General features: G+C 44.4%; 1 protein-coding gene and 1 long non-coding RNA gene across 3 annotated transcripts; one reads left to right on the top strand and one right to left on the bottom strand.

Moving 5' to 3' along the window:
- The first annotated feature begins 19,113 nt into the window (after positions 1 to 19,113).
- Positions 19,114 to 22,165, top strand: LOC119287907 (mitochondrial metalloendopeptidase OMA1-like). Of its 2 annotated transcripts, none has more exons than XM_037567527.1 (4): positions 19,114 to 19,261; positions 19,397 to 20,792; positions 20,879 to 20,967; positions 21,661 to 22,165. In XM_037567527.1, exons 2-4 carry the CDS (start codon positions 19,545 to 19,547, stop codon positions 21,887 to 21,889), a joined length of 1,566 nt encoding a protein of 521 aa, XP_037423424.1. In that variant the 5' UTR covers positions 19,114 to 19,261; positions 19,397 to 19,544; the 3' UTR covers positions 21,890 to 22,165. The 2 variants fall into 2 exon arrangements, with proteins under 2 accessions (XP_037423424.1, XP_037423425.1); XM_037567528.1 differs by having other exon boundaries at positions 19,115 to 19,261; positions 20,374 to 20,792.
- A 4,312-nt stretch (positions 22,166 to 26,477) lies between these two features.
- Positions 26,478 to 29,209, bottom strand: LOC119289712. Its single transcript, XR_005141590.1, has 5 exons — positions 28,764 to 29,209; positions 28,567 to 28,676; positions 28,258 to 28,441; positions 27,279 to 27,347; positions 26,478 to 26,694 (listed from the first exon to the last, which is right to left on the bottom strand). It is a non-coding gene; the product is annotated as an uncharacterized LOC119289712 (long non-coding RNA).
- Between the last annotated feature and the right edge of the window lie 25,293 nt (positions 29,210 to 54,502).

The following is a 54,502-nucleotide window of genomic DNA, read 5'->3' as shown; positions in this document are numbered from 1 at the left end:
TGCCCCGGATCCTTCCGCCGACCTCCTTGCTTGTTCCTCCCCGCCGCAACTTGGCACTGCGCCGCCCAGGGAGAAACTACGTGCGTCGCAACTCCCTGACTTTCCATTACCGCCACCACTCTCTGTCCATGCGATGGATTCGAGCACCGACAGCTTCCCTGTGCCTCCCAGCAACGGATCCATTCATTGCGAGCCTCCTTGCGCCTCCCCGTGACGGATCCAAGCACCCCTCGCCCGCTACCCCGACAACGGATGCGAGGGCGACACGAAGCGGGCACGCCACCCGCCGGATCCTCCGCTAGTTCGTGACCTCGTCAGTGCGTCGGGCTCCTCCTAGGCATGAGGAGACCCAGCCATGCGGCACTCCGATGGGCGTGACTGGAGGCGGGGACGGTGATGGACACAACTGCGCACCGCTCCATGCGCGCCCATCGCATCCTGCCACAACTTTGCTGTTAGACGCAGCAGGATGGATGGCAGGATGCGACAGACATGCCCCTCCCGTCAGCTTCGCGGTTAGACGCGGCTCGGTTTGGAATTAGTGTGATTTGTTATTCACTTGCTGCGGAGGTGGTGGTATTTTATGATTTTTGGCAAAAATGATGGTTTTGGAGTACCCTATCCACAAATGTGGTGATTTTGAGCAATTTACTCTCCACCAGACGAATAGTTCGGTCTGGGCATATCCTATTTAGCGCTTCACATGCTAGTTTCTTCGAAATTCGCTAATGGGCGCACATACTACGATGCTCTGGGCCGACCCATTCTATAGACGTGGCTCAGTTTGGAATTAGTGCGATTTGTTATTCACTTGCCGTGGAGGTGGTGGTATTTTGTGATTTTTGGCAAAAACGATAGTTTTGAGTACCATATCCTATTGAGCACTTCAGGTGCGTCGGGCTCCTCCTAGGCATGAGGAGACCCAGCCAGGCGGCACTCGATGGGCGTGACTAGAGACGGGGACGATGTTGGGGATATAACTACTGAGTATAAACCGCCCAGGAGGGGCCGGGTTATGCTCACAAGTAATATTCTGTATTGAAGCCCATGAAGACAAGGAGTATGGCGCTTTACTACAGGGACTTATTTGTAAGGCAAACAAACCCACGCTTCGGGAAAGTGAGGCGAACAACGACACAATTATCAGGGGTGCGCTCTACCACTGAGCTAATAGCCCGAGCCTCTCTCCGAGACAGTGCCCAGTTCGTTACGCCTTTCACGCAAAAAAAGAGTAACAAAAGGAATAAAAAATCTTCGTATTCCCGCTTCTTCTATTCAGGACATCATTCCCGTACTCTTTCTTTTTTAAGGAAAAAGGGCTTTCTTTCTAAAAAAAGATGCTTGCTTATTTAATTAATATTAATATCGGGAGATCGAATGAATTTGAGAATCAGCGGATGAGTTGTGGTTAGGGGTGAAATGCCACTCGAACCCTAAAGAGTTCACCTATCCCAATAACAAAGAAACCAGACTTAAATGAGCCGACGCCGGAAGCGACTCGCTTCTATTCTCGATTGGATATGACCAAATTTATATGGGTCACATAGACATCCAAATAAGCCTCATTGTATCACATTCTGTTCTACGATTCCACTTCGACAAAAGGCCCAGAGCCAAGGGGCGGATTAGGGCCCATAGACATAAACCGCCATGAGATATGTAACTTGTACTATAAGATAGGAAAAGGTAGAAACCGAGCCGGACACATGTATGAGCCGGCCTCGGGATTCTGTAAACCGTCGGGTGTCAACCTGTGTATATAAAGGGACGACCCGGTGGCGGTTCAGGGACAAGAAACAACAGCTCGAGAGATAGGTAAAGCGGATTCGCTCCCTGCTCATCAAGACCCCATCAATTCTACCACAACTAGATCGTAGGCTTTTACCTTCACCGTAAGGGGCCGAACCAGTATAAACTCCCCGGGTCCTTTGTCCGATTTAACCCCTTTAAGCTAATCTCGTTGTGATCGCTCCACGACTAAGCCCTCACACTAGGACATCTGACGTGATAATTCCACGACAGTTGGCGCCCACCATGGGGCTATCGCACGATGGTTTTGAGTTCTTGAAGGGAATGTTTGAAGGACTCAAGGGATACGTGGTTGGCCAGATGACCAAGAGTCATCACGGCAAGCTCTACATCGACGACACAGGCTGGGGCCCCGATGCCGGCTCAATTGAGTACGGGTACCAGGTCCCCTTTGAAGGAATTCATGTCTTCATTGGCAAGATCGGTGAACCGGGCCTTGAGCCGGACATCTGCACCGACCTCGTCGAGACGGCTCAGCGTGCAAGCCCTGCCCGAGTTCAGCCTGCCATGAAGCATGCGTTCGTGGGATTCATCAATGGTGTGAAATCTGAACCGGTGTCCGATGGTAAGATGGTCGTTTACTCTGATGGCGAATCATCCACCGGCGAGACCGAGTCGCTGTACCAACTACAAGATGGATGGCCCGGGGGTTGTTCCGATGGTGACAATATTCTGGACCCCCTTGAACGGCCAAACCGGGTTGTGATCTTCATGGTCGGTACGCAGCCCACATTGCAATCTTCAACTTCAGCAGCGATGACTTCCGGATCGGCACCCGGGGTAGGAGGCCCCGTGCGTCGGCCGGCTCAAGTTCTGTCTGGTTTATTGGACGCCTGGACGACATTGTTGACCACAGCAGTTACCCAGGAGACTCAAGATCGGCATAATGTGGAGGTCACAAAGCTGCGTGATCAGATAACTCAGGCCAAGGAGGACTTGGCGACTGAGGAAACCGGGATGGCTGATGAGCGGGCCGCTTTAGATGCCCAGTCATAGCGGATTCAGGCAGATAATTACTAGCTCATGCTGGATCAGAATGCTTCGAACGACGTGTTGAGGAGGAGGCATCGGTCTCGTCTGCCGCCGGTTTATGAAGCAATGAATCTCTTCAACACGCCAGGAGCAGGACCCAGCAATCCGGCAGTAGTAAACTGGATTGAAGCACCAAGGACAGGAGCGCCGGATCAGCCACAAGTGACGGACCCGCCTCGACGAACACATGACCCGTCGCAATACATGCCAACCCCGTAGGGTCACTTCTCCACCCCTTTCGATAACATGATTGCTGCGACAACTCGATTGGCAGCCATTCCAATGGAGGGCAAGTCTCCAGCGGCGGTTGAGACGCGGCGGGCCAGGGATCTCCTTCAAACCTCTATGGTACAGCAGCAGGCCTATTCATATAGCCGAGACAGAATCCATTCAACTCCTTGCCGATCAAGAGTTACATCAGGCATATCGATGAACCGGTTGTGTCAAGCAGTGCGCGGAACCGTGATGCCCCTCGAGGGCCTAATCCGGCGCGCGATGGTGCGAATGCTCAAGATGTGGTGGATAATGGTAGAGCGCGTCGGGAGGCCGAGTTAGCGGCGCAGTACGTGAATCATCAGCCTACTCCGGTTCGACCGACGACGTCAGTGGAACAAGGACTTGCTTTCAGCTCTTGTGGGGTGCCGTGTCTCACCCCGGCTCTACGCAATGTGTGATTACCCAAGGATTTCAAGGGTCCGCGTAAGGTGCCCAATTACACCGCTGATTTACCCCCCGAGTCATGGGTTGAGAGTTATGAGATGGCAATGGAGATGCTGGATGTGGATGAAGCGGCGTGTGCAAAGTAATTCTCCATGATGTTGGATGGAACGTCTCGCACTTGGTTAAAGAGTCTGCCCGTTAACTCCGTTGGTTCATGGGCCGAGTTGAAGGCCCACTTTATAACAAACTTCAAGGACACGTGCAAGCAACCCTTGTCAATCGTGGATCTGGCCGCCTGTGTCCAAGAAGAAGGCGAATCAACGAATCATTTGGTGCGCCAGGTTTCGGAAATCCTACATTCGTCGGACCACATCAATGTTGATTCGGCAGTCATAACATTAGAGGGCAATTGCCGGTTTAAGCCGCTGAAGTTGAAGTTGGGACGACTCAAGCGTCACTGCAATGACATGTGAACACTTATGGCAGCTTTGGTTAAGTATGCCAATTCTGATAGTACCAAGGATCCCGAGTCTGACGATGAGAAGCCGGGGAAGGGAAAGAAGAACGGCAGTGTGAAAGGACAGCAACACAACCAGGCGGTCCATGGGAACAATGGTAAGCGTAAAGCAGCCAGTAGTTTGGATTTTGTGGCTAACACCAACGTACAGGGTAATGGTCAGCACCGTAAGGGTAAACCTCCCCCATGGAGTGGTGGATCAGGTATGAATATGGAGCGCATGTTAAATCAGCCTTGCCCGAAGCACGTGACACAAGAGAAGCCAGGTATGTACCTCTGGAAGGATTGCTTTATTATGCGAGAGTTCAAAAACTCAGATCTCTTCCGGTATGATCACGGACCGTCCGGCGGTTCAGGACCTGGGTTTCACGGGCCGGGTTACGGTGGAGGTAACTCCGATTCAGGGTCTCAAGGTAATCAAGGTGGACAGGGCAATCAAGGCAGTCAGGGCAACCAAGGTGGTTATAATCAACAGGGGAATCAGCAACAGCAACAGTCGGGTTATCAGAGTCACCCGAAGCAGTTGAATGGTGCACAGTATCATGTCTTCACTACTAGCCTGTGTAAGCACGATCAGAAGCTTCATAAAAGGATAGTAAACTCCGTTGAACTAACGGTGCCCCATTATTTGCGCTGGTCTGAACAGCCTATTGTGTGGAGTCGAGAAGATCATCCGCCCCGGGTTGATGACCCGGGTCATTTGGCGTTGGTGGTAGCACCGCATGTTGGAGGTTATAAGTTCACCAAGGTGCTCATGGATGGAGGGACCAGTATCAACATCTTGTATTATGAAACCTTCCGGCGTATGGGGTTGACGGATAAGAATCTTAAACCGTCGAACACCGTTTTTCACGGTGTGGCGCCTGGTAACCGGCCTACCCAGTCGGTAAGATAGCTCTGGAGGTTGCTTTTGGAGATGATCATGATTCAAGGTCAGAGACATTGACTTTCGAAGTGGTGAAAATCAGGAGTCCGTACCATGCCCTGTTTGGATGGCCAACTTATGCTAAGTTCATGGCAAGGCCGTCTTATGTTTATCTGCAGCTCAAGATATTGGGTCATAAGGGGACCATCACAGTGCACGGAAGCTGAAAGGTCACTTTGGAGTGTGAGGAAGGTGATGCGGCTTATGCTGAGTCAGTTTGTGCAACAGAGGAGTTAAAATTCTATAAAGACAATGTTGATCCGACGGATATGACTTCTTTGGAGAACCCCACTACAGAGCACGATCCGGCTTTGAAGTTTAAATCGGCTGATGAGACCAAGCTAGTAGATTTTGTTCCTGGTGATTCATCCAGACAGTTTAGCATCAGCGCTAAATTGGATCCGAAATAGGAAGGCGCGCTCATCGAGTTCATCCATGAGAACCGGGACATTTTTGCATGGAAACCTTCTGACATGCCAGGTGTACCGAGGGAACTCACTAAGCACATCCTTAATATTGATCCCAAGTTTAAACCGGTCAAGCAGTTTCTTCGCCGCTTCAATGAAGAGAGACACAAGGCCATTGGTCAGGAGGTAGCCCGGCTCTTGGCAGCGGGGTTTGTTGACCCGGTGCTGGTACTCAAGAAGAATGGCACTTGGCGTATGTGTGTGGACTATACAGATTTGAACAAGGCTTGTCCAGTGGATCCCTTTGTCCTCCCTCGTATTGGTGAAATCATTGATGCTATGGCGGGTTGTGAGCGTTTGAGTTTTCTGGATGCTTATTCTGGTTATCATCAGATCAAAATGGCAGTTAAGGACCAGGAGAAGACGGCTTTTATAACTCCCTTTGGAGCCTTCTGCTATGTATCTATGCCTTTTGGGCTCAAGAGTGCCCAGGTGACTTATCAGCGATGTGTGCAGAATTGTCTTCATAATCAGATTGGGCGCAATGTTCATGCTTATGTGGATGATATCATGGTGAAATCCAAGAAGGCAGAGACGCTAATATCTGATTTGAAGGAAACCTTTGATAACCTTCAGGTTTATAAGATGATGCTTAATCCAGCCAAGTGCGTTTTTGGTGTACCGGTAGGCAAGCTCTTGGGCGTTTTGGTGTCTAACAGGGGCATTGAAGCTAATCCAGAAAATATCAAGGCTATTACGTCCCTGGCTAAACCAGCGTGTATCAATGATGTTCAACGACTGGCGGGTCGTATTGCAGCGCTAAGCCGGTTTATCAGTCGGTTGGGAGAGAAGGCCATCCCTCTGTATCAGATGATGAAGAAGACAGACAACTTTGTCTGGAGTGATACTGCTAATGCGGCATTTGAGGATCTGAAGAAGAAGTTAGCTGAACCGCCTGTTCTTACTACCCCCATTGATAAAAAACCATTGTTGTTATATGTGTCTGCTAATGCCCGGGCTGTCAGCGTGGCTATTGTGGTGGAGCGCAAGGAAGCTGGTAAGGAGTATCCGGTTCAATGACCGGTTTATTATATCAGTGAGGTACTTATCGAGTCCAAACAGAGATATCTGCACTGGCAGAAGCTAGTGTATGGAGTGTTTATGGTGAGCCAGAAGCTTAAGAAATACTTTCAGGGCCATCCCATTACTGTGGTCAGTTCCGCTCCTTTGGGAGATATCATTCAGAACAGGGAGGCGACTGGTCGGGTTGCTAAGTGGGCTATCGAGCTTGGACCTCACGGGGTAAAATATATGCCCTACACAGCTATCAAGTCCCAAGCGCTTGTGGATTTCATCAACGACTGCACAGAGTTACAGGCGCCGGAGGATAAACCAGATAACACTTACTGGACTATTCACTTTGATGGATCCAGACAATTGGAGGGCTCGGGGGCTGGAGTGGTTATTACTTCCCCTCGAGGTGACAAATTTTGTAATATTCTCCACTTAATGTTTCCCTGTACTAATAATGCGACTGAGTATGAGGCCTTGCTCCACGGTCTTCGGATGGCTAAGGAGATGAACTTAAGCCGGGTACATTACTTTGGCGACTCCGATTTAGTGGCTCAGCTAGTGTCTGGTACGTGGGTTCTAAGGATCCGCTCATGGTGGCTTATCGGCGTGAGGTGGATGTCATTGCCGGTCACTTCAAGGGTTACCAGGTAGAGCACATTGATCGGCGCAAGAATGAAGCGGCGGATGCTTTAAGCCGGCTCGGATCTCAGCGTAAACCGGTGCCGCCCAATGTCTTTCTTGATGTTCTACATAATCTGTCGGTCAAGATACCAACAGAGGAGGACGTGGCTGTCCTTGACCTAGAGGCTTAGTTGGTGGAGGTTCTTCCTGCTATCCCTGATTGGTCAGTGCCATATCTGGCGTATATGACCCGGGCAAGTTACCCGAGGACGAAGTTCTGGCCAGACAGATAATCCGGCGGTCCAAGTCCATGGCTATTGTCAATGGCGAGTTACACCATTGCAGTGTTTCAGGGGCGTTCCAGCACTGCGTTTCTCCTAAAGAAGGCTGTGAGATCTTGTGTGAATCCACGAAGGGGATTGTGGTCATCATGCCGGTTCAAAATCCCTCGTGGCTAAGGCTTTCTGACACGGCTTTTACTGGTTAACAGCTCATGCTTATGCTGAGGATTTGGTCAGGAGGTGTGACAGTTGTCAGAAATTTGCACGCCGAGCTCATGTTCCAGCCTAGGAATTGAGGATGATTCCAATCACCTGGCCATTTGCAACTTGGGGGCTGGATATGGTTGGGCCTTTTAAGAGGTCCAAGGATAAGAAGTCCCACCTTCTAGTGGCGGTTGATAAATTCACCAAGTGGGTGGAGGCAGAGGCAGTCAGCAAGTGTGATGCAGCCACGGCGGTTCAATTCATGAAAAAGGTGATTTTCCGCTTTGGTTTTCCACATAGCATTATAACAGATAATGGCACGAATCTCTCCAAGGGTGCTATGGAAGAGTTCTGTCAACATGAGCACATCCGGCTTGATGTGTCATGAGTGGCTCTCCCCCAGTCCAATGGTCAAGCAGAGAGAGCTAATCAAGAAATCCTAAAAGGTATCAAGCCCCGGCTTATGGTCCCTTTGCAAAGGACGCTGGGTTGTTGGGTGGAAGAGTTACCCTCCGTTTTATGGAGCATTAACACCATCCCCAATAGATCTACGGGTTATACACCCTTCTTCATGGTTTATGGAGCAGAAGCAGTTCTCCCAAGTGATATTCGCCATGACTCGCCCCGAGTGGCAGCTTATGTTGAAGCGGACAATGAAAGAGCACGTCAAGATGCATTGGACCTGTTAGATGAAAAATGGAACATAGCAGTAGCTCATTCGGCGATTTATTAGCAAGACCCGCTACGCTATCACAGCCGCCGGGTTAAAACCAGAACTTTTCAAGAAGGCGACTTAGTGCTCCGGCTTATCCAAGATTAGACCGACATGCACAAGTTATCCCCACCTTGGGAAGGGCCCTTTGTGGTCAGCAAGAATCTGAACAACGGGTCATATTACCTTATCGATGTTCGAGAGCACAAAGACTCACGCAAATCGGAGGAGACCCGCCGGCCGTGGAATATAGCTCATCTTCGACCTTATTACACCTGAGCCACAGGCTCCTACTATGTACATATTTTTGACAATGTATATATTATGATCAATATAATAAACTGACATCCTTGCTAAAACGGGGCCTCGGCTGTTCTTCAAAAAAAAGATTTTTTTTGGTTACATGGGAGCTTTTGCTTCTAAAGCGGAGTTCTGGTTATCCATTAAACCGGCTTATAAAGCCATAATAAAGCTTGGGGGCTTCACACCCAAGGGGCCAAAGAGAGTCTGTTGCCAAAGCACAGCTCAAACATAGGCACCCACTGAGCATAGCTCGAAATGTTACCTGGGGCTCTTTGTGCACAACAACAAAGAGTTTTAAAGGACCCTTGTAATAGGTTATCAAGCCAGGCTTGGAAGCCAGGTGTATTCACCTAAAACCCCGGGTTAACCTGCCTTCATCAAGTAAGCCACTCCGTCCAGGTAATTCTGGTATGACCCACTGAACGTTTGACAAGTCAATCTTATACAGACCCTAAACTTGTCAAAGTTAAAATGACGATTGGTTAATGTGAGGCCCATCTTAAAAGGCTTTGCAAAACGGTTTAACTCAGTGGCCTGGCAGCCCATGAAAAGCCTCGAATTTGGGCCTGGTAGCCCTTGAAAAGCCTCAACTACAAGTTTTCATTTGCTTTTATTTGTCCAAGTTTTTCTCCTTTGATAAGGTTTTAGGGTAAACCGGCGTCTATTGACCCGGGCTGACTATAAGTCATCAATATAACCCGGTGTTTGTTAACCCGGCGTGGCTTTCAACTATAAGTTGTTAGTACACAACCAATTATAAACCGGTGTTTGTTAACCCGGCATGGCATTGACTATAAGTCGCCAGGATGATCATCCGGTGTTTATCATAACCCGGCATGGCTTATTATAAACCAGCACAACATGGTGGGGGTTATCAGCATTCAAGGTTTGGGTTATCACCCTTACTACAAGAAAGTTGGTAAACCAATGATGTGAGTCAATGTCACAGGTATGATGTATTGCATATGTCATTATTTTTATAGCCTTAGTTATAAACACTGGCTTTATATTGGGCATTATGACCCATCCGGCGGTAAACCACCAGGACAATTTTTTTTAGTTTATTCTATGCAGAAACAGGATTGCATAAAACTGCTTAGGATCATAACCAGACAATGTATATCATGGCAGATTAACAGTATCAGGCAAAGTGGCTATGCACGATGGCATAGCAGACCAAGTTTTTAAGCTAGCCTATTACAAGGCAGCAGACGCCCAAAAGAATAATTATTTATCACTGCAAATTAAACCGGCCACCGGATCATGATTCTTCCTCAGGTTGATGTGAAGGTTGCGGATCATCCTGCGCCGGTTCACCCTCTGCCTCCCCACCCAGTGGCTGGAAGTCATTGGTTGCCCAATCAATCCCAGATAAAGCTCGGAAGACAGCTTCATCGCTTATAAGGTCGGACGGTTCAACATCAGGGGCATAAGTCTGCTTACGGATTGGCGGGATAAGATTTTGTGCTTCATAAACCGACGCATCAATCCGTTTGTTGTCTGCGTCATAAATCGATCGATGGAAAGACAAATCAGTTTCTTCGGCCAGTTTACTTGCAAGTGGGCGCATTTCCTTTGTTAAAGCTCTGAGGGCATCATTGTCAAATTCTGACCCGTCTTCTTTTTGGCTGGGATAACCATTCCCAATGTCTTCCGGGTCAAGATCAGCTATCCAGGCCTTAGCCCGAGTCAGTGCAGACAGTGCACCGGCCCTGGCAGCAGATCTCTTCACTTCTTCTAGTTGGGCAGGCATCATGGACAACTTTGCCAATGTATCCTTGATTAAGGTTGGGGGCGGTTTGTTGTATGAAGCTGTGCAGATGTCCTGTTAAGCGCCGGTATATAACTGCTCTATCAAGGTATAAGCAGCCTTTAGTTTTTGCGTATGCCTGAACCAAGATGGGCAACACGGCTACCTGCAATGGTTACAATATTATTGTTAAACCGGCGATTTCAAGGATGATTAAATACAGCTCATGAAAAGGGTATTTATCAAATAGAGCAGAGGTCATAGCATTGATTTACCGTTTTAAACCGGTCAGTTCTTTTGTCACCGGTTTAAGGGCCGCTTCAGCATCCTCCACCCGCTTTAGCAAAATTGCTTTTTCAGCCTCCCAATCTGCTCGTTCACCTTTGAAGCCATCCTTCATTTGTTCCATGGCTGTTAAAGCGCCCTTCAGCTATTCTTTGGCCTTTGAAGTTTCGGCTTTCTGGGACTTAATGTTCTCTTGGAGGTCGGTGATTTGAGAATCTTTTTTGGCCAAGTCAGCCTGCAAGATACAGTTAATAAATTGGTAATACTTTTTTGAAAGTCCCAAGCACATAACAAATTATACACTTGGCACTTGGGGGCTAATGCAGATTGCTTTTTCTCAACTGACATTCTAAAGTACCAAGCACATAATAAGTTATATACTTGGCACTTGGGGCTAATGCATATTGGATCAATTCAAGGTTATCAAGTTTATCTCCACAAGCCGGATTGTGTTGATGATTGAAAGGAATTTTGGAAACTACATTACAGAAGGTATACCGGTTCATCCTAAAGGTATAAACCAGTCTACAGGGTCTACATAAGCAAAATCCAATATCTTTCTACTATAAGTCCCGGTTCACATTCACATTAAGGAACCGGCCCTTGGGGGCTACTGGAGTTGATAATTGAAGTAGGCTATAAGGAAAAAGAACTTGTGCAAAGGAATGGATATTTACCTCATATCGCTCTTTCATTAGACCTATTAAACCGGCTTCATAGTCGCGGCTTGTATACAAACGGTTTAAATATCCAGAGTGAAGGTCCTGAGCATTGAGATGAGCATAGCTTGATAAATCAGTTTTCCACTTGCCCTTGTCCACAGCAGAAAATTCTTCTTTGGCACTATGCTTTGATAAAGCGATAGGGTTGCTAGGAGCAGTATGGCCAAAGCCGGTAATCACAACATCATCTGTGGTGCCGTCAACAGTCTTGTCTGGGCTTGGCGGTTTAGCAGATGTTCTTGCTGGGCTTGGTGGATCGGCAGTTGGGCTCGGCGGATCAGCAGACTGGCTCGTTGGATTCATCTCTGACAGTTCAACAAAAGTATCCTGACCCTGAGGTACCGAATCATCCAGAGCAATGTCAGCATTCTGGTCAAGAGCCTCTGAGGTCTTCTCCGGTTCAGTGGCCGGATTATCATCAGTTGGTGCAGTCAGCTTGGCTTTCTTGCTAAGTCTGGCTTTGGCACTAAAGAGAACAGACGCAGAGGTTAGTACAATAAACCAGTACAAGACATAAAGGGTCAAATATAATATACTTACCCAGGAACAGTCTTGAGGGGAGGCATCTGTGTAGCTGATGACTCGCCGGAGGATGAATGGGAGGTTCCCTGATAATTTGAATCAGACAGATTAAGAGGGTATCGGAAGTAACCCGCCTTGGGATAAAGTGCATTAGAAGTACAAGAGACCTCTTAACAATGTTTGCGAACCGGAGTGTTCGGTAAACCGGAGGAGGTAACTTGTTGGCCGCTATGCCGAGTGGTGCGGCGAGCTTCATGTTGTTGTGTCTTCAAATAAAAGTGTGGATCCGAATAAGCGAGAGGGTGTGAATATTTTACTTTCCGGACTGCTCAACGGAGTTTTGGTACTGGCACATGATTTGAGTCGGAAGATAGAACGATTACCTCTACATCACCAGCCCGGCTAGCTTCCGCGTCATCCTGATAACAATCATTGTCAATGAGGTGTATGAAAAAAGAACCAAGAGAGTCAAGTTCTACCTCTGACTCAGGGTCATCAAGCTCTTCATCATTGGGCAGATCAAAAGCCTCGGTGGTTTTCTTCTTTGCTGGCCTCTTTATAACCCTGGTCTTGATGCGGGGTGCCCTCGCCGGTTTATCCAGCAATTACCTTTTCTAGAACGGATCATCGCCCTGCGCAGAGGGACAACAAGTTATAAAGGAATGATTAAGGAGGGATGGATTAAAGCAAAAATAAGACAATTCTTACAGCTGGCGGTTTGTTGGACGCACAGAAGGGGCTAAGCGCTACTCTGCTACATGCAGCCACCGGTTCATCAAGCATTTTCTTGATAGCTTCGGTGACTTCATCATCTGTGAGCTGGATGCCAATATGACGCTGAGGTCTTTTAGATCCCCTATGTATTCACACATTAAACCGAGGCGCCGGCTTAAAGGCAAAATGCTCCAAGACACCCAGCATCAAACGAAATCAATGCCTGTCAGACCATTGGCCACAAAAGCTCTGAGTTTTGCTAGCTGAGGGGCATATTTTGATCGTTCCTTGGCAGTTAGTCGCTGAGGAACCGAATGAGTTTTAGTAAGCTGGTATGCACGATAACCCGACAAAGGATTTTCATTGTCTAGAGCTGTATTGCAGCAGTAAAACCAAGTCTGATTCCAGTCCTTGGGGTGGCTATGATGTTTTGCGTGAGGGAAGTCAACATCATTTCTCTTCTGGATTGAAATGCCCCCGAGTTCAGTGTTGGGCCCGTCCGTAAATTCAGTATGGCGGTTTAAGTAAAAGAAGTCCCGGAATAGTTCCATAGTGGGTTCCACTTGCAGATAGACTTCGCAAAATACTTGAAAATTGCATATATTGGACATGGAGTTCGGTCCAATATCTTGATGGTGGATCTGGAAGCTAGCAAGCACATCATGAAAGAATTTTGATCCGGGCGGGCTGAACCCTCGATTCAGATGATCAGTAAATACAATCACTTCTCCATTCTGGGGCTCAAGGGGATTTTCTGAACCGGGGACCCTCCAGTGGATGGTTTCTTCGCTCGCTAAAGCGCCAGCCAAAACGTACCCAGTTAGTTGCTCTTCAATAACCCGGGAAGGGACCCAATTGCAAGCATAGAACTGTTTCGTCATTTCAGTGACAAGCTGGGAAAGAGGATTAAAACCGGTTTATAATTTATGACTGATGTGTATAAACCGACATCAGGCCGGGGGAAGGAGATATCAAAATATATGTGCATTGATAGACCGGATTATGTGATATTAAGGTCAAATTGGCAGTTTAAGAGAGGGCTAATGGTACCTGGCGGATTATCATTTTCTAAGAAGTTAAACCGCCTACAATGGTGCAAAAGCTGCAGATTTGAGAAATTCTTAAGTATTACACAAACAGGTTTCACAGGTTGGTGTTATAATTTTGGATGTACCGAAGTTTTGAAAAAGAGGAAAATTCCAAAGCCCTAAGTGGTGACAGCAGAATAGTGAAAAGCTAGATGGGATCTGATTACTGGAAAAAGAGATGTATAATGAGGAAAAACGGGTTCTAGCTATGGCCGCACAAGGAAAAGGTCACGTTTATCAAGCAAATCCATGTGATAGCAAAGTTCAAGTAAAAAACATCAAGAACGACGAAAAACACCGAAACCCTAATGGTAGATCTGAGGCGGAAGGGAGGAAAACTTATAGAGATTGAAGGAGTAAAAGAGAGGCGATGTGTTTCTCTGGTCGGATCAGGTTGATGCAATGGCCGTTGTTGGTGCAGAGGCGAAGGTCGACGATGGCGGCTGTGCTCGAAGCGCAGAGGCGACGCAAGGAAGACGACGAGGCGAAAGGGCACGAAGGGGAAAAGAAAGAATGACCCTTGGTCCTATTTATAAGGCGAAGGGGTAAGCAACAGTCGCGGGAATCGAGGAATCCAAAAAATGGATGTGTGACACAGTTGTCGCCTTGGTTTTCGGAGGTTCATTAATAAAAGGGAAGTATTTACATGTTTTTATAAGCATAAGCAAGTGACGTCATGACGATTTATTACAATCTTGGAAGATGACGTCACGGCGGTTTATCAAGTTCATATGAAGATGACGTCATGGCGGTTTACAGGGTTCATACAAAGATGTCCAAGGAGTTTTTCTAAGTGTTGAAGATTGACATGAACAGGTTCAAATCGATCTGGGGCCTAATGTTGGGGATATAATTACTGAGTATAAACCGCCCAGGAGGGGCCGGGTTATGCTCACAAGTAATCATCTGTATTGAAGCCCATGAAGACAAGGAGTATGGCGCTTTACTACGGGGACTTAGAGACCCAGAGCCAAGGGGCAGATTAGGGCCCATAGACATAAACCGCCATGAGATATGTAACTTGTACTATAAGATCGGAAAAGGTAGAAACCGAGCTGGACACATGTATGAGCCGGCCTCGGGATTCTGTAAAGCGTCGGGCTTCAACCTGTGTATATAAAGGGACGACTCGGCGGCGGTTCAGGGACAAGAAACAACAGCTCGAGAGATAGGTAAAGCGGATTCGCTCCCTGCTCATCGAGACCCCATCAATTCCACCACAACTGGATCGTAGGTTTTTACCTTCACCGCAAGGGGCCGAACCGGTATAAACTCCCCGTGTCCTTTTTCCGGTTTGACCCCTTTAAGCTAATCTCGTTGCGATGGCTCCACAACTAAGTCCTCACACTAGGACATTTGACGTGATAATTCCACGACAGACGGTGATGGACACAACTGCGCACCGCTCCATGCACGCCCGTCGCATCCTGCCACAACTTCGCTGTTAGACGCAGCAGGATGGACGACAGGATGCGACAGACATGCCCCACCCGTCAGCTTCGCGGTTAGATGCGGCTCAGTTTGGAATTAGTGCGATTTGTTATTCACTTGCTGCGGAGGTGGTGGTATTTTGTGATTTTTGGCAAAAACGATGGTTTCGGAGTACCCTATCCACAAATATGGTGATTTTGAGCAATTTACTCTCCACCAGACGAATAGTTCGATCTGGGCATATCCTATTTAGCGCTTCACGTGCTAGTTTCTTCAAAATTCGCTAACGGACGCACATACTGCTCCGTTCTGGGCCTACCCATTCTATAGACGCGGCTCAGTTTGGAATTAGTGCGATTTGTTATTCACTTGCCATGGAGGCGGTGGTATTTTGTGATTTTTGGAAAAAATGATAGTTTTGAGTACCCTATCCTATTGAGCACTTCAGGTGCTAGTTTCTTCAAAATTCGCTAAGGGGCGCACATACTGATCCGCTCTGGCCGGCCCATTCTCTTTTCTTTTTTCCATCAACTATTTTTCAAAAAAGGTGCACAAAATCGAACCAGCGACCTCATCCTTCCAAACGAAGGACAAGCAACCACCAGGCGATCTCACGCTATAGTGTAAACTTACTTCGTCCTTTTCTTTTGTTTCGTTCTACAATTCGGTTTGTTCTTTTCCTTTTTTTCATTTCCTTAAAAGCGCGGTTTTATATAAAAAGTCATGAAAGTTTTTTTCCAAAATTGATGAACCTTTTTAAAATTAGATGAACTATTTCAATTTTTATGAAATTTTGTAAATTTCAATAAACTTTTTTTCAAACTCGATGAAACTTTTTCAAGTTCAATGAACTTTTTTAAATTCTATGATTTTTTAAAAGTCGATGAGCTTTTTCTCAGTTCATGTATTTTTTTTCAAAATCAGTGGATTTTTTTGATTTCACGAACTTTTCTGGTTTTTTTGTGAATTATTTCATTTTTTCCCAAATGGGATCGAGCGAACCAGTGGAAAAGATAAATGTGAAATCTAAAAAAGAAATGACATTGCGTAAGTCGCTAAAAAAATGATGTTGCGAAGACACCAGAAAGTTATGACGTTGCCGAAAAGTGCTTACTCTCACCACAACCCTAATGGAAAAGGAACGATATCCTCTGGCATCGGCGATTCCAAGTCAAAGGGACGTCCTTCAATTGGCACCGTCCATCAACCATCAGACCGCAAATGGGAAATGCAGCTGAGGACGTGTTTGCAGAAGCACGGCATGGTTTACGGACCTTTCACATTATGCAGAATGCTGTCAAACATCTACATGAAGAGAATGATGAATAGAAAAATGGGGAGAAGAAAAAAGTGAAGAAAAAGGAAAAAAAGAAGAAGCAAGAGAAGGAAAAAAAAGTGAATGAAGAGAAGGAAAAAAAGGAGAATGAAGAAACACATATTCTATCAGATTTTGGCGCGTGCATGTTTGAGTATGAAGACATGGCAGAATTTGAACAAAAAATTGACCTCATAAGGAAAAAGATGAGCAAGCAAACTTGGTTGGATAGTATATATAGGTTAAAGGAAAAATGGGCTGAATATTATATGAAGGATATCTTCACAATAGGAATGAGAAGTATACAATTGAGTGAGAGCTTGAATAATGACTTGAAAATCCATTTCAAATCTGATTTTGATATCATCCGGTTCTTTAAGCATTTTGAAAGGGTGGTGCAAGGGAAAAGGAACAATGAACTGAATATAGAATTTGAATCAAGGAAAAAGTTGCCTAGAATATTTATGAGGAGACCACCACCTATGTTGGTGCAAGCTAGCAAGTTATATACATCTGGTATTTTTGAAGCTTTTCAAGGTGAATATGAAATATCCTTGTGATCTTGCACCAAGGCATTAGATGGTTGTAATGAATATCTAGTAGGAGAGTGTATCTTTGAGGAGGAGTATAAAGTTATCGGTGATTCTTTGAAGCAAACAGTTGTGTGCGGCTGCCGGTAATTTGATAGAATTGGGATATTGTGTGGCCATGCTCTTATGGTTCTCGATTTGATCAATATCAAGTCACTACCGCCACATTATGTGTTAAAGCGCTGGACAAAGGAAGCATGAAGTGGAACTCTACAAGACAAGGAAGGAAGAAATATCATCTTAAATCCGAATATGGATGCCATGCTTAGCTACAAATATATGTCCCACAAATTTCATAATTTGGCAGATTGGGCAGCCTTCTTTCGGGAATGTGTCGTGTTAGTAGACAACACACTTGACATCCTTGGTAAGCAAATTGAAGAAAAAATAATGCATGTGCAAGCACATTCGGGTATCCATGTACAATGGAATTTCCTATTTGCCGCATTCTGCGGCAAACAGTCGACCAATCGCACACCCGACGGATACAAAGATCGATAGAATGGGCCGGCCCAGCTGAGGGTGCAAGCAGATGATCTTGTGAACTTTCTGGAAGGTTCCTGACCGGTTTCGGGAACCTTCTAGAAGGTTCCAAAACCGGTTTTTTCTTTCTATTTGCGTTTTCTCGGTTTTGTTCTTTTTTTCGTTATTTTGTCGTTTTTATCTATATATTTTTTATTTTTCTTTTATTTTCTCTTTTTCATTTTTCTTTACTATTTCTTTTTTCTTTTTTTTTCAAAAATGTTCAAAATATTAAATACTTGTTCAATTTTTATAAACATTATTCGAAAGTTTCCACTTTTTTCATGTTTTTAAAAATTGTTCGCATTTTTGCGAAAAATGTTCGGAATTTCGAAATTTGTTCAAGTTTTCAAACATGGTTCTGAGTTGCAAATTTTGTTCAAGGTTTCAAACTTTGTTCTTATTTTCAGAAAACGTTCGGAGTTTCCAAATTTGTTCAAGTTTTCCAAAAATGTTCCAAGTTTCAAATTTTTATTCATGTTTTCAAAAATTGTTCGCTATGTCAAAATATGCTCGGAATATCAAAATATGTTAGGTTTTTGAAACAATGTTCTGATTTTCAAATTATTGTTCACATTTTCATAAAATTTGCACAATTTTAAAAAAATGGAGTTTAAAATTTTGTTCGCATTTTCAAATTTTGTTCTTGTTTTCCAAAATTGTTTGAAATGTTAATTTTTGTTCTCATTTTAAAAAATGAATTTCAAAATTTGTTCCAATTTTTTAAAGATTGTTTTCGAAAACATGTCATTTTTCAAAAATTGTTCAGAGATTCAAAAGATGTTCACGTAATAGAAAATGTTCGTGCATTTCAAAATTTGTTCGTGTTTTCCAAAATTGTTTGAAATGTTAATTTATGTTCTTGATTTAAAAAATGAATTTCAAAATTTGTTCCATTTTTTCAAAGATTGTTTTCAAAAAAATTTGTTTTTTCAAAAATTGTTCAAAGATTCAAAAGATGTTCGCGTACAAAATGTTTTTGCATTTCAAAAAATGTTCATGTTTTCAAATTTGGTTTGAAATTTTGTGTTATTTTTAAAAAATTGTTCACATGTTAGAAAAGTGTTAGGGATTCAAAAATTTGTTCATGTTCTTTTTAACAATGGAATAAAAAATGTTTGGAATTCCAAATTTCATTTTCTTTTTCAAAACAATATTCGGTATTTATTTATTTTTTAAAATCACGAAACAATCAAACATTTTTGAACAAGTATTTAATTAAATGAGCCAGTTTGATAAGATCTTAAAACGCCCGCACTCTTCCTATAGCAGTACTAGCAGTTAGCTCCAGTGGCTAGTGGCATGCGTTGAGGGCTCACACATCGCGAGTTCGATACCTGTCGCCTCCTCGCTAATGTCGTTTTTTTGCTTGCGCTCTCCTTTGTTTCCTATTAGTGGGCCGGCTCAGTTGCGGGGTCCTCTGTGCGTCTGCTCGCTGTTGGACGCAAAGAGCGTCCAATAGGAGCTCCCATGTACAATCCCGACAGATGCTAACCCACCAAATGACTTGTCTTGTACTGGGCCGTATATGCTGGGCCGCATGGGCTGCTTGTTTTCGTGTCCATGCGAGTGAAGGTGGCGCTGGTAGCGAGTGTCGTCGGATGTAGATCAACGGCTCTGGGTGTAAGACGTCCCCTCGGCAGTAGTTTCAGCTCTCCCCTTCCCTCTGACTCTGGGCGGCGGCCGCCGCTTGCACGTCCCCAACCCCAATCCTTCCAACACATGAGCAGCGGCGGCGGCAGGGTGGTCCGGCGGCGGCGTTGTGGCAGCTTCGCTGGTAATCCCCTGCCCCCTATTTATTTTGCTATCCAAAGACAAAGAAAGAGATTGGGCCGGATTCCTCTTCTCCTATGAACTGGATCTGATGATAATTTCTTCTTCTTTTTCTCTAACTCGGATTGTCCGTCCACAGTATTCCCCACTCCGTCAAGGATTACAGCCCTACTCCGATCCCAACATCCCAACACCGTCGCTCATATATACATCCTGGCGAATCCAACCCCTGTATAGACGAAAGCCGGTGCTCAAATTCTTGCTGGTAGAAATTCAAACCCAAGAACATGAGCTGCAGGGGAAACTCGCCGTCCGCCCTCTTGCCCCCGTTCCTCTACAAGCCCACGGCCTTCCGCCTCCTGCAGTCACAGCCAGAGCAGTCCTCTGCGGTCTTGGGCACCACCAGAGGACTGTTATGTCAACACAGCATGGTCCCTGGCCGTAGTCCGCCTGTGTTACCGCAGACGATGCAGCTTCTTCGGCGCTACTACACGGCCCCATGGCATGGGGTGATCCAGGGACGTTTGTTCCACAACATCATCAAGCACATTAGTCGACCGACTGCATTATCGCAGGTGACATTGCTTCCTCGGCGCTACTACACCACCTCATGGCATGGGCAGGTCTTGGCCTCACCTCATCGACGCCTCTTCAGCCGCATTTTGCCTCACAATAGTCAATCGCCTGCATTAGCACAGGGGGCGCTGCTCCCTCGGTGTTTCTACAGTACCACGCGGCAATTCAAGGACATGGAATCTATTCGAAGATTCCTTTTTCGTGGCATTACGCCTGGCATCTTTCTTCCTCGGCGGTATTTCAGCGCTCCATGGCAGCAACGGCAGACTTTGGGACCCATCCGAGGACTCTTCTTAAGCCATATTAATCGGCCTTGGCAGTACTGCATGGCCCCATCAAGATCGGTGATCCATTTCGCTCGTAGCTACTTTGGGTGTTTATGGAAGGTTACAGTTGCAGCAGCTTTCATCAACATCATGTGGTCGTTTGTCTACCACACTTATCTTGATATTGTCCCATATACCAGTCAGACCCGCTTCTTTCGTCTTGAGACTGTGCCCTACACTAACCGGACTCACTTTGTTATTCGCTCTCCACTAGATGACCGCGAGTATGGTGAATCGTGTTTTGCTTTTGTAAGGAAAAACCACTCATCCAAGTTTCTTAGCTCGCTCCACCCTGACAGTGTCCGTGTCAATCTTATCACATCACAACTTCTCGATGCTGTTCAACGCAACCTTGACATCAAGGGCCGTGATGCGTCCTTGGTCCATGGCTCCCCTTGCAAAGACACGAGCTTAGATGTTAGGCATGCAATTCAGAGCAAGAAACAAGGCAAGCCATGCAGATCACAACCACAAATATCACACCTTGATGGGCTCGACTGGGAGGTGATTGTTGTTAAAAATGATGGGCATGTCGGTGCAATGTCATGGCCCCATGGCAAGATTATAGTCTTCACTGGATTGCTCAACCACTTGGAGACGGATGATGAAATTGCTACTCTTCTTGCGCATGAGGTAGGTCTACTCGCTTAATTTTTTCATCTGTGCTTTTGGGTATTTTTCCAATGTATTCAAGCTGGCTTTGTTGCCTCTTTATGTAGATTGCACATGTGGTTGCCAGACACCCATCAGAGTCAATCATGTACAAGAAGTGGTTTCCTTTTCCCCTCAAGGTGCACTTCATAAGAAGGTAAATTCACTTCCGCATCTCAGATTGTTGAGAAAATTTACTGAGGGTACCCTGGGTGTCAGAAAATTTAACTAATGTGGTAGTTTATACGTTTATACACGGTGATCTATTCATTACAAATTCATGTTAACTTAGAAACCTCCAGACCTTTCATCCTAATCTAATTTTTATAGCCAAATGCCTGAACCTAACTAGCCAAAACCATTGATGCAAATCTAATTCTGCATGTGATGCACTCAAGGGCTTCTATGATTGGAAAATGAGTTGCCCAGCATCTCTATAGCCCCTTTATTCCTTTTTAAACTGCTTTAGTTCCAACAGCTACCTTTCTAAGGTAAGCAGCGATTAATTGAGTAAGTTCTAGCATTTTGCCCATCTACATTAGCACCCCCCCTGTTCACTTTTATAAGACATTTTGACAATTCAGACAATGCCAAACCAGTTCAATGTCAACTGTCCAAAACGTATTATAAAAAAGAACTGAGGGAGTACATAAACCACTGATATTGTCTAGATCGGTACTTGCTGGTTAGCCAGTTTGTTTGTTATGCTATGCTGAAGTTCCATGTATCCCCTTTGCAAGAGTCGTTTCTGAGTTAATTTACTTGGTCTACAGTTCTCTACCTTTTTTGCATTATCGAACCGGTGCAAATATTTCATGTTAGAGCGCTCCTGATGACGCTACCTATGTAGGACGGAGATAGAGGCAGATCACATGGCAATGCTGCTAATGGCTGCTGCTGGTTTTGATCCACACGCAGCCCCTAAGGCCGTTGAGAAGTTAATAGGGAATGACATATATCATCTTTCGGGGAAGAAAAGAGCGCAGCTTTTATCTAGAGCAAAGATAATGGATGAGGCGCTGGAGTTATATAAAGAAGCTAAGTCGTCCAAGGCATCAGAGGTTAACTTTAATTTGTAGGCCTGCAACATCTAAAAAGGAAGAACGGTCTGCTATGTGTGTTTTATGCTGTTTTAGGCTCGGTCATATGACTGTGAGTATGAATAGTCCCTGATTCCTGAAGGTTTTAGGTTGCTTCATTGGCTATTTATAGAAAAATCGATCCATTTATGTAACTAGCATTTATTTGAGGGCATCTTGATCCTTCTCACTTTCCTATGAGGAAACTACTGTACATGATTACTCCAGTTTTTACTCTGGTTCCGAAGCTTTGATGGACATGTGTCTGTTGGCTGCAGATTGAGGTATGTAAGGTGTAGAAAAGACGAAAGGCGTACTGCTGGTCTATTAATTTGTCCAAGATAAGCAGTTCAGTCGCACAAATGACATACTTGATGTTTTAAAATTGTTAAATAACTTTGATTTGTGAGAAACTCGTGACAATCACGCCCGCTGAGACCCAGGTGCTTGGGCGTCTTGCTGACAAGGCTGTTTCTTATACTAGATGATACCCGCGCGTTGCTGCAGAATACCATAGTTTATTTGACGTGTAAATTTTAGCCTGAGTGTCGGTTCACACTACATGACTCGAACGGTAAAAAAATACTCCAAGTAACATATCATTTGCTTCAACGCAGCATCATCAAACAAAACTAACCATTTCTAGTTGGTCATTCCATCATCAGTACATTGCACTGGGAACAAATAAGGTAATATAAGTGGACCAAAAGGGAATAAAACCAAAGTGTCTCCTATCAAACTTTCTTGTAGCGAGTAACAAAAGAAGGATGGAAGCAGTTTAAATAAGAATCAACATTTTTGGTTACAACATTTTAGTCAACAATATAATACACATCTTCAAGGTTTGCAAATAAGATGACTCTGCTTTTAAGGCATGCCAACACTGGATGGAAAACAATAATAGAACGTAAGCTCAAAATTACTTCTCAAATGCTCAAACATAAAAGAAGTGTGTAAAAGCTCAATCTTTTTTACTGAAAAGTTAAAATAAAACCTCAGTTGCTAGGAAAATAGGAAGAAACCCAAAGGCCTGGCCTTTTATGTCAACGAAGGACCCGAATGCGGGCTCCACTGTCTGCAGTAGGGCAACTTAAAACTGAGTGAGGGGCCCTTTGAGAGAACAAAGGTTGTAGCCTTTAACTTAGAGGACTTACCACCATGCTAGAAGCACTGAGAAATAGAATGCATTTGCAAGAACCCTATGAGTGCACCCATCATTCAAGAAAACTGTGCAAAAACTACCCAATTGCACAATGCACATGAAATGGCATATTCCTTTAAAAGCTTGAAAGAATAGCAGTCTAGCACATGAAATGGCATATTCCTGAATAAAAAGTAATGAACATAATCTGAAAGGTACAAACCACATGCAAGAAAATTGGCATGTAGTTTCTGTATCATATTGTGTGTATAAGGTCTAAAAGGAATTGAAATTCCTACTACTTCAAATTTAACAGATGAATGTAAATAGTTAATCTAGCGCATTCAAAGTTATATTCTTAAGAGAACTAAAGAATGCAATGGCTGTCAATCCAGGATCATCTGAACTAACTTAGCTACATACCACCAAATTTCCGCAAAGCAAAGTATAGAAAATGAATTGGTACAATCAAGTGTTAGGTTCGAACGAAAATGCGAAAACTATACCTGCTTCATATTTTAAATATTCAGTAACAATTATCGTCTTCATCATTGTCCAGTTCTCACTGGTTTCTAGTAGTGTTGAAGGGAACATGACCTGAAAATTATACATTTAAACAAATAAGTGATTCATGGAAAAAAAATACAGGGATTAGAAGAAAAGTAAGTATCTTCTGAATGGATTTTTTCACATATTCTGATGAGACAATGCATAGCACATAGATCCTCACATCTCATCGGAGCAAAAGCTTCCCAAAGGCGACCAGGGTTACACTCTGGTCCGCTCTGTTGAGAAAGTTGATGTTCAGGCATTAAGCATACGCTCAAGGAAATATTGCAGTTAAGCAACTCATGCTCTCTCGACCAGAGGGTGAGAGCGGGAGCTATAACCACATCACTAAACGTAAATGGAGTTAAAAGAGAGAATAGGTACGTACACCTACATGTGTGATTTACCACATCCTAGAATTCAGTAGGTTCAGAGGAGGACAGTGCTCTGGCAGGAGCATGCCAGATCAGACGGAGCAGAAGAAAACATAGAGGAACTGATTCCAAGAAGAAGAAGAAAAAGAAGCTACAACTCCCTGGGTCGACGAAGATGGAGCGCCCAGGCAGTGCCTTGGTCCAGACACCCAGAAGTCCGTTGTTGTAGCCGTCGGCGAGCCTCTTATGCACCAGAGGTCCTCGACGCCGAGGCGTGATCAGTGCGTCACGCCGGCGCGGATGGGCTCGATAGTAGCAACCTCGGTAACCCACCACTCCGCAGCCACAATGTTCGGCCATGTTCTACGCGCACCAGCCTATGGCGCTCCCGCCCTATTGCGCCGCCCAGACCGTACATGAAATTCAACCCGAGCAGCGCGGAGAGGATTGGGTTGGAGGATATCCGGAGGCACGGAGCCACGTCGCTGCCCGCCATCGCCAACGTAGCCGCCGGTTCTACCTCCGACGGCGGAGGCAAACCCTAGAGGAGGCTGAGCTCTGTTCTGTCCGTCGCTTGGGAGGAGTGCGATGGGGAATTGGCGACATAGTGTCCACCTTAATGTGGGATTCCGTGGCACCAAGGGCCGACCTTTCGACTTGAGGACGGTTTGCGTTCGCTTACGCTTCGGTTTCTGCGGGTCGTGAGAGGAGTTAACGCGAGGGTTGTGGAGCACAGGGATCAATTCTTAGCTGTAGATCTGAGCCATCCGTGGTGAATCAAACGGTTGATAGAATTTGTGTTGACGTGGACGCACGAGAACACAGGAAAATCACGTAGTGAGGGGCTCCCATTTAGATATAGAAGATTATTTTATGATGAGTAAATGCGGTGGGTCATTGAACCCATGTCAATAGCTCACTTTGGTCATCATACTCAAGAATTAACCTAATAGCTCACTTTGGTCATTATACTCCTATAGGTATTGTATTTTGTCTGGTTGACTGGTCAAACAGTCCAAGTGGCATCTCGAGTTCTCTCTGCCCATGCGGATAGCTTTGTATTTTGTATAGTTGATTGGTCAAACAGTCCAAGTGGCATCTTGTTTTATCTTTGCCCATGCGGGTCCCATCTGTTAGTGGGTGAAAGAAGAAAATTAGATGAAAAAGAGGTAAATACACCGCAGGTGCCTAAACTTGTTCGATGCAGTCACTTTAGTGACTAAACTTGCAAACTGGTGCCACAACTTGTCCATCTGATGTGCGTGGCTTGACAGCTGCCGTGTGGCCCACGAGTCAGTGGGTGTGAGCGTAGGCAGAGATGGGTCGGACACGCACAACGGTTATTTTCCAAAAAAAAAAACTTAGAGCTTTAATTAATTATCGCAAAACAGTCCCTCCAATGGCGGGAAGTGATTGCCTGATACATTTGCGTATAGGTACCCGCAAGGCCGTGCCACTTCAGTCTAACTCCCCACCGGTTCGTATCCTATATCTACTTTCTCACTCGCGATCGATCCGAGGCGGAGGTGGTGCGGCACGGCGATCGGTGGCGGATGCGACGGATGACCCGCGCCGTCGTGTTCCAGGCGAAGCAGCTCCTATGTATGGTAAGTTGAACTTGTCATGTTTTCCCTTCATCCCGATTCTCTGTTCCCCGCCCATGACCTATGCGTCGGGTAGGGTTTGCCGGATTGAGAGTAATCTTTTGCCGTGTTTGATCTTCATCTTTCTTCCATGGTATGTGCGATATATGTGTATGTGGAATGTTGCGGAGCAGATATGGGTGCATTGATCCTTATTCTCGCTAGGGTTTATTAGGGGGTTTTGAAAGTAGGCACCTTTCCTATCAGCAGTTGTTCATGCTTATGTGCGCAACAAATTAGGCTATAAAATTGCTGATATGTAATCATTTGTCTTGTTAGTCATTGCGCCTCAGATTTGGAGATTGTTCGAACTAATTTTTTCAAAAGATTTGCAACTGAATTTTGTATTCAGTTTATCATACAGTAAACTGAATTTTGGTGACCCCTGATGTACACTTAAACTGAATTTTGTTGACAGGTTTATGTATTGAATGTGTGCACTGGACAGAACTGAATATATGTGCCTAATTTGTGCTATGCAGTACAGATGTAGTGAATGTGTGCAGTTGTATGTAATGTAACTAGATCATTGATGGCGCGCGTTGCTGCGCCCGTCCTTTTTTAAAATAAAATGATAGGAATTTTGGAAAGTACGTTAGTCAAGAAAAAATAACTAAAATTTGCAGAAGACTAACCCATATATTGTTATACCATCCAAGTATGAGAAGTTGAAAATATATAGGAGTAAAATATATTGAAAATGAATATGAGCAATCATAGTATAAAAATATATTGAGATAAATGATCAGACCATCAAGAAAAGAAAATCTTAGTCGACTAAATATAGAAAAATGTGCACCCTATATATCTGTGATTGAAATAGTGTATATCAGAATGTGATGACAAATAGTGATATTGATAAGGAACCAGACCCATGGAGATAACTGTAAGCAGGGTATAAGCATTGACACAAGGAAGATTGTACGTACTGGTCATACATGTGTATCTGATATAGCAATTCTTTTTTACATATTGATATAGCAGTCTAGGAAATACGAGTGTTTGTAATTAATGCTAGACTCGGAGCATTGCTTTTACTATTCTTGCGTATAGTGCCCTGCTTAGGTGCCTTTGCAAAATCTTTGCGCTGCTCTGTGCCTGCAACATATATGATCTCACATCACGACAAAAGCATGAACTCCCCAAACAAAATGCCCACAAATAAGAATGTAAAGCAACATCAATTGATCATGCAAAGGAAGCTGATATTACAAATACTTCCATGAAATTACACCTTCCATACTTTATATTTTTAACACCTCTACAGCAGCGATAACCACAAATAAGATCATGATGCTCTCTCAATGGCCAAGTTGAAATGACTACATGAAACGGACAAATGAGGCATGAACCATTCTTTCCAATATAGAAAAAGTACAGGAAAAAGGGAAATCATAAACTCCTATTTTACTATATTTTTTGTTGTTGTCAAAAAGGCAATTTAAGAGTGGAAAGCAAATAACCATGAGTCTTATTTTAACCTCAAAGTCGACAACTCGAAGATGTAGTCCAATTAATCAAGTACTCCTAAGCAGATATGTAGTCGCATTTACATGTTTTACTTCCAAGAAGATATATAAACCTGAAGCAGTTGCATGACAATAAAGAGAATAACATGGCCCCCCTAAATCATGATAATAAAGTGAACAAATCATAGTTCTATAAAATATTAAATTGCAAACCTTCGATAGGATCCGTTCCCTTCCCTGTTTTAACGGCAAATGACAGCCTTGTATACAAGCATCGCGCAACTGCAATATGACAAAAAAATTAACACACATACATACACATATAGCCCATCATCCTTGGTCTGTGAAGGCCTCCTAAGCCAAACAGCGATACTTGCTACGCCTCTGTTTGATTATGTTAACAGTTACAAATTTCAACAAAGTACTCATATAGGGCACTCAAAAGAATCTTTAAGAATAGCTAAAATAATGAACGATTGTAAACTACAAATTGAATAAGGAATCTTGCATAGAGAAAATTAATAATTGATACCAGAAAAATGTACCATAAGCCTGTTGAAGAGCTATTGCTAAGATAAGATTACAATGAGGCAGACATATACGACAGGGGAGCGGAAGCACAGGAAGAAGTTCAGAACATGGCCAAGAAGCATAAACCATAAGTCCATAACTGAAACATGAATTGTACTTAAGCAACTGTAGCTACAGATTTTATTTTATAATACTCCCTCTGTTCCACAATGTAGCGCATATAGATTTTTCTAAAAGTCAAACTTTATAAACTTTGACCAATTTTGTAGAGAAAATCATATACATCTAGAATACCAAATACGTATGCTTAGATACATCACAAGACATACTTTCATATTATATACATTTGGTATTGTAGATATAAATAGTTTTCTCTATAAACTTGGTCAAAATTTATAAAGTTTGACTTTGTAGAAAATCTATATGCGCTATATTATGGAACGGAGGGAGTAGCAGTAAAGAAGGCATCCACACAGGAACAGAGAGTATCATTGGAGGATTCTTGAGGGATTTGTTTTGGAAAAAATGGACAGTACATTGGACACAGTGCAATGCCATATCAACTATTGTTCGTATTCTTCAAACATATTCTGTTTGGAGGCATGTTATAATTGCTTGTATAGGCGCAATGTGAGTGTAATATGTAGCATGTGGTACTTACAACAGCGAAGATGAGAATCTAATATGATAATATATGTCTTGTGGCGTCTCAGCCGTCCCCAATAGGAGTGTCTGGTTCACTTGGTCATGTTGTTGGCCCTTTCCTGGTGTGGTCGTTGCCTGCTACATCATCAACATCAAAGGCCAGGTTCATATCAGCCAAAAAACGTCATCATCATCAGGCCCTGCAAAATCAAATCAACATATCACCACCGGCAAGAGTCATTTCACTCGGTACTAATGGGTAATGGCATCAACAGGAGAAAAATTGGCATGGTAGAAGGAGGCATAAGAGGAAACTGGTACTGACCTTTCCGTTGGACATTGGATCAGCTGGAAGAACCAAAGAAACCACCTTTCCGTTGGACATTGGATCAGCTGGAAGAACCAAAGAAACCAACCAGTACGTAGCTAGAATTCCTACTTGGAGAGAAGCTGTAATCATCTTAGACAGAACATATTTGGATATATGTAGACAATAACTGAGGATTGGAACCAGCACATCACCTTGAAACCAAACAAAGCTGGAACCTAAGCATCCCTCATCGCTTTTGTACTGGAGATTGGTTTGCGAAAATGAGCAGAGCAGGAAAGGAGCAGCGGCAAGGTTGGCATTTTATAGGCTCGCATGAATGTACAGAGACACGATTAGCCTCTCAATTAATCAATTGACATACAGAATTAACCTCTGAATTAAGGATCAATTGGCATGGGCGATGAAACTGACCTGCTCGGTGCATCGATTGGCACTAATGGTCGATTAACCTCTCAATCAATCATCGTTCGCGATTGAACTTCATGCCGGCAGAGCCGCTCGCGTCGCACGACCGAACGGGCCACGGAGGCGATGTACGCCTCGTCCGAGCAAACCTAGCGCAGCCACCGATGCAATCCGAGGCCCTGGTCAGGCGGCGCAATCGGAACAGAGCAGGGTCGTGAATTTAGGGTTCGTCTCTTGTGCGGGTTCGTCTCCTTTTTTTTTTGAGAAGAGTGCGGGTTCGTCTCCTGTGCGCTGCGTTCCATACGATAGGCCCAGTAGGTTGCGTTCCACAGGATAGTAGTATAGGCCCAGTACGCCGGTCAGCCCAATTGAATGTAAGACGCCCAAAAATGCAACCGAAGCAGCGGCCCAAAAAGCTAGCGCAGCTTGACCACGAGTTAGCCTGCACACGAGATTTAGGTGGGATTAGCAACGAATCCACGGCCAAAAACGACTAAAAGTGACGATCCAACGATTAGAAAGGCTGATGGCTTGAGAGGGCTGGGAGGGTGCTCAGTTATAATGTATCTAAATGAATAATCAAGTGTTTAGTAAACTAAGTAGTTCTTCATTTAACTGCATACTTAGATGGATAGATGGATGTTGTGTGCTGAATAGGTAACTTATTCTTTTGTACGTAAGTGAAATCTGTGCTGAATATATGTGCAGCATAGTTATCTGAATATTTGTTCTATTTTAACAACGCAGGGCTATTTGATGGTCCGTTCATAGTTCAGGTCCATCAGAAGGGGTTTTTGTGTTGATCTGGTAGCAACATGAAGTATATGGATCATGAAGTGGACTGGTTTGACGAGTTATTTACTCAAAATCACCACATTTGCGGCTAGGATAACAACTTGGTACTACATAGGCAGGGCACAAAAAACCACCAGAATTGCGCCTAATGTGTAACACGGAGCACTGACGCTGGGATTTGGCCGTGAAAACAGCCAAACCGACAGGTGGGTCCCGCTGTCGGGCTGACGTGGCGAAGACCCAAAAGTTTGACCGACTGATGTGGCAAATGACACGCGGGCCCCACCTGTCAATGACTAGCAAGTTATCTTCTTCACAACAATTATTCTATGGAGCATTTCATCGAGGACCTTCTGTGCATTCATCCTCTGGTCCTCGAAGAAGGCACCGCACGCCATGGCCACGCTGGAGCAGTGACCAGCGGAACGGCGAGAGCAAGGACCAGAGGAACGGCAGGCCGGACGCCTCCACCCGAGAGCAGAGGCGCCTGCGTGAAGAAGGCGACCATCCGCACAGGTGAGGTCGCGCGGCGGCGCACCATGGAGCCGGCAGATGTCGTCGCGGCAGTGAGAAACTTGGGTGGCGTCCATGGTTATTCTTGTGCGGTTGTGGAGGAGACAGGGGACTTGGGTTGCTCGGGTTGCTCGTGCTCGGCAGGGGTCACCCTGGTCGAGCGTCGCCGCCGCTAGCGCGCCCGCGGCCAACGGCCCGACGTCCATGGTGTGCTTCCGCGGATGGTGGCGCGAGCGCAAGGCGAGTTGCGGGCCGAGCTCGAGGAGGTGGCGTCAGGGGCTCATGGGGAGCGGAGCAGCTCGTCTGCCTCTCCATGGATTGCCGGCGGCGCACGGCGAGCGCAACGGCGAGCTGCGGGCCGACCTCCAGGAGGTGGCGTCGGTGCCTCATGGGGAGCGGCGGCGACTCGTCTTCCTCTCCATGGCGTGACGGCGGGGGAAGATAGGTGGGCGCCGCCACTCGGCAAGGAGAGAGACGGGGAAGGAGGACGGCGGCGTGCCGTTGCCATGGTGGCCATGGAGCTCTCGGCTCGGCCGTCCATGCCAGCAGGGCGGCGGCGGGATTCAAGGGTTCATGGCGCACGGGGAAGAGTCTGAGGTGGACGGGGCTAGCTTGAGCAGGGGGCTGCCATGGCCACGAAGCTCTCGTCTCGCATGGACAGAGGTGGCTTGACCGCACACAAGCTGCTCGATGCATTGCTCAAAGGAAATAAAATTAAGATGAAGACGATCACGTAGTCAATGACTGGTGGGGCCCACATCTCACGTGCCACCTCACCTGGTCAACACTTTTTTTGTGCTCGGTCTTCACCACGTCAGCCCGACAGGCGGGACCCACCTGTCGGCTTGGCTGTTTTCACGGCCAAATCGCAGCATCAGTGCTCCACGTTACACATTAGGCGTAATTTTGGTGGTTTTTTGTGCCCTGCCTTAAATCTGGTACCAAGTTGTTACCCTAGCCGCAAATGTGGTGGTTTTGGGTAAATAACTCCTGGTTTGACTACTGTCAGAGTGATACTTGGCCTAATTTATGGATAGATGATTTCCTTCTCCAAGTGGGCCATGACAGAGCAAACTCCAAGATGGATGTGTATTGGTGCCAACCTGGTAAATCTTTTTGTGATGGGCTTCACCTGATGTCATGTGATGCAGATATAGTGCTCATGATTGCTGCAACAGTAGAACACAAGAACTTGCTCCTGCTGGTAGACCATGGTGACACTCTGCAGTTACTAAACATTGATGATGATGTGTTGCTGCATGGACTCCATGGACTGAAGAATTATGGGCAATAGCAAGATCTACAAACAAAATTGCTTACCACAAAAACATGGAGCAAATAAAGGAACCCGTTTAGATGCTTACAAGTGGGTTGAGAAATTGTCTCCAAGAACATGGATACAAACCTTCTTTAACCCTTTCTGCAAATGTGACATCCTCCTCAACAATATGTCTGAGGTGTTCAACATGTTTGCTGCAATCTCTTCTTCTTTTTGTTTTGAACAGCATGCCACTTATACCCTGCCTTTTTACATTGATTAAATTTGTCTCTATGATGCACCAAATGGTCTCTATGATGAAGGATGGCCTGATGACCTTCATGATTTCCTCTCTGTGATAGCCATTTGTCCATCTCACCTAGTTTCAGTTCATGAATGAATTTGTCATGCATCTTAGTTGAGTTCATGAATGAACTGCTCGTTTTGTTGGGGTTAAAAGACCAAGAGACCAAATAAACCCTTTATGTTTTGCTCTTGTTTCAGATGTACTGGATTTGGTCAAGTTCTTTTTGAAATACTGCTATTTATGTTATCACTAGAGGTCCTCTTATCACTGTGATGTTCAATTTAAAATGTTGCTGTTTATGTTATCACTGTGAAGTTATATTAGAAAGGTGCTGTATATGTTATCACTATGAAGTTCTCTGTTCATCTCTGAACATTAAGAATGCTCTTGCCAAGGTCTTATTTATATTTGAATATGTATGCAATCTGTAAGTGTGCATTACAGAGTAATATGCAATCTCTGGATATTTTATATTTGTTTGAAATCTGTTTGAATTATATCTTGTTGTCAGCAAGGTTTTCGAGTCAGACGAGCCGACGAGTCGTTCTGGGGTAGCGACTCTTGACGAGTCGTGCCTTGCTGGCCGACTAGTCTCGACTAGTCAAGTTGTTTGAGTCGACTTCCAGTTACGACTCATCGACTAGTCGCAACTAGTCATTTAACTCAAAAACAGTGGTTGTCAGGCAAAAATTGAAGGAAATATGCCCTAGAGGCAATAATAAAGTTATTATTTATTTCCTTATTTCATGATAAATGTTTATTATTCATGCTAGAATTGTATTAACCGGAAACATAATACATGTGTGAATACATAGACAAACAGAGTGTCACTAGTATGCCTCTACTTGACTAGCTCGTTAATCAAAGATGGTTATGTTTCCTAACCATGAACAATGAGTTGTTATTTGATTAACGAGGTCACATCATTAGTTGAATGATCTGATTGACATGACCCATTCCATTAGCTTAGCACACGATCGTTTAGTATGTTGCTATTGCTTCCTTCATGACTTATACATGTTCCTGTAACTATGAGAATTGTGTAACTCCCGTTTACCGGAGGAACACTTTGGGTACTACCAAACGTCACAACGTAACTGGGTGATTATAAAGGAGTACTACAGGTGTCTCCGAAGGTACATGTTGAGTTAGCATAATTCGAGATTAGGTTTTGTCACTCCGATTGTCGGAGAGGTATCTCTGGGCCCTCTCGGCAATGCTCATCACCTAAGCCTTGCAAGCATGTAACTAATGAGTTAGTTATAAGATGAAGTATTACAGAACGAGTAAAGAGACTTGTCGATAACGAGATTGAACTAGGTATTGGATACCGACGATCGAATCTCGGACAAGTAACATACCGATGACAAAGGGAACAACGTATGTTGTTATGAGGTTTGACCGATAAAGATCTTCGTAGAATATGTAGGAACCAATATGGGCATCCAGGTCCCGCTATTGGTTATTGACCAGAGATGTGTCTCAGTCATGTCTACATCGTTCTCGAACCGTAGGGTCCGCACGCTTAAGGTTTCGATGACAGTTATATTATGAGTTTATGTATTTTGATGTACCGAAGGTTGTTCGGAGTCCCGGATATGATTACGGACATGACGAGGAGTCTCGAAATGGTCGAGACATAAAGATTGATATATTGGACGGATATATTTGGACACCGGAAAGGTTCCGGAGAAGTTTGGAGCCCCGTGAGGTTACCGGAACCCCCCGGGAGGTATATGGGCCTTATTGGGCCCATGTAGGAGGAAGAGAGAAGGAGCAAGGGAAGGGGGCGCGCCCCCCCAAGCCCAATCCGAATTGGGGAGGGGGGCCGGCCCCCCCTTTCCTTTCTCCTTCCCCCTCTTCCTATTACTACTACTAGTACTACTTCCTAATACTAGTACTCTTTCCTTCCCCCTCCAAATAAGATAAGGAAAAGAGAGGGAAACCTACTTGGAGTAGGTTTCCCCCTCCTCATGGCGCGCCCCCCTAGGGCCGGCCACCTCCTCCCTCCCTCCTTTATATACGGGGGTAGGGGGCACCCTAGAACACAGAAGTTGATCATTGATCGTTCCTTAGCCGTGTGCGGTGCCCCCCTCCACGATATTACACCTCGGTCATATTGTAGCGGTGCTTAGGCGAAGCCCTGCAATAGGAGAACATCAAGATCGTCACCACGCCGTCGTGCTGACGGAACTCCCCCTCGGCGCCTCTGCTGGATCGGAGATCGAGGGTGCGTCATCGAGCTGTACGCGTGTCAAGAACTCGGAGGTGCCGGAGTAACGGTACTTGGATCGGTTGAACCAGAGGAAGTACGACTACTTCCTCTACGTTGCGTCAACGCTTCCGCTTTGGTCTAAGAGGGTACGTAGACGACACTCTCCCCTCGTTGCTATATCATCACCATGATCTTGCGTCTGCGTAGGAATTTTTTTTGAAATTACTACGTTCCCCAACAGTGGCATCCGAGCCTAGGTTATTTATGTTGATGTGATATGCACGAGTAGAACACAAGTGAGTTGTGGACGATACAAGTCATACTGCCTACCAGCATGCCATACTTTGGTTCGGCGGTATTGTTGGACGAGACGACCCGGACCAACCTTACGCGTACGCTTACGCGAGACCGGTTCCCTCGACGTGCTTTGCACATAGATGGCTTGCGGGCGACTGTCTCTCCAACTTTAGTTGAACCAAGTGTGGCTACGCCCGGTCCTTGCGAAGGTTAAAACAGAGTCTATTTGACAAACTATCGTTGTGGTTTTTATGCGTAGGTGAGATTGGTTCTTACTTAAGCCCGTAGCAGCCACGTAAAACATGCAACAACAAAGTAGAGGACGTCTAACTTGTTTTTGCAGGGCATGTTGTGATGTGATATGGTCAAGGCATGATGCTGAATTTTATTGTATGAGATGATCATGTTTTGTAACCAAGTTATCGGCAACTGGCAGGAGCCATATGGTTGTCGCTTTATTGTATGCAATGCAATCGCGATGTAATGCTTTACTTTATTACTAAACGGTAGTGATAGTCGTGGAAGCATAAGATTGGCGAGACGACAACGATGCTACGATGGAGATCAAGGTGTCGCGCCGGTGACGATGGTGATCATGACGGTGCTTCGGAGATGGAGATCACAAGCACAAGATGATGATGGCCATATCATATCACTTATATTGATTGCATGTGATGTTTATCTTTTTATGCATCTTATCTTGCTTTAATTGACGGTAGCATTATAAGATGATCTCTCACTAAATTATCAAGAAGTGTTCTCCCTGAGTATGCACCGTTGCAAAAGTTCTTCGTGCTGAGACACCACGTGATGATCGGGTGTGATAGGCTCTACGTTCAAATACAACGGGTGCAAAACAGTTGCACACGCAGAATACTCAGGTTAAACTTGACGAGCCTAGCATATGCAGATATGGCCTCGGAACACGGAGACCGAAAGGTCGAGCGTGAATCATATAGTAGATATGATCAACATAATGATGTTCACCGATGAAACTACTCCATCTCACGTGATGATCGGACATGGTTTAGTTGATTTGGATCACGTGATCACTTAGAGGATTAGAGGGATGTCTATCTAAGTGGGAGTTCTTTAATAATATGATTAATTGAACTTAAAATTTATCATGAACTTAGTCCCTGATAGTATCTTGCTTGTTTATGTTGATTGTAGATAGATGGCTCGTGCTGTTGTTCCGTTAAATTTTAATGCGTTCCTTGAGAAAGCAAAGTTGAAAGATGATGGTAGCAATTACACGGACTGGGTCCGTAACTTGAGGATTATCCTCATTGCTGCACAGAAGAATTACGTCCGGGTGAAATCGGGATTTTACCGGAACCCCCCGGGAGCCATATGGGCCATCATGGGCCTTAGTGGAAAGGAGAAAGGGGCAGCCCAAGGGGGCTGCGCGCCTCCCCCCTTCCCCTAGTCCTAGTAGGACTAGGAGAGGTGGCCGGCCACCCCTCTCCCTCTTTCCCCCTTGGGAATCCTAGTTGGAATAGGATTGGGGGGGAGTCCTACTCCCGGTAGGAGTAGGACTCCTCCTGCGCCACCTCCTCCTGGCCGGCGCCTCCTCCCCCCTTGGCTCCTTTATATACGGAGGCAGGGGCACCTCTAAACACACAAGTTGACACAAGTTGATCCACGTGATCGATTCCTTAGCCGTGTGCGGTGCCCCCTGCCACCATATTCCTCGATAATACTGTAGCGGAGTTTAGGCGAAGCCCTGCTGCTGTAGTTCATCAAGATCGTCACCACGCCGTCGTGCTGACGAAACTCTTCCCCGACACTTTGCTGGATCAGAGTCCGGGGATCGTCATCGAGCTGAACGTGTGCTCGAACTCGGAGGTGCCGTAGTTTCGGTGCTTGATCGGTTGGATCGTGAAGACGTACGACTACTTCCTCTACGTCGTGTCATCACTTCCGCAGTCGGTCTGCGTTGGGTATGTAGACAACACTCTCCTCTCGTTGCTATGCATCACATGATCCTGTGTGCGCGTAGGAAATTTTTGAAATTACTACGAAACCCTACAGTGGCATCCGAGCCTGGTTATTGATGTTGATGTTATATGCACGAGTAGAACACAAGTGAGTTGTGGACGATACAAGTCATACTGCCTACCAGCATGTCATATTTTGGTTCGGCGGTATTGTTGGACGAGACGACCCAGACCAACCTTACGCGTACGCTTACGCGAGACCGGTTCCCTCGACGTGCTTTGCACAGAGATGGCTTGCGGGCGACTGTCTCTCCAACTTTAGTTGAACCAAGTATGGCTACGCCCGGTCCTTGCGAAGGTTAAAACGGAGTCTATTTGACAAACTATCGTTGTGGTTTTGATGCGTAGGTGAGATTGGTTCTTACTTAAGCCCGTAGCAGCCACGTAAAACATGCAACAACAAAGTAGAGGACGTCTAACTTGTTTTTGCAGGGCATGTTGTGATGTGATATGGTCAAAGCATGATGCTGAATTTTATTGTATGAGATGATCATGTTTTGTAACCGAGTTATCGGCAACTGGCAGGAGCCATATGGTTGTCGCTTTATTGTATGCAATGCAATCGTGATGTAATGCTTTACTTTATTACTAAACGGTAGTGATAGTCGTGAAAGCATAAGATTGGCGAGACGACAACGATGCTACGATAGAGATCAAGGTGTCGCGCCGGTGACGATGGTGATCATGACGGTGCTTCGGAGATGGAGATCACAAGCACAAGATGATGATGGCCATATCATATCACTTATATTGATTGCATGTGATGTTTATCTTTTTATGCATCTTATCTTGCTTTGATTGACGGTAGCATTATAAGATGATCTCTCACTAAATTATCAAGAAGTGTTCTCCCTGAGTATGCACCGTTGCGAAAGTTCTTCGTGCTGAGACACCACGTGATGATCGGGTGTGATAGGCTCTACGTTCAAATACAACGGGTGCAAAACAGTTGCACACGCGGAATACTCAGGTTATACTTGACGAGCCAAGCATATACAGATATGGCCTCGGAACACGGAGACTGAAAGGTCGAGCGTGAATCATATAGTAGATATGATCAACATAGTGATGTTCACCAATGAAACTGCTCCATCTCACGTGATGATTGGGCATGGTTTAGTTGATTTGGATCACGTGATCACTTAGAGGATTAGAGGGATGTCTATCTAAGTGGGAGTTCTTAAGTAATATGATTAATTGAACTTTAATTTATCATGAACTTAGTCCTGGTAATATTAGCATATCTATGTTGTAGATCAATAGCTCGCGTTGTTGCTTTCATATGTTTATTCTGATATGTTCCTAGAGAAAATTGTGCTGAAAGATGTTAGTAGCAAAGATGCGGATTGGATCCGTGATCTGAGGTTTATCCTCATTGCTGCACAGAAGAATTATGTCCTTGATGCACAGCTAGGTGACGGACCTATTGCAGGAGCAGATGCAGACGTTATGAACGTTTGGCTAGCTCAATATGATGACTACTTGATAGTTTAAGTGCACCATGCTTAACGGCTTAGAATCGGGACTTCAAAGATGTTTTGAACGTCATGGAGCATATGAGATGTTCCAGGAGTTGAAGTTAATATTTCAAGCAAATACCCGAGTTGAGAGATATGAAGTCTCCAACAAGTTTTATAGCTAAAAGATGGAGGAGAATCGCTCAACTAGTGAGCATGTGCCCAGATTGTCTGAGTACTACAATCGCTTGAATCAAGTGGGAGTTAATCTTCCAGATAAGATAGTGATTGACAGAATTCTCTAGTCACCATCACCAAGTTAGTAGAACTTCGTGATGAACTATGATATGCAAGGGATAACGAAAACGATTCCCAAGCTCTTCGTAATGCGGAAATTGACGAAGGTAGAAATCGAGAAAAACATCAAGTGTTGATGGTAGACAAGACCACTAGTTTCAAGAAAAGGGCAGAGGGAAGAAGGGGAACTTCAAGAAGAACAGCAAGCAAGTTGCTGCTCAAGTGAAGAAGCCCAAGTCTGGTCCTAAGCCTGAGACTAAGTGTTTCTACTGCAAAGGGACTGGTCACTAGAAGCGGAACTACCCCAAGTGATTGGCAGATAAGAAGGATGGCAAAGTGAACATAAGTATATTTGATATACATGTTATTGATGTGTACTTTACTAGTGTTTATAGCAACCCCTCAGTATTTGATACTAGTTCAGTTGCTAAGATTAGTAACTCAAAACGGGAGTTGCAGAATAAACAGAGACTAGTTAAGGGTGAAGTGACGATGTGTGTTGGAAGTGGTTCCAAGATTGATATGATCATCATCGCACACTCCCTATACTTTCGGGATTAGTGTTGAACCTGAATAAGTGTTATTTGGTGTTTGCGTTGAGCATGAATATGATTTGATCATGTTTATTGTAATACGGTTATTCATTTAAGTAAGAGAATAAATTGTTGTTTTGTTTACATGAATAAAACCTTATATGGTTACACACCCAATGAAAATAGTTCGTTGGATCTCGATCGTAGTGATACACATAATCATAATATTGAAACCAAAAGATGCAAAGTTAATAATGATAGTGCAACTTATTTGTAGCACTGCCGTTTAGGTCATATTGGTGTAAAGCGCATGAAGAAATTCCATGCTGATGGGATTTTGGAATCACTTGATTATGAATCACTTGATGCTTGCGAACCATGCCTTTTGGGCAAGATGACTAAAACGCCGTTCTCCGGAACAATGAAGCAAGCAACAGATTTATTGGAGATCATACATACTGATGTATGTGGTCCGGTGAATATTAAGGCTTGCAGCAGGTATCATTATTTTCTGACCTTCACAGATGATTTGAGCAGATATGGGGATATCTACTTGATGAAACATAAGTCTGAAACATTTGAACAGTTCAAAGAATTTCAGAGTGAAGTGGAAAATCATCGTAACAAGAAAATAAAAGTTTCTACGATATGATCGCAGAGGTAAAATATTTGAGTTACGAGTTTGGTCTTCAATTAAAACAATGTGGAATAGTTTCACAAACTCATGCCACATGGAACACCACAGCATAATGGTGTGTCCGAACGTCATAACCGTACTTTATTAGATATGGTGCGATCTATGATGTCTCTTACCGATCTACCACTATCATTTTGGAGTTATGCATTAGAGACAGCTGCATTCACGTTAAATAGGGCACCATCTAAATCCGTTGAGACGACACCGTGTGAACTATGGTTTGGCAAGAAACCTAAGCTATCGTTTCTTAAATTTGGGGTTGCGATGCTTATATGAAAAAAGTTTCATCCTGATAAGCTCAAACTCAAATCGGAGAAGTGCGTCTTCATAGGATATCCAAAGGAAACTATTGGATACACCTTCTATCACAGATCCGAAGGCAAGATTTTTTGTTGCTAAATTCGGAAACTTTCTGGAGAAGGAGTTTCTCTCGAAAGAAGTGAGTGGGAGGAAAGTAGAACTTGACGAGGTAACTGTACCTGCTCCCTTATTGGAAAGTAGTACATCACAGAAAACTGTTTCTGTGACACCTACACCAGTTAGTGAGGAAGCTAATGATGATGATCATGAAACTTCAGAACAAGATACTACTGAACCTCGTAGATCAACCAGAGTAAGATCCGCGCCAGAGTGGTACGATAATCCTTTTCTGGAAGTCATGCTACTAGATCATGATGAACCTACGAACTATGAAGAAGCGATGGTGAGCCCAGATTCCGCAAAGTGGCTTGAAGCCATGAAATCTGAGATGGGATCCATGTATGAGAACAAAGTTTGGACTTTGGTAGACTTGCCCGATGATCGGCAAGCAATTGAGAATAAATGGATCTTCAAGAGGAAGACGGACGCTGATAGTAGTGTTACTATCTACAAAGCTAGAATTGTCGCAAAAGGTTTTTCGACAAGTTCAAGGTGTTGACTACGATGAGAGCTTCTCACTCGTATCTATGCTTGAGTCTGTCCGAATCATGTTAGTAATTGCCGCATTTTATGAAATCTGGCAAATGGGTAAACAAAACTGCATTCCTTAATGGATTTATTAAAGAAGAGTTGTATATGATGCAACAGAAGGTTTTGTCAATCCGAAAGGTGCTAACAAAATGTGCAAGCTCCAGCGATCCATCTATGGACTGGTGCAAGAATCTCGGAGTTGGAATATACGCTTTGATGAGTTGATCAAAGCATATAGTTTTATACAGACTTGCGGTGAAGCGTGTATTTACAAGAAATTGAGTGGGAGCACTACAACATTTCTGATAAGTATATGTGAATGACATATTGTTGATCGGAAATAATGTAGAATTATTCTGTAAAGCATAAAGGAGTGTTCGAAAGGAGTTTTTCAAAGAAAGACTTCGGTGAAGCTGCTTGCACATTGAGCATCAAGATCTATATAGATAGATCAAGACGCTTGATAAATTTTTTTCAATGAATACATACCTTGATAAATTTTTGAAATAGTTCAAAATGGAACAGTCAAAGAAGGAGTTCTTGCCTGTGTTGCAAGGTGTGAAATTGAGTAAGACTCAAGACCTGACCATAGCAGAAAATAGAAAGAGAATGAGAAGTCATTCCCTATGCCTCAGTCATAGGTTCTATAAAGTATGCTATGCTGTGAACTAGACATATTGTATACCTTGCTCTGAGTTTGTCAAGGGAATACAATTTTGATCTAATAGTAGATCACTGGACAGCGGTCAAGAATATCCTTAGTAAGGACTAAGGAGATGTTTCTCGATTATGGAGGTGATAAAAGAGTTCGTTGTAAAAGTTACATCGGTGCAAACTTTTACACCGATCCAGATGACTCTAGGTCTTAATCTGGATACATATTGAAAGTGGGAGCAATTAGCTAGAGTAGCTCCGTACAGAGCATTGTAGACATAGAATATTTGCAAAATACATACGGCTCTGAATGTGACAAACCCGTTGACTAAGCTTCTCTCACGAGCAAAACATGATCACACCTTAGTACTCTTTGGGTGTTAATCACATAAGCGATGTGAACTAGATTATTGACTCTAGTAAACCCTTTGGGTGTTGGTCACATGACGATGTGAACTATGGGTGTTAATCATATACAAATATGAATATTGGTGTTAAATCACATGGCGATGTGAACTAGATTATTGACTCTAGTGCAAGTGGGAGACTGAAGGAAATATGCCCTAGAGGCAATAATAAAGTTATTAGTTATTTCCTTATTTCATGATAAATGTTTATTATTCATGCTAGAATTGTATTAACCGGAAACATAATACATGTGTGAATACATAGACAAACAGAGTGTCACTAGTATGCCTCTACTTGACTAGCTCGTTAATCAAAGATGGTTATGTTTCCTAACCATGAACAATGAGTTGTTATTTGATTAACGAGGTCACATCATTAGTTGAATGATCTGATTGACATGACCCATTCCATTAGCTTAGCACACGATCGTTTAGTATGTTGCTATTGCTTCCTTCATGACTTATACATGTTCCTGTAACTATGAGAATTGTGTAACTCCCGTTTACCGGAGGAACACTTTGGGTACTACCAAACGTCACAATGTAACTGGGTGATTATAAAGGAGTACTACAGGTGTCTCCGAAGGTACATGTTGAGTTAGCATAATTCGAGATTAGGTTTTGTCACTCCGATTGTCGGAGAGGTATCTCTGGGCCCTCTCGGCAATGCTCATCACCTAAGCCTTGCAAGCATGTAACTAATGAGTTAGTTATAAGATGAAGTATTACAGAACGAGTAAAGAGACTTGTCGATAACGAGATTGAACTAGGTATTGGATACCGACGATCGAATCTCGGACAAGTAACATACTGATGACAAAGGGAACAACGTATGTTGTTATGCGGTTTGACCGATAAAGATCTTCGTAGAATATGTAGGAACCAATATGGGCATCCAGGTCCCGCTATTGGTTATTGACCAGAGATGTGTCTCAGTCATGTCTACATCGTTCTCGAACCGTAGGGTCCGCACGCTTAAGGTTTCGATGACAGTTATATTATGAGTTTATGTATTTTGATGTACCGAAGGTTGTTTGGAGTCCCGGATATGATTACGGACATGACGAGGAGTCTCGAAATGGTCGAGACATAAAGATTGATATATTGGACAGATATATTTGGACACCGGAAAGGTTCCGGAGAAGTTTGGAGCCCCGGGAGGTTACCGGAACCCCCCGAGAGGTATATGGGCCTTATTGGGCCCATGTAGGAGGAAGAGAGAAGGAGCAAGGGAAGGGGGCGCGCCCCCCCAAGCCCAATCCGAATTGGGGAGGGGGGCCGGCCCCCCCTTTCCTTTCTCCTTCCCCCTCTTCCTATTACTACTACTAGTACTACTTCCTAATACTAGTACTCTTTCCTTCCCCCTCCAAATAAGATAAGGAAAAGAGAGGGAAACCTACTTGGAGTAGGTTTCCCCCTCCTCATGGCGCGCCCCCTAGGGCCAGCCACCTCCTCCCTCCCTCCTTTATATACGGGGGTAGGGGGGCACCCTAGAACACAGAAGTTGATCATTGATCGTTCCTTAGCCGTGTGCGGTGCCCCCCTCCACGATATTACACCTCGGTCATATTGTAGCGGTGCTTAGGCGAAGCCCTGCAACAGGAGAACATCAAGATCGTCACCACACCGTCGTGCTGACGGAACTCCCCCTCGGCGCCTCTGCTGGATCGGAGATCAAGGGTGCGTCATCGAGCTGTACGCGTGTCAAGAACTCGGAGGTGCCGGAGTAACGGTACTTGGATCGGTTGAACCGGAGGACGTACGACTACTTCCTCTACGTTGCGTCAATGCTTCTGCTTCGGTCTACGAGGGTACGTAGACGACACTCTCCCCTCGTTGCTATATCATCACCATGATCTTGCGTGTGCGTAGGAATTTTTTTTGAAATTACTACGTTCCCCAACAAAAATGTATATGTTTGAACATGAAAATGCAACTGTAAATTCACTTCCTATGCGCAAATGTAGCAGGCAATCACTTCCCGCCGTTGGAGGGACATTTTTGTGATAATTAATTAAAGCTTTGGGGGTTTTCTGGAAAATAACCGCTGCGTGCGTCTGACCCATCTCTACCTACACTCACACCCACTGACTCGTGGCCACATGCCAGCTATCAAGGCACACAATAAGAAAATATGGCAGCGTACGAGTGAGGCGTCGTATATGCGCCAAATGGACAAGTTATGGCATTAGTTCTCGGCCTTTTGCAAGTTTAGGCACTAAAATGACCGTGCCGGACAAGTTTAAGCATTTGTTGTGTTTACCTCATGAAAAAACCTATCCACAAAACGGGAATAGAACCAGAGACCTCACTCATGAGCCCACATTCTCTAGCCAGTTGAACCAATGCCGGGGGAAGCCGTGCTGCTGCACGACATGGCGCAGGGCGCCGTCGTGGGAGCTGTGCGCCTGTGACGTAGCACATCTCGGTTCTCGGAGGGGACGAACTTGACATCGCCGTAGGACACGCGCGCGCCTCCTTGCACCCTCGTGTAGCGCCTGCACATCCTCGATGCTGCGGCCTGCGGGGGTGCCTTCCGGCAGCCCGCAAGCGAGCTGCGAGCTGCCGAGCAACATCACGGCGCTGCAACCCCGACAGCACTGGCACAAACTTGTCGGCATCTGCAAGGCTACATGCGCTCCTGTGAAATGAAATTTGAATGGAACCGCTTTCTACTGGGGTTGAGTGAAATTCACCCATGGGCACTGAATTTGATCACAATGTTCACTTCGGTCATTGAATTGCGGGATACCCAAATTATGGTGTGTAATCTCACATAAATGAGCAGCGCTGGTCACCGTGCACGCTACGTCGTCGTACTTGTCCCATATGGCGTACGGTTTGACATTTTGACCAGCCACACAAGCAAGGCGGGGGATTTTTTGATTTGGGGGGCTATTTTGCAAATTTCACGTGGCTGCCTCTGTTTTGCATAAAGCTCCTCCCTGCTCTACTTCGTTGCGGTTGAGGCGGGCAGAAGCTTGGTTTTCCCGTGGCGGAGGCGGAGGTGATCGGCGGCTTCATCTCTCGTCGAGAGCGAGGCTGCTGGAGGTCTTGCCGTCGCCATCGCCGGAAGGAGGCAGCGCCACACATCTGCTCTCGCGATGGCCCCTGTTCGTCGCCCGGAGCACGAACCGCCACCGTAATACGGTAAGAACCTGCATGCCTCGGCCATTTTTAGCTTTAATTCCTGTGTTTCCGTCCATAGCTGCTCGTCCATAGCCGCATTCCATGGATTTGAAGGTCGAAATTTTATGGAGAAAGGGGTTAGCGGTAGGGTTTTGGTAGGGGATATTTTTGGGGATTTAGGCAGGGTTTTCGCTCGGATTTAGGCAGGGTTTGTACGGATTTGGGGAGAGTTTGTAGACACGATTCAATATGTTAACGGGAGCTAGGGTTTGTAGTGATTTGACTAGGGTTTGTAATGATCTGGGGGGAGTTTGTAATTAAAGCAGCCATTTTTTATGTACTTGCTATTAATGCAGGCACTGATATGTGTAATTTAGTAGTACATGATCTTCTCCATTAGGAATTGATTGATACATACTCCCTCTCTCTCATTTTACAGGGCGTGCGCGTACCTCTAGGTCATCAATTTGACCAACCTAATACAAGTCATATATTACAAAAAATATACCAATATAAACTTCAGATGTTCTATTTTCAAATGGTATAATTTTTGTGTTATATAGTTTATATTAGGGTGATAAAATGGGCAACCTAGGTATACGCATAGGACTTGTAAACTGAAACGGAGGGAGTATGTACATTCAGTAATTAATTGGCTTCAATTGAAATATAATTTGTTGAAGTTGTTCAAACTGAGGTACATTCAGGTGATACGGTTAAGAATATGGACAGATGCATGTTAAAATTTAGATACTTTCTTATGTGGTTAAAATTCAGCATCAAATGTTGAAATTTAGAAACACATGTTAACTAAGTGTTCATTTTATAGATCGTTTCAGAAACATTTGTGGTTACAATCAATCACATTTTGCTCAATTTGCATGTGGACAACTTGTTGTTGAATATGTTATACTGATCAACTCCATTTATCTTGTGTAGGTGATGATGATCCTATGTTTTCTGTTCAAATATGGCATGGAGGGTTTTTCGTGGGCCAAGGCAGAAGCAAAAAATACTATGGAGGGCACAACATCTGGTTTGATAACATTGACAAGAACACATAGTCACCCCCAGATGTGGATGATCTCATAGAGCAGATTGGGTATGAGAGGGAAGGAAGGATAAAAGTTTACTATTGCATGCCAGGTCTTCAGGTCAGCACAAATGGGCTTAGATTGATCAGTGGAGAGGATGCCACAGGTAACATGAGAGCATTTGTGACATTTGGGCATCATTTCATGGATATTTTTCTAGAACATGATGATTCTATCAAGGATCTTGATGATGTTGTTAGGTTCCCAATTCAAGATCTCCCTCCAGTAATCAGCCCTATGAAGCCATTGAATGTGGCCAGAACTGAATCAAGAAAAGGGTTCAGGACAGCAGCTGAAGTATTACAGGAGAAAGGCAAGACAATGATTAATGTGGATGGAGATGAGGTTCATGACAATGATTCAAGTGGAGGCTCACCAGATTTAGGAGAAGAGGGTAGTGACATTGATTATGTGCCAGAAATTGTAGATAGTGACTATGCCATCTCAGAGGGGGATGATGACTTGTATGTCAACAATTGCTTTGATGCTGAAGAGGAGAAGAGGAATGAGGAACCCTTGGAAGTCTCAGAAGATGATGAGTTAAGAAGGCGAAATTCTGATGATGAAGGAAGAATTGGGATGAACTACAAAACATTCAGGGAAGAAGATTTGACATGCCCTAAGTTTCACGCGGGGCAAGATTTTTAGAGTGTGCAACTGCTTAGGAAGGCTATCAAGGAATACTCATGTAGGAACAGGGTGAACCTGAAGATGCCAACTAATGAGAAGATGAGGGTTTGTGCAAAGTGTGAGGAGGGGTGCCCTTGGTATCTATGGGCATCCAATGACAATAGGACAAATGAATTCATGGTTAAGAAGCTTGTGGACAAGCACACATGCAGCAAGAAATGGCAGGTGAAAAACTTCACAGCTCCATACATGGCAGAGAAGTATCTGGACTCATTTAGGGTAGATGAAGACATGAGCATGAAGAACTTCTCTAGGGTGGTGCAAGAACAATGGAACATGAAGCCTACAAGGAGTAAGCTAAGGAGATCAAAATGCTGGCTCTTAATGTTGTCCATGGAGATGAGGAGAAACAGTACCACAAGCTTTGGAAAAATGCAAATGAATGGAGAAGGTCAAATCCAGGGAGCATCTTTTATGTAGCAGCAGATACAGATGGTACTTTCCTTCATCGTTATTTATCTCTAGATGCATGCAATAGTGGGTTCATGCAGGCTTGTAGGCCAGTCATTTGCTTAGATGTATGCCATTTGAACACCAGATATGGAGGTGTTCTTCTAACTGCAGTTGGCTTAGATCCAAATGACTGTATCTATCCAATTGCTTGTGCTATTGTTGACATTGAGAACACTGACACCTGGAGGTGGTTCTTATCCTCTCTAAAGCAAGACCTAGGCATTAGTGAAACTAATCTCTGGACTATTATGTTTGACAAGTAGAAGGTACTTTTATGTCTTTACTACTTTGTCATGATGCTAGGTTAGACAATTGTCATGTCTTCACTGTCACATATTTGCTAACATTGTGTTTGACAATTTTATAGGGTCTGATCAAAGATGTGAGAGATTACTTTCCACATGTAGAGCACGGGTTTTGTGTCAGGCACTTATGGTAGAACTACCAAGAGCAATTTAGGGGTGAAGTAATCAAGAACCACCTGTGGAAATGTGCTAGGAGCACAACTACTACTGATTTTGAAGAGAACATGGAAGAGCTGAAAGTGATTAACTTTGATGCATGGAAATGGCTAGCAAGGATGGACCCCAACACTTGGGTTAGGGCATTTCAAAATGACTTCCCAATGTGTGATATTCTTCTCAATAATGCTTGTGAAGTGTTCAACAAGTAAGTTGCATCATTTTCTTGTATTTTCCATTTGTTGTGTTTTCCATCACTTGAAGTGTTCAGCTAGTAAGTAACAGTTGTTAATGTGGACCGTAGGTACATTCTTGAAGCCTGGGAGCTGCCCATTCTGCCATTGATCATGACAATAAAGAAGCAGCTGATGACAAGGTTCTACAATAAGATAGAGAAAGTAGAAACATGTGATGGCACTGTTTGCCCCCAAATTAAGAAGAGACTTGAGAAGAATGATGAACTATCAGCAACATGTCATCTATCAGATGTAGGAGATGGGATATTCCAGGTAATTTAACCTGACTTAGCATTTTGCCAAGTTCATTTGCATATCAATCCTGTTAGTTGCAAAAAGGTGGGACCTCAATGGCATAGCATGCCATCATGTTAGTAGCCTATGTCATCTGTGTAGGTTGATAACAAAGGGAGATCCCACATAGTGGACATAAAAGCTTTAAGTTGTACTTGCAAAAAGGTGGGACCTCAATGGCATACCATGCCATCATGTTATGGTTTGCTGCAAAGATGAGAGAATTGAGCCTGAGGATCTAGTTGACAAATGCTACAACATTGCCTCATTTCTGAAAGCCTACCATCCTATCATCATGCCAGACAGAGATGAGAGAGAGTGGGAAAAGATGCATGGTCCAGTGATCAAAGCCCCACCCAAGAAGCATGACAAGAAGGGAAGGCACCAGAAGAATAGAAGGAAGCAACCACATGAAGCCAAGGACAAGAGAGGAGGCAAAAAGCTAACAAGGCATGGTGTGATCATCACTTGCTCTTATTGCCAAGAGGAGGGTCACAATAGAGCTGGTTGCAACATGAGAAAGGCTGGTTTGCTACCTATGAGGCATGTTCCACAACTAGAACCTATTCCTGTTGTGTCATCAGATGATGAACAACAGAATGTGCATCAAGTTCAAGTTGATTCAGATAGTTATTGTGAAGAGCAGCCAATAATTACTCAGGTTTGTCCTCCTTGATTATTTCCATGCTTTACATATTCACATTGACATCATTTTCTAATTTTTCTTACCTGAGCATTGCCAAGTTTTGTAATGATTTATTTTCATCATTTCAGGAAGTGTATGCTGACATAATGGTACAACAGATGAGAACTGAGCATCAATCATCTAAGAGGCCTCCACTTTCTCAGCAACACAAGCCAGAATCAAGCTTCATCAACTCAGCAAGATCTCAGAACACTAGCATGCCACATGTGACTACAACTTCTAGCAGGGATGGTAGTCAAGCCACTAGTAGAAAAGGGGGCAATGGCCCAGGCCAGTTCAGCCCATTAGTCCCGGTTCAATCCAGAACCGGGACCAATGGAGCTATTTTCCCTGGTTCGTGAGCCCAGGGGGCCGGCCGGGCCACGTGGGCCATTGGTCCTGGTTCGTCCGGACCTTTTGGTCCCGGTTGGTGGGACGAACCGGGACCAATGGGCCTGGCTCCTGGCCCACCACTATTGGTCCCGGTTGGTGGCATGAACCGGGACCAATGGCTACCCGTTAGTCCCGGTTCATGCCACGAACCGGGACCAATAGTGCTGCCTATATATACCCCCTCGCTCGCGAGCAGAGCACTCCAGTGCTCTGTTTTTCTCTTGCCGGTGAGGGGGGGCTTTGTGGTGCTCTAGCTCACCTCCATAGCACATGAGGTGTTCGATGAAATGCCCGAGCCACACTACTTAAGCTTTCTCCTCTCCAAGCTCGACCTCCAACCTCTATTTTCCTCAATATTTGTCTAGGTTTAGCGGTCCATCACGCCCCGTCCCCGTCTTCACCGCCGTCGATCACCCGCGCCGATCTCATCGCCAGCACCATCATGGTGAGCCTCTTGTTCTTATCTTCTTTTTGAAAGGAAAAATATTCTTACTTGTATTATTTTCTTACTTTTATTATTGCATCTTATATAGTGCGATGGTTTTGGTATCCGCCCCCGTCGGCCCTCGTCCTGTCTATGATTCGGATGTGGTATATATTATCTTTTCATAACTATTGGTTCATTTATTGTTTACGAAAATTATGCCGACCAATGTGACATAGATTTTATTTATCTAGGAGGTTGTTGAACCGGAAATTCCAACCGACCCTATTGTCGAGAGGTTAAATTTAGTTGAAGAAGAAAACAATTTCTTGAAGGAAAAAATAAAAAAACTTGAGGAGGAGAAGATGATATTGGAGTTGCATGTTGCGGATGTCGTCGATGATCACAAGATCAATATGGATGCAATGCGCTTGAAGATGAGAAAGATTAGAAAATATGCCATTCATACCGAGGCTTGGTATCATTATGCCGTTGGATCAGTTGTTACCTTGGTTGCGATTATGATCACATTTGTTTTCGCATTGAAATGTTTTACATAGTTTCAATGTATGGTTTAATTAATTTAGATGCTCTGCAGAGCTTTATGTTGTTAGATGAGAACTATGTATGTACTTTGGTTTTTATGTGATGATGAACTTCTATTAATTTGGTCACTTAATTATCTATTCATGATGTTCTGTAATGATTTTTGACACACTTAATTATATATAATGCACGCAGATGAACCGGCAATGGATGTACGGTGACAGACACACCTCCGAGTACATTAAGGGCGTGCATGATTTTCTCGAAGTGGCTGAGGCAAACAAGCAGAATGGTTTTATGTGTTGTCCATGCCCTATATGTGGGAATACGAAGTCTTACTCTGACCGGAAAATCCTTCACACCCACCTGCTTTACAAGGGTTTCATGCCACACTATAATGTTTGGACGAGGCAAGGAGAAATAGGGGTTATGATGGAATACGGCGAGGAAGAAGAGTACGATGACAACTATGTGCCCCCTGAATACGGTGATGCTACTGAACATCAAGATGCACCAGACGATGTGCACGATGGTGCTGCAACGGGCGAAGCTGCTGAAGATCAAGAGGAACCAGATGATGTGCGATGATGATGATCTCCGCCAGGTCATTGTCGATGCAAGGACATAATGCGAAAGTCAAAAGGAGAAGCTGAAGTTCGATCGCATGTTAGAGGATCACAAAAAGGGGTTGTACCCCAATTGCGAAGATGGCAACACAAAGCTCGGTACCGTACTCGAATTGCTGTAGTGGAAGGCAGAGAATGCTGTGCTTGATAAAGGATTTGAGAAGCTACTGAAAATAATGAAGAAGAAGCTTCCAAAGGATAACGAATTGCCCGACAGTACATACGCAGCAAAGAAGGTCGTATGCCCTCTAGGATTGGAGGTGGAGAAGATACATGCATGCCCTAATGACTGCATCCTCTACCGCGGTGCCTACAAGGATCTGAACGCATGCCCGGTATGCGGTGCATTGCGGTATAAGATCAGACGAGATGACCCTGGTGATGTTGACGGCGAGCCTCCCAGGAAGAGGGTTCCTGCGAAGGTGATGTGGTATGCTCCTATAATACCACGGTTGAAACGTCTGTTCAGAAACGGAGAGCATGCCAAGTTGATGCGATGGCATACTGAGGACCGTAAGAAAGACGGGAAGTTGAGAGCACCCGCGGTCGCAGTGGAGATAAATTGAGAGAAAGTACTGGGATGAGTTTGCAAAGGACCCAAGGAACGTATGCTTTGCTTTAAGCGCGGATGGCATTAATCCTTTCGGGGAGCAGAGTAGGAATCACAGCACCTGGCCCGTGACTCTATGTATGTATAACCTTCCTCCTTGGATGTGCATGAAGCGGAAGTTCATTATGATGCCAGTTCTCATCCAAGGCCCTAAGCAACCCAGCAACGACATTGATGTGTACCTAAGGCCATTAGTTGAAGAACTTTTACAGCTGTGGAATGGAAACGGTGTACGTACGTGGGATGAGCACAAAAATGAGGAATTTGACCTAAAGGCGTTGCTGTTCGTGACCATCAACGATTGGCTCGCTCTCAGTAACCTTTCAGGACAGACAAACAAGGGATACCATGCATGCACGCACTGTTAACTTGACATCGATAGTATATACCTGGGAAGCTGCAGGAAGAATGTGTACCTGGGCCATCGTTGATTTCTTCCGACCAACCATCAATGTCGAAAGAAAGGCAAGCATTTCAAAGGCGAGGCAGATCACCGGAAGAAGCCCGCCATGTGTACCGATGATCACGTACTTGCTATGGTCAATGATTTACACGTAATCTTTGGAAAGGGTCCCGGCGGACTAGCTGTTCCGAATGACGCTGAGAATCATGCACCCATGTAGAAGAAGAAATCTATATTTTGGGACCTACCCTACTGGAAAGACCTAGAGGTCCGCTCTTCGATCGACATGATGCACGTGACGAAGAACCTTTGCGTGAACCTGCTAGGCTTCTTGGGCGTGTATGGGAAGACAAAAGATACACCTGAGGCACGAGAGGACCTGCAATGCTTGCACGAAAAAGAGGGCATGCCTCCGAAGCAGTATGAAGGTCCTGCCAGCTACGCTCTTACGAAAGAAGAGAAAGAAATATTTTTCAATGCCTGCTCAGTATGAAGGTCCCAACTGGCTTCTCGTCGAATATAAAGGGAATAATAAATATGCCAGAGAAAAAGTTCCAGAACCTAAAGTCTCATGACTGCCACGTGATTATGACGCAACTGCTTCCGGTTGCATTGAGGGGGCTTCTACCGGAAAACGTCCGATTAGCCATTGTGAAGCTATGTGCATTCCTCAATGCAATATCTCAGAAGGTGATCGATCCAGAAATCGTACCAACGCTAAGGAGTGATGTGGCGCAATGTCTTGTCAGTTTCGAGCTGGTGTTCCCACCATCCTTCTTCAATATCATGACGCACGTCCTAGTTCATCTAGTCGACGAGATTGTCATTCTGGGGCCCGTATTTCTACACAATATGTACCCCTTTGAGAGGTTCATGGGAGTCCTAAAGAAATATGTTCGTAACCGCGCTAGGCTAGAAGGAAGCATCTCCATGGGCCATCAAACAGAGGATGTCATCGGGTTTTGTGTTGACTTCATTCCTGGCCTTAAGAAGATAGGTCTCCCTAAATCGCGGTATGAGGGGAGACTGACTGGAAAAGGCACGCTTGGAAGGGACTCAATAATATGCAGGGACGGATATTCTTGGTCTCAAGCACACTACAAAGTTCTACAGAACTCTACCTTGGTGACCCCATATGTCGATGAACACAAGAACAGTCTGCGCTCCAAACACCCAGAGCAGTGCGACGACTGGATTACATGTGAACACATCAGGACTTTCAGCAGTTGGTTGGAAACACGTCTCAGAGGTGACATCACTGTTTGTGATGAGCTGTACTTGTTGTCCAGGGGGCCATCTTCGACTGTAATGATTTGGAAAGGATACGAGATAAATGGGAATACATTTTACACGATTGACCAAGATGAAAAGAGCACCAACCAAAACATCGGTGTCCGCTTTGATGCAGCAACCGATAATGGAAATGACACATATTATGGTTACATAGTAGACATATGGGAACTTGACTACGGAGTAGATTTTAAGGTCCCTTTGTTTAAGTGCAAGTGGGTCAATCTGTCAGGAGGCGGGGTACAGGTAGACCCACAGTACGGAATGACAACAGTGGATCTGAAAAATCTTGGGTGCACTGACGAACCGTTCGTCCTAGCCAATGATGTGGCACAGGTTATCTATGTGAAGGACATGTCTACCAGACCGAGGAAAAGAAAAGATAAGGAAGCGAATACATCATACAATGAGCCAAAGCGCCACATAGTTCTTTCAGGAAAAGGGACATCCTGGGAGTGGAGGGCAAGATAGACATGTCTGAAGAGTATGAAAAGTTTCATGAAATTCCCCCCTTCAAAGTCAAGGCTGACCCAAGCATCCTGATAAACGATGAAGATTATCCATGGTTACGGTGCAATAAGCAAACGACACAAGTGAAGAAAAAGTGAAGACTTTCTCCCGCAACTATTATGATGATACCATGCCAACTTTGTAACAGACGAGTATGATACCATTGTCCGTTTTGTACATGCACATGCTATGCCAACTTTTTCAGAGTTCATTTGAAAACTATGAATTTGAAAACCTCGCCAACCGAAGGGCGCTCACACCGGTTTATAAGCCCGTCCCTCTACACGCCTTGTTGAGCTCACAAACTTGTGATTCACACAAATTTCAAAGAAAACTAATGGCACAAACAGAAAGTTTATAATTTTGCTGACCTAAAAGCAAAAAGAATTAAAAAATAAAGCAAAAAACCAAAAGAAAATAAATAATGCAGAAAACAAAACAAAAAACTTGAAAATAAAATAAAATAGCAACAATAAGTATTTTGTTGTAAGTAGAAACAAAATAAAATAAATAAATAAAGCAAAAAATGTTTTCAAATTTGAAAACTAATGGCACTAACAGAAAGTTTATAATTTTTCTAAAACTAAAAGCAAAAAGAATTAAAAAATAAAGCAAAAAACAACAAAACATAAATAATGCAGAAAACAGAACAAAAAAACTGAAAAATAATAAAAATAGCAACAATAAGTATTTTGTTGTAAGTACAAACAAAATAAAATATATAAAGCAACAAAGAAAACAAAAAAAGTGTTTTCAAATTTGAAAACTAATGGCACTAACAGAAAGTTTATAATTTTTCTAAAACTAAAAGCAAAAAGAATTAAAAAATAAAGCAAAAAACAACAAAAAATAAATAATGCAGAAAGCAAAACCAAAAAACTGGAAAAAAATAAAAATAGCAACAATAAGTATTTTGTTGTAAGTAGAAACAAAATAAAATAAATAAAGCAACAAAGAAAACAAAAAAACAAAAAAAGTGCCACCTACTGGGCCCCCACGGCCTGAATACGACTAGAAACCCTACCATGGGCCAGGATTCAGGCCCGCAGGAGGCCCAGTAGGCCCACAGGCACAGATTGCACGGTCAGGCCCGAAAGCCTGCAGTTGAGAGGAGCTCGAGAGGGTGGGCGCAGCAGCGCTTATAAACCACTCTCGAGCTCTCTCAACTAGCGAGGTGGGACTAAACTTTTCGGCGCGGGCAGCACAAGGCCTTTGGTCCCGGTTGGTGGCACCAACCGGGACTAAAGGGGGGATTAGTCCCGGTTGGTGCCACGACCCGGGACTAATGCCCCTCTTTAGT

The sequence above is a fragment of the Triticum dicoccoides genome, chromosome 4A (genome assembly GCF_002162155.2).
Source record: "Triticum dicoccoides isolate Atlit2015 ecotype Zavitan chromosome 4A, WEW_v2.0, whole genome shotgun sequence".
Taxonomy (NCBI): Eukaryota; Viridiplantae; Streptophyta; class Magnoliopsida; order Poales; family Poaceae; genus Triticum; species Triticum dicoccoides.
This window is presented reverse-complemented; position numbering and strand designations above follow the sequence as displayed.

Bases quoted from the DNA above. Each gene is read 5' to 3' on its own strand.
- LOC119287907 (XM_037567527.1), top strand. From the start codon at position 19,545: ATGAGCTGCAGGGGAAACTCGCCGTCCGCCCTCTTGCCCCCGTTCCTC. The intron at 20,793-20,878 runs GTAGGTCTACTC...CTCTTTATGTAG, and splicing joins CTACTCTTCTTGCGCATGAG to ATTGCACATGTGGTTGCCAG. The intron at 20,968-21,660 runs GTAAATTCACTT...CTACCTATGTAG, and splicing joins AAGGTGCACTTCATAAGAAG to GACGGAGATAGAGGCAGATC.